This window comes from Xenopus laevis, chromosome 5S (assembly GCF_017654675.1).
Source record: "Xenopus laevis strain J_2021 chromosome 5S, Xenopus_laevis_v10.1, whole genome shotgun sequence".
In the NCBI taxonomy this organism is placed as follows: domain Eukaryota; kingdom Metazoa; phylum Chordata; class Amphibia; order Anura; family Pipidae; genus Xenopus; species Xenopus laevis.
The window spans coordinates 53,560,834-53,632,922 of NC_054380.1; the positions used below are offsets into that span (position 1 = coordinate 53,560,834).

Here is a 72,089-nt window from a genome sequence, read left to right on the forward strand (position 1 = left end):
AAATTTCCAGGTTTGAAACCGGAAATTCGGCTTTACTAGTGCGGGATAGCGTAGTTGCACTCTCCGCACTAGTGTTCCTGCCTTGGATGCCTCCCCTGCAGATGGGTAAGCAGGCAAGGGGGGGGCGGCATTTTGAGGAGCCGCCTCAGGCTCACCAGAATTGCCGCTGACTGCCAGGTGATGTTGTGATGGCTGATTCTGTTAATGCCTTTATCGCTTGAGAGGTACCGCGGGATGAGCTGGTTATGTTGAGTCCCCCGGTTGTAGACAAGACCTGTCTACTTTCACTGTTTCTTCCACCTTCTTTTCTTCTTACCCTACCCCTTCCCCACTTATCCAAAAAAAAAATTCTTTCAGTTCCAAGTGGATTCAATGCTTCTTTCTTGTATTGTAACATACCATGACATAGATGCCAAGCAATCATTGGGCAAAATGATAAGATGCTTTCTGAAGTGGAGTATCAGATAAAGTCATGTATACACGTAGATATTCTAATGCATCTCTGTTATTCGTATTATTCTTCTTTGGAATTGAAATTCAATAAAAAACTTAAATTATATATATAAAAAAAAGAATGGCTTGGATGATTTTTTGGACATACATAATATCAAAGGCTATTGTGATACTAAATTCTATAGTTAGTATAGATATGGGTATATATATTATTTATGTGAAAGTAGGGAGGGGTGTGTGTATGGATGCTGGGTTTTCATTTGGAGGGGTTTTTTTTCAACCCAATTTAACTGTAACTATGTAACTAAGTAACTATGTCTAGTTTAAAAATCCAAAATGCCTCTCTTCTCAGGAGGGACAACTCTTCCGAATATTGGACACAATTTTGTCTATTTTATTTGAAATGATATACACAATTCACCCATGTGGTGTTCAATCAAATGTTTAGCTACAGCCGAACTAGTGTCCCGTTTGGAGACACATCTCAAATGTTCCGATATACGTTTCCCGACTGGTCTGATAGTCTTGTTTATATACTGGAGTTCACAAGTGCAAGTTACCAAATAAATGACATATCTTGTACCACAAATTGATTTTGTAATGTCTGGAGCTATTTCTGCCTACAAATTCCTTCGATAGTTTGATAAAATTACATGCTCGGAAACAGGATACTCCACACCTATAACAACCCTTGGTATCCAACCAATGTGTAGGTCTCATGGGTTTGAATCTGTGAAGAGACTGGGGACAGCATAGTACCGAAACGTTGTTCCTTCTAATCAGTACAATTCGGTTGCAGGGTTAAAATATTAGGAGGGGTCGCAGAAAAGCCGGCTCCAACTTGGAGGGGTCGCAGACGCCCACACCATCAGCGGAGGTAAATATGGTGTATAATCTTTCTTCTCACAAACTGACTCTGCTGGAACTTAAGACTTTAAACAAGGGGTTAAATTTTATTCCGTTCATACTGTACCCCCATTTGCTTTAACTATTGATGTTTTCAGGTTTGTTCGATCGCTTAAATTGAAAGCATTTTTTTCAGATAAACCGCTCTCCGCACAGAAGGATAAAATGTTGCTAAATTTAAGATCTAAATTATCAGCTAAAAGTAACTTTACACCGCCTGGGGGATTTCCTGCAATAGATACATTTGAATCTGTATTGTTACAAGAATTTGGCAAATTGCCTCAGAGTAAAAGCAACAAAGTTCATAATAATCTCAATAAGGCGGAAAGGGATGCGTTAAAAGCACTACAGGCAAATAAGTCGTTAACTATCACTAAGGCAGACAAGGGTGGTGGAATTGTATTGCTAAACACCACTGACTATGTACGCGAGGCCCAGCGTCAACTGAGTAATCCACTACACTACACAAAACTTAATGCTGATCCGACATTGCGATTTAAGGAGACAGTAAATATTCTGTTAAATGAGGCTACGCTTGATGGGATTATTTCTGATGAAATTGCTAAATTGTTGTTGACCCAGAATCCCCAAACCCCGTATATTTACTTTCTGCCGAAAATACATAAGGATCTGGTTAATCCCCCATGGCGGCCTATTGTGTCTAACGTAGGTTCTATTTGGCAGCCCCTGGCTATTTTCGTTGATTCTTACCTACAGGAGGTTTTACCTACATTGAAGCCCTGTTTAATTGATACTGGTGATTTTTTATGTAGGTTAGAGAACATTTAGTTGCCAGATGAACCGTTTTTTCTCTGTTCATTAGATGTTAAGGATTTATATACTTCAATTCCTAATGAGGAAGGCATTGAATGTACTCGGACCTACTTATCAAAGGGATCAACACCTACTTACATGATTAATTTTGTGTGCACACTGCTTGAAAGTGTTTTATTGAATAATTATTTTGAATTTAAAAATGATTATTATTTACAGATACAAGGCTGCGCAATGGGGGCCAACATGGCTCCTGTGTACGCTAACATTTTTATGGATCATTTCAAGCAAACACATATTTTTTCACAGACAGATTATGCTCGCCACATACACTCCTTCATGAGGTATGTGGACGATACGTTCTTTCTTTGGACAAGTAGTCTAAATTTGTTGACTATTTGAACAGTGTGCACAACTCTATTAAATTTACATATGAATCACATGACAGTGAATTGCATTTTCTGGATGTGAACATCCAACTACAAAGCAATGGGTTTGTTACATCAGTGTATACCAAACCAACGGATAAGAATAATTTGGTGCGTCCTACTAGCTATCATCCGCCCGGGGTGTTTAAAGGTCTCCCCAAAAGTCAATTATTAAGAGTAAGACGTATCACTTCTAATGATGCATTGTTTGATCTGGAAGCCACCAAGGTAGTGGATAAATTCGTGGACAAGGGTTACAACAAAAGTAATTTATTGCAGGTAAAAGAAGAAGTGGCAGGGATACCTAGGAGAGACACCCTTGAGAAGTGCAAAAAAACAGGGGTTAACAGCACCCGAGTCCGTTTTATTTCTACCTTTAATACTAATTCTGCTGAGTGTAAGAGACTTATCTTAAAATATTGGGGCTTGTTACAAGCTGATCTGAAAATAGGACACTTATTTCATCTTCCCCCTGTATTTTCGTATCGAAGAGGCAGAAACATCGGGGACCTCATTAAACCTAGACCCATTCAAAATTTAGATCTCCATTTAACCACTAATAGCAAGGGTACTTTCCCCTGTAGACAATGCGGACATTGTAATGGCATCATTGCTGGTGATGTAGTGGTGCATCCGTCACAAGGGACTAAACACCCTGTTAACTGCTTCTCCACCTGTGACAGCCATAATGTTATATATTGCATTAAATGCCCGTGTGGTAAAGCCTACGTGGGCCAAACCACAAGACCGATTAAAGTTCGTTTAAATGAACATAAATCGGTAATAAGAAATTTTAAACCAGAGAATGCTGTTGTGGTTAAGGAAAAGGGCAAAATAAGAAAAGAGACATTATTGGCGAAACACTTTTTTATTCAAGGGCATCAGGTGTCACAAGTCAGATGGCAGATATTAGAGAAAGTAACTGCTAGGCAAGGACAGGACATTAAAAGGCTTCTACTCCAAAGAGAGTGTTTTTGGATTTGTCTTCTGCAGGCTCGTGATCCGAAAGGTCTCAATGAAGATTTCAACATGTCTTGCTTTTTGTAAAATATTTTTATAGCTATTAATGTCTTATCAAAAATATTTTTTATTTTTTGTCTTTCACAGATGATAAACACATACCCACTCGGTCGGGTTTATTTATGTATTAGGGTCAGCTTCTCTTTGTTCCAGTACTCCCTCTATAGGGTAAGAGTAAATTCCTATGTACCCTTCTATCTTTGTATAATTAATATACTTAATTTTTTCTAAACTATAATGATTTTTAGGAGGTAGTAGTTCTGAATACACACCTGTTTTTTGTATTTGCAGATATCGTGCCTTTTATGTAATTTATGGTATCACTTCACATAGTAGTTATATTGGATTCAGTAATATTGCAAATTTATTTTAAAAAAAGTTTTTTTAAACTATGCATTTACCATTTTAATTGAATTGTATAATTCTTTTAAAAAAAGTGGGTGTATTGTGCTGCAGTTTCACTCTTTTCGATTGGACAATTAATTATTTCACACTATTGGCTAATTTTGTATGACACACTAATTGAATAATTTATGTGGTTATATGTATGCACTTTTTTTCTGAATTCGTATGCTTGACAAAGGGGATTTTTGTTCCCCGAAACGTTGCATTTGCAATCCATAAATAAAGAATTTTTGGAAGAATTCCTGTAGACCTGTGTGCCATTGGATGTCGCTGACTTGTATCCTATTGTGAGGTTGCCGAGCCTCTACCATTGTGCACCAGGCGTCTCTTAATTTCCAAAGGGTGTGCGTGGTCCTACACTACTTCTAACCCTAGGATTAGCATACACTCACTACAGAGGGACATTACTACTGGAGGATTGGCTCTGCCAGACTCTCAAATGTATTATTTGGCATCTGTTTTGGTGACAGTGAGATGGTGGTTTGAATCGCAGTACTCAAATCCAGCTACAGTGTTGGAAGCCACGGTAATGTGTTCAATGGAGACTTTACGAGTCTTGCCATACGGGGGGGGGGGGAGGCACACCATAATCTTACAATGTCCATGAAGACCACGTTAAAAGCTTGGACAACAGCCCAAAAAATGCTTTGGACAAAAGGTGTACAGTCTTATTCTCCACACGCTCCCCTGTGGCAAAAGCTAGGATTACAACATTTGCTGAGTGTGCCAGACAGTCATTGGTCGGCACGCTGGGAATTAAATATATAAGATACTTATACCCTGAAGGACAATTGATACAATTTAAACAGTTGAATCTTATAGAGCCGCTAACCCAAAATGTACGTTTCAGATACCGCCAGCTCCATCATGTGGCATTAAGCCAATTCACTGCAAGGGGTCCTAAAGTGGAGGTGACTGTGCTTGAAACTAAGCTTCAGATAGAGACCATGGCTAAACCTCTCTCAACTATATATCAGGTCCTTATGCTCCAGAACAACCAAAGGCTTCTACCCTGTCAAGCCAAATGGAGCTTGGATATACCTACACTAACAGATAACGATTGGGCGCCTCCTACCGCCTTTGGTGTCAGCTAAGGACAAATTGATACAGGTTAAATTTCTTCATCACATCTACTGTATATGACACCAGAGAGACTTAACCTGATAAACCCGGATAGGTCAAAAATCTGTCCTAGATGTAGACTGGAAACCGGAAACTGGTGCCACATGGTCCTGTGTTGAGATCCAAGGCTATTGGATACAGGTCTTCACTTTTATTTCAAAGGTAATGGTGCTTCCAATTGAACCTACCCCATCTGCTGCACTTCTTGGATTAACAATGGGTCACGACTTTTCCAAGGAAGGCAGAGTGTTCCTCCAAACTCTTTTGTACTATGCAAAAAAAAAATGATAATCCTCAAATGGAACAGACCACTAGCTCCTACTACTAGCGCCTGGAAAGTGCTGGTTAACGCTGCTTTGCCGTTTTATAAGGAAGCATACATAGCTCGGGGATGTCAAGACAAATTTATTGACATTTGGTTACTCTGGATTCTAAATCCGGACACAAATAGCCCTGCAGTTTTGTAGGAGATTATTTGCTAACTACTACCTTGGTGACTTTGTGATGACTTTCCCTACCTTTCTAATAGTATACCCTGTAGATTGTATAATCAGGATAATATGGAGTATTGTGCATACATACAAATGTTTTTTTTTGTTTTATGTGTGGAAAATTTGAAAAGAAAAACTTAAAAAAAAAATAAGAAAGGAAATTTAAAAAAACACTCAGAAAGAAAGAAGAAGCAATTTAGTAAAGAGAGAAATAAAAAAAAAGAAAAGGAGAGAATGGAAGCCCCACTCATCATGTTATATATTTATCATACATTTTTGTTTAGTGCCCAAGTTTTCTATCAATATCACTGCAGGTTAAGTTGTCTCTCGACTACATAGTTCTGCCATGGAGTCTAAAGTTCAACAAACTTATCCATATTATCTTGTACATGTGCTGATAATTGTTTCTTTATATATATGGCATTAATTATGTTTAAAGTCTGTTGCCAGTGTATGTCTGGGGACAACCAGTTTATTGCCAAGCTCTATTTAGCTGCTGAAATGGATGTTTGGCTTGCCTTTTTAGCTGTGTTATCGGAAGATTATGCAATAATTTCCATGGATTTAGCAGAAATGTTATTTAGCAGATCTCCTGAATCAAAGTATGCACTCCAGTTCCAGTGATGCTGTGCTGTTGGACAATCCCACCATATATGGACAAGAGTTCCTATAGCATTGCAGCCTTGAAAAAATAATGGTGGATGTAGTTGCAAAATCCAGTGTTTCCTTTGGGGTGTCATGTACCATCTAGTCAATAGCTTATATGAAAGCTCTTTTGTTGCTATATTCTCAGACACTTTCTTAGTTGCTGACCAAATTTTATTCCATCCATCTCCAGGAAGTATCATTGATCAATCTTGTTCCCATGCCGTACAATATGTTGGAGTAGTTTGCAAAGTGTTCGAAAGAAATTTGGGTATAGAGTGTTGATATCATACCTTTAGTAAGTGGGAAGTAAATAGTTTCAAATAACGTGTACTCTTTAGATATTGGATACAATATTTTGGATTAAACCTTGTATAAAATGTCGTACTTGAGCGTAGGAATACATTTCAGAGTCAGCAAAGCCATATGTGAATTGTAATAGTTGAAAAGACTTCATATTATATGGACCCAAAAGAGATCTGGTTGTCAGGCCATTTTGTGTCCGTTTTTCAAAATGGTGTGCTTGTAATCCAGGTAAAAATGAAGGGTTACCAACAATTGCATTAAAGAATTAGGTTTGCATAATGAGTAGTGGTATTTCCATGAGTCCCAAATCCATAAAGAGTGCTATATTACAAGATTATGAATTGTAAATTTGTTTCTTGTTTTGTGAGTTGTTAAGGGATAACAGTCTCTTGTTTCCATCTCCACCCACACCGTAGCAGACGGTGGAAGTTGCCATTTAACCAATTGTCCAATCTGTGCTGCCTTATAATACAGCATTTAATTTGGGGTTCCCAAATTTTCGATATAATAGCTGGCTAGATACTCTAGGTTTATTATAATGCCAAATATATGCAAATCCTTGTTTCTGTAAATATGTAATATCTTTTAATGGAACAGCAAATGAAAATGTACTTGTATTAGCTTAAGCATAGACTCAGATATATTTATCCCTATCATTTCTGATTTATGTGGGTTTACTTTCAGTCCTGAATAGCTATAATATTGTGACAAGAGCATAAAGAGAGTAGGGAGGACTGTTAATGGTCTGGACAAAGTCAACAATAAATCGTCAGCATAAAGACTGATCTTATACTCCTTTCCACCCTTCCATGAATAAGCAGAAATGTTTGCATGCATACGAATCATTTGTGCTAACGGTTCCACCGCCAACACAAACTATAGCGGCGACAATGGACACCCTTATCGAGTGCCATTGCTTATAGGGAACCTATCTGTCACGATCGCCGCCCGGAGCAGGTCCAGGAGCTCCGGGCGGCGCGTCCTTCCCTGCCGGCGTCGCTCCCAAAATGGCGGCGCCCATGGCCGCCACGTGGGTAGCGGCGCCGGCGCAATGACGTCAGCGCGTCGACGTCGGCGCAAGGACGCCGATGACGTCAGAATGGCGCCAAATTCAAATATAAAAGCCTTACCAAGACGCCAGAATGGCGCCCAAGTATAGGATTCATTCCTGTGAAGTTTCCTGGGTTTCCTGTCTGCTTTGCTGAAGACTTATCTTGTTCCTGTTTGTTGCTGACCTCTTGCCTGGACTTTTGGACTTTGCTGATATTCTGCCTGCCTTTGAACCCTTGCCTGGACTTTGGTTATTCTCCTGATTTACCCCTTGTTGGACACGCGACCTTGACTCCCTTGTGGGCTTCCTCCTTGATCCTGACAACCTCCCTGGTGGGAGCATCCCGGCTCCTTGACATTATACTTGGGCCATGGATCCCACTGAGGAAGCTCAGCCAGATTTCGGCAGGGCCTTTCGAGGTCTGCATACCCGCATGGAGGCGTACGAAGCTCGGCAAAATTACGTTGGACGCACGCTGGAGGCGATCTTGGAAAAGCTATCCATACTTACGCCGATTACTCCAACGCCGACAACGCCCACGCTGGCTGCTGCTGATATGGCTACACAATCCTCCACTTCTGGTCCGCGAATTCCTGCACTGCCTCTCTACAGTGGCGACCCCCAAGCCTGTCGTGGTTTTGTGAACCAGTGCCAGATTCGGTTCGCCCTGCAACCGGCGGAATTTAACTCTGATAGAGCAAAGGTTGGTTTCGTGATCACTCGTCTGGCGGGGAAAGCGCTCGAATGGGCATCTCCGCACTGGGAGAAGGAGTCTCCCTTAATTGACGATTCCAAAGCCTTCCTTCATGAATTCCGGACGGTGTTCGATGCTCCCGGTTGGGTGGCGACCGCTGCTTCTCGTCTGTTCCAGATCCGCCAAAGAAATCGCAGTGTAGCGGAATATGCCATTGAATTCCGTACCCTCGCTGCAGAGACTTGCTGGAACAATGATGCCTATCATGCTGCCTTCTACAATGGTCTCTCTATCCGCCTCAAGGATGACCTGGTCTCCCGTGAATTACCCACGCAGGTTGAAGACCTCATTGCTTTGTCTGTCAAGGTGGACACTCGTCAGAGAGAACATCAAGCTGATAGGGACAGAGTCAAGAAATTTCAACCCATGTTGGCTCCTCGCTTTCAAAGACCTCTATTACCTCATACCTCCCAGCAGCCTTCTGTTATTCCTCCGGAGGAACCTATGCAAGTCGGAAGAGTTCGTCTCTCTAAACAGGAGAAACTCCGGAGACGTACGGCTGGACTTTGTCTCTACTGTGGGGGTCAATCTCACTTTGCCAACTCCTGTTCTGTGGAGCCTCTGAGTTCCCCTCTTCAAGGTAACCTTGCAAAGACTCATGTAGGGGGTGTTACTCCCAAGTCACAAGAGAACTCTCATAGGTTTCTTCTACTTTTACAGATCCGTCTGTCCTCTAAGACCATTGTTGGCTCTGCTTTTATTGACTCTGGAGCTGCCGGCAATTTCATGGACGCTCTCTTTGCCAAGCATATGAATGTTCCCCTGTTTCCATTGACTCCTCCACTTCGTGTAACCGCCATTGATGATCGACCCCCTTGAATCTGAGTTCATCTCTATGACGACTGGGGAATTGCCTGTACAGGTTGGGACTTTACACAAAGAAAAGTTATCGTTCCTGATTATTTCCTGTCCTTCTGTTCCAGTCGTCTTGGGGCTTCCTTGGTTACGCCTGCACAACCCTATTATTGATTGGTCCTCGGGGCAGGTTTCCCGTTGGAGTCCTTACTGTCAACAGCACTGCCTTCCTGCTGAACCCATCCAGAGGGTGAATATTTCTTCGTCAGATTTGAAGACGCTTCCCTCCTTCTACAAAGAGTTCGCTGATGTCTTCTGTAAAAAGTCTGCAGAATTTCTCCCTCCTCATCGTCTCTATGATTGTCCAGTTGATCTCCTGCCTGGAACCATGCCTCCTAGAGGTCACACTTATCCTCTCTCCCCAGCAGAGACCTCTGCCATGAAAGAATATATTCAAGAAAATCTACAGCGGGGGTTTATTCGCCCTTCCACTTCTCCTGCAGGGGCTGGATTCTTCTTCGTGGAGAAGAAGGATGGAGGCCTACGTCCTTGTATTGACTACCGGGGTCTAAACAAAATCACCGTCAAGAACCGGTATCCCTTGCCTCTGATCGCAGAACTTTTCGACCAACTGAAGGGGGCTAAAATCTTCTCTAAGTTGGATCTCCGTGGGGCGTACAACCTTATCCGCATCCGGGAAGGTGACGAATGGAAGACAGCATTCAACACTCGTGATGGGCACTATGAGTACCTCGTAATGCCCTTTGGTCTCTGCAATGCCCCCGCTGTCTTTCAGGAATTCGTGAACGACATTTTCCGGGATCTCTTGGGAAAGTTTGTGGTCGTATACCTTGACGACATCCTGATTTTCTCCAAGGACCTTGCAAGCCATCGCTCCCAGGTGAAGGAAGTACTCTCTCGTTTGAGGAAGAACTCTCTCTTTGCCAAGCTGGAGAAATGTGTCTTTGAAGTGTCCAAGATTCCTTTTCTGGGCTATATCATCTCCCCAGAGGGTTTCGAGATGGATCCTGTTAAAGTGTCCGCAATCCAAGAGTGGCCCCTTCCGCTGAGCACCAAGGCGATCCAGAGATTCATTGGTTTTGCCAATTACTACCGGCAATTCATTAAGGGATTCTCTTCTTGTATAGCTCCTATCCTGGCTCTCATCCGAAAAGGGGGTAAACCCAGCTCTTGGCCCCCATCTGCTATTGAAGCCTTTCAATCCCTGAAGGATGCCTTCACTTCCGCTTCGGTTCTCCGCCATCCTGATCCGGGGTTACCTTTCTTCATTGAGGTGGATGCTTCTGAAGTTGGAGCTGGAGCTATCTTGTCCCAAAGACATCCCTCTGATGGAAAGCTGCACCCATGTGCATATTTCTCTAAGAAGTTCTCGCCTGCTGAACATAACTATGATGTAGGAAATCGAGAACTTCTGGCTGTCAAGCTTGCCTTAGAAGAGTGGCGTCACCTCCTTGAAGGTTCTTTGATTCCAGTCACGATTTACACCGATCATAAGAATCTCGAATTCATTCAGTCTCTCAAGAGGCTGAATCCCAGACAGGCAAGGTGGTCTCTCTTCTTTTCTCGATTCAACTTTATCTTGACTTATCGCCCTGGCTCCAAGAATCGGAAGGCCGATGCTTTGTCGCGAAGTTTCTCTCCGGTGGATCATTCTCCGGAAAGACAAGAGCCAATTATTCCTCCTGTCAAGATCGTCGCTTCATTGTACCCTCAGTTTGCTGATCAAATCCTGGCAGGTCAATCTCCTGCCCCTCCTGATACCCCCATCGGAATGGCTTTTGTACCTCCTGAGCTTCGTCTGCCTATCCTGCAACAGACTCATAGTTCCAAACAAGCGGGACATCCTGGTCCTGTTAAAACTCTTGAACTTTTACGGCGTCTAGTCTGGTGGCCGACAATCCGTAAAGATGTCAAAGACTTTGTTTCTGCCTGTACTGTTTGTGCCACTTCCAAGTCCAGCCATTCTCGCCCCAGTGGGTTACTACAGCCGTTGCCTGTCCCCTCTCATCCTTGGACGCATTTGGCAATGGACTTCATTGTTGAACTTCCTCCCTCCAGTGGGAACACCGTGATTTGGGTTGTCATTGACCGCTTCAGCAAGATGGCCCACTTCATCCCTCTACGGAAGCTTCCATCTGCAGTGGAGTTGTCACAGTTGTTCATCCAGTTCATTTTCCGCCTGCATGGCTTCCCGGTCGAGATCGTTTCTGACAGAGGGTCCCAATTCACGGCAAAGTTCTGGCGTTCCCTGTGCAAAGATCTGGGTATTAATCTTCAATTCTCCTCAGCTTATCATTCCCAGACAAATGGAGCGGCTGAGCGAGTGAACCAAGCCTTGGAACAGTTCTTGAGGAACCACGTTTCCCTTTGTCAAGATGATTGGTCTGATCTCCTCCCGTGGGTGGAATTTGCTCATAACAATGCCTGCCACACTTCCACTGGAAGGTCCCCATTTATGTCGGTGTATGGTCAACATCCTCAAGCCTTCCCACAAGACTTTGTGTTGTCTGATGTTCCGGCCACTGATGACCATGCAGCCCACATGTCTGCTATTTGGGCTGCAACCAAGTCAAACCTGGAGAAGAGTGCTCTGGTTCATAAGACGTTTGCAGATCGTAGACGTAGACCCTCTCCTCCCTACAAGGTCGGTGATAAAGTCTGGTTGTCTTCCAGGAACATTCGGTTGAAGGTACCATCTCCTAAGTTGGGTCCGAGGTTCGTAGGTCCATTCTCCATCTTGGAGGTGATCAATCCTGTGGCTGTCAGACTTCAGCTTCCCCCTGAGATGCGAATTCCCAACGTGTTTCATGTCTCCTTGGTGAAACCTGCTACCTCCAACCGCTTTTCCGTTGTCCAGCCTCCCCCTCCTACTATCTCTGTGGATGGTCAACAAGAATATGAGGTGGAGAAGATCCTTGACTCCAGAATCTCCAGGGGCTCTCTTCAGTACCTCATCAAGTGGAAAGGCTTTGGCCCTGAAGAATGCTCCTGGGAAGGACGCTTTGATGTCCATGCTCCTCGTCTGGTGAGGGAGTTCCTTCCCTGCCAGCGTCGCTCCCAAAATGGCCTGGACTTTGGTTATTCTCCTGATTTACCCCTTGTTGGACCTTGACTCCCTTGTGGGCTTCCTCCTTGATCCTGACAACCTCCCTGGTGGGAGCATCCCGGCTCCTTGACATTATCAGACAAATGGCCCTGTACTTTTGTGCGAGCTGTATGATTAGAATACAATCTTTGTATTACCGTTAGAAATTCCCCAGTAATACCAAATTTTTTTAATACTTCATACATATATGTCCATTGCGGTGAGTCAAAAGCTTTTTGTAAATCAAGGCTAACTATCAATAATTGTTCTTTAGTTCTGTTAACTTGTTGGATAATATTTGTAATCCTACAGATCTATCAGCTACATTATGGGGCACATTTACTAAGCTCGAGTGAAGGATTCGAAGTAAAAAAACGTAGAATTTCGAAGTTTTTTTTGGGTACCTCGACCATCGAATAGGCTACTCCGACCTTCGACTACAACTGCGACTTCGATTCGAACAATTCAAACTAAAAATCGTTCGACTATTCGACCATTCGATAGTCGAAGTACTGTCGCTTTAAAAAAAACTTACCTACTTCAGCACTTCAAACCTACCGAGCTACAATGTTAGCCTATGGGGACCTTCCCCATAAGCTTTCGATGGATTAAAATCCTTCGAATCGAACGATTTTTCCTTTGATCGTTCTGTCAAAGTATTTGCGGTAAATCCTTCGACTTCGATATTCGAAGGATTTTACTTAGAGGGTTAATTAACCCTCGATATTTGACCCTTAGTAAATGTGCCCCTATGTGTAGTGATAAACCCTGTTTGCTCAGGAAGTATCAATTGTGGTAAGATCAGTGCTAAGCTGGTTGCTAATATAGAGGTAAACAGTTTCAAATCTATATTTATGATAGAAATAGGTCTATAATTCGTGTATTGATGTCTATCAGTATGGGGTATTGGGGAAACAATTGCTTCCATCAATTCTTTTCGAAGGGTGTGCCTTGAAGTATGTTGTAAATGCCACCACTAGATGAGGGATCAGTAACTTTGAGAAATGTTTATAAAATTTTGAATAGTGCCCATCAGGGCCTGGGGCTTTATTATTTTTAAGCCTACTAATGGCCGATTCAACTTCTTCCTCTGTGATTGGTGTTTTTAGCGTTACTTACTGTCAAGTTGTGGTAACCTCAATTGTGCTACATCTGCTTGACATTTCTCTATATTGGGGGTAAATGTTTGATTACATAAGGTAGTATAATATGTTTGAAAGACATGTGAAATACCTGTGGGGTCTGTGACTGGTTGGCCTGTCTTATTGAAAATAGTGGAGATTGGGGGCCCTTGTTCATCTATTTTGAGACGTTTGGCAAATTGTGTTGAGGCCATATTTGAAAAAGCATAACATTTTTGTTTTGTCCATCTGATACTTTTCTCTGCTTCAGTGAGTTCTGCTAATTCACGTTTCAGTTTCTGTATCTCTTCATTATTTTGGCCCGGGGTTCTAAAGCATTGGGTTAATTGCCTTGTTAGTGTCTTTATTTTTTGTAATCTAGTTTTTTTTGTAGCACCCCTATTTTAATCAAATGGCCTCGTATGTAAGTTTTAAAGGCTGCCCAGATCATTATTGGTGTGGAATCTGCAGTACAATTATGTAATTATTCCTCAATATAATGGCTTAAATTCAAGGAATTTTGAGAATTTAATAACAATGACACAGGGGACATCTAGATTGTTAAAGTGCATATATTATGGTTGGACCAACCCACTGACATAATATCTTCCTCCTCAATATTTGGAATAAAATCTGAATGTGCAAAAATTTAATCAATGCGAGATAAAGAGTCATGTGGGGTCAAGTAATGTGTGTATTTAGGTATAGTGGAATTTACATATCTCCATGTATCTACCAACATTATTGTTTCTAAGAGATGTTTAACTGTTTTAGATGCCTCTCAAGAATGTATTGTTAAACTAGAATGATCTAATGTGTTTTGCATTACTATATTAAAGTCTCCTGCTAATACAGTTTGCCCTTCATTATGACATTCTAGTATGCTTAAAAATTCTGTCAAAAATGTATTTGGAGAATCATTAGGGGCATATATGTTGGCAAAAGTAACTTTTTTTCCCATTATCCTCAGTGACTACAATGACATATCTACTCTCGCAATCCTTTACAATATGTTCAATAGTTAGTAGCAACCCCTCTGGTATTAGACTCATAAGTAGTATGTATGTATGACCTGTGAATCATTTTTATCAAAAAACCTATGTACATGACCGGTGGAAAAATGAGTCTCTTGTAACATGGCTACATCATGTATGTTTTCTTATAATGCAAGTTCTTTAACTATTAAACCCTTTTACGTTATGTGAAATAACTGTTAATTTTGCTCACTTTTCCATTCGGTTCCTTGTCAAATAGTATAGCGCAGGGTCCAAAGAAAAGATAGAGAAAGTGTATTAACCAGAAAAGAAGATAGTAATTATAAAAATACATTTAACTGAAACTGTAATTCCCACATCTTTCCATTTACAGCCACATCTGTTAATAACCATTCAACTAGACGCTGTTGAGATTTTACCAGCTTGTTATTACATATCACCTGATCTGCGGTTTGTGCTATCGGGAAGTGGGTAGAAGTATTGATTAGTTCAACCCAGAACCAGTCTGGGTGCTGAAAAACATTGGTCGGGGGGGTTTTCATGAGCACCATCGACCATTGTGCTCCACGGAGGGTAACCCCCTATCCTTCAAAGAGGCCCAATCCTTGCTCTAGACATTGGGGGGATTATTTATCAAAGTCTGAATTTATCTCAATATTTTCTGCTACAAACTCTGGTCAAATCTGCTCGGGTTTTTACGCTTATTTATTATTATATTTGCTGGAAAAAAATCAGATTTTTACAGATTTTTCATCCGATTTTCACGTTTTTTTCTGCAAAAGCTCAGATTTTTGCCTGGAACCTCCAAAAACTTCAGGGTATTACACAAAACCCAGAGCACATCAAAAAATCATTGAGACAGGTCTAAGATGCCGGATTTTCTGATTCAGACTTTTCCATCCTCAGGGTTTAATAAATTCTGAAAGATTCGTGATTCTGATTTTATAAAAAAAATCACAAAATTTTCGTGATTTTTGCATTCAGAGTAAATAACCCCCTAGTTGTCCTGAGTCGATGTTATGATGTATCCCCATATTTAAGCTTCCATGGATTTACTGGTCTTGGTTGGAGTGTGCCAATCTTCTTCCATTTTCTGTGAAGCCGTAATTGTGGTTACCTGAACCGTTGCTGCACTTTGATCTATATTGCCAGCTAGGCCCAATTTTTTTGCAAAAGGCGCCAATCATGTAATATAAAAGTCTTTGTGAGTGACCATCAACTTAAACGGAAAGCCCCATTTGTAGCAAATCCCTCTTTCTCTTATCTGTGTTGTTAGGCCTTTCAACGCGTATCTCTTGGCTAAGGTCGAGGGTGTTAGATCTGAATAAATCTGTAGTTCTCCGGTCTTGAAAAATAATTTTAGATTTGTTACGGGTTTCTTCAATTATTGCCTCCTTGCTAGAATAATAATGGAGACGGAGTACCACATCCTTTGGGCGATCGAGAGAGTCATTATTACGACCTAAGACCCTATGGGCCCTGTCCAGCCGTCCAGTCCCCAATTGGACTTGCAGGAGCTATAGTTTGAAACAGTTCCTGTAAATATGCAGGTAGTTCAGTTGCTGAATACCTCTGATCCGTAAATTTTGTCTCGGATCTCTATTTGTGATGTCCTTCAGGTGAAGCTGTGTTGAATAAAAGTTATTTGACAAGCGTTCACATTCATCCACCAAGACATTATGTTGTCATACTGCCTTCCTACAACACTTTGTATAAGGCGCATTACCCCAAACTGATAGACAAACTTAAGAAAGACCTCTCTATCTGGCATATCTATAACCTTTCTTGGTTTGGCAAAATAGCGTCTGTAAAGATGACACTCTTACCCCGACTCCTATAACTTTTCCAGACTTTACCGATAGCTTTCCCAGAAAAAGTTGCTCTCTCTCTACAAAAAAATATTTCAGATTTTATTTGGGGAGGGAAAAGACCCAGAATTAAAGAGACAATTATGACCAAGCCGAAAACACTAGGGTGTTTAGGAGTACCACACATATACAGATATTTTCTGGCAAGCAGATTAGAGGTAATGATTCACATGCATGCTCCTACAAAGGAATCTTGGAAAATAACTGAGAGTCATTTCTCAGTCCCCATGCAACTGGCATGCCACAGAGACACCCCCAGAAACCTTTTACCTTCCTCACAACAAGCGCTGGATTTATGGGACTCCATAGCAGTTAGGATGAAATTGAGCACACGTAACACTAGACACAGAACTATTTTCTGTAATAAAAGTTTCCTTCCAGGATGTCACCCACTAGACTTTCAACCATGGATAGCCACAAACTTGCTCACACTTGCAGCTTTTCACCCAGATCAAATTACTTTATCATTCCAAGAACATAAGGAGCAACATAACATCCCTCACTCTCAATTTTTCCGTTACCTACAAATCAGACATTATGTAGACACCAAAATCAAAACCCAGAACACCCAGACCATGACCTACTTTGAATCGATTTGTTTCAAACGCTCTGATCCAGCACATTTGATATCAGTATTATATAGCCAACTGTCATCAGATACCACTGACATACGTCAACCCTACATGACGAAATGGGAAACAGACTTAGACCTCACAATCCCAAATAAGACATGATCATATATGTGGGACAATTGCCAAAAAAACATGTATATGCAGAATATAGAGTGAAAAAGCATATAAAATTGTTTTTCGATGGTACTATACCCCAACACACATAAGTAAATTGAGTAACGATCCGGAACATGCCTTCTGCTTTAGAGGCTGTGGCAAACAAGGGTCTTTTATACATACATGGTGGTCCTGCACAGAAGCCAAGAATTCTGGTAGATGGTAGCCACTCTGCTCTCTGAGGTCCTACACAGCACTATTACAGCAACTCCACAAACATTTCTCTTAGGCATGAAAATTGATGCTATAAACTCTAAACAATCCCATAAATTAGCTACACATATCCTGACAGCAGCGAGATCTCTCCTAGCAGCAAACTGGAAAAGGCCACAATTACCTGATCGGCAATTGCTGATAACCAAAGTAAATTGGACCCGAACAATGGAATCAATCAGAGATAGAATTCTGGATAGGAGCTATGAGGGTGAGCGGGAGTGGTATCCGTGGGCACAGTTCCTGGAAAGCGTCCAACCCGGATCTCAACCCGGCGATTCTGGAGCTACTTGAACAGCGTCACCCATCAGATGTCGTCTGGTAATATTATACTGATTTCAAAATATCTATCTCTTACTTTAAATCATCCTTCCCTTCCTTCTCTCTCTGTTTTTCTCACCAACTGCCTCTCGTTCATTTTTCTAAACAATGCCAGCTGTAAGATAAATACTGAAACAGTCTGTCTTGAGAGTTCATGGTAATTAACCATACATGGGATTGTTTCACTAACGACGAAAAATAATCAGACATGGACAAACTTACAGCTGAATACATGTTGTACTTTATTGCATTTTTTCATTTTTTATACTGAAAACCAATAAAAAATATTAAATATAAAAAAAAAAGAAATAGGGATGCACCTAATCCAGGATTCAGACAGGATTCTGCCTTTTTCAGCAGGATTCGGATTCGGCTGAATACTTCTGCCAGGCCAAACCGAATCGAAATCCTAATTTTCATATGCGGGAGGGAAATCGAGTGACTTCTTGTCACAAAACAGGGAAGTAAAAAATGTTTTCCCCTTCCCACCCCTAATTTGCATATGTAAATTAGGATTTGGATTCAGTTCGGTATTTGGCCGAATCCAAAATAGTGGATTCTGTGCATCCCTAATTAGAAACTGGTCATTTTTCAGTACTGGGCTGGTTTGCACATGGGGGGTGATCCATGGCAGCCAATTAGACTTTGTCTACCATTGTTCTACCTGCAGCTAGCTAACTAAAGCTAATCACTGATGGGTTTCTGTGGGTTGCTGCCCAGGTGTGGGCCTGCCCAGTGATGATAAATGAGCCCCAGTGTATTTCCCCCTGAACATTATGGAAACAGTGACTGGGATGCTTTAACCACCACTGTTTCGGGACTGATTACAATGGCATTCAGAACACCCCATGTGCCGTGAGCCTTACTTTAAAAACGTATAAACTGCTTTATAAGAACAATATTAAAAATAAGTTTTGGCTTTAGAGCATGAAAAAAAAAAAAAAAGAAATTGCAAAGCTCAAGGCTCGTGTGTCTGGAAGGGATGAGATGCCAACTATGTCTAGACCGGCTCCCTCTCCTAAAGTAAGTGGTACTTCCAGAGAACCACCCAAGTGTTTCCTTTGTGGACAGTTGGGCCATATATCTACAAACTGCAATAAGCAACATGAAGAGGTTGGGGCTGCAGAGGTGACCTCATCTGGATGTGATGTGAAGAAGCTACCCCAAAAGAGATATCAGAAGAGACGTAGCCAGGTGAAGTGTTACACCTGTGGTTGGTATGACCATACTTACCGCTCCTGTGATTGGGGATTGAATGAAGAATCTTATGATGGATATGTGACATCCTTTCCATGTGAAGTGGATATTCCTAAAGAGAAGTCCTGTGGCATGAGGATGGTCTCTGAGCATTCTGGCTTCCCCGATAAACATGAGAGACTGGGCCTGGGAAAGAGCAAGCTTTCAGGCAGGGGACATGTCAGGGTAGTTAGTAAGAAAGTTTTCCCCTGTGATTCTCCCCCACAGGTTAGGGAGAATAAGAAGGGCAAGCGCATTGCCCATTCAAGCACATTCCCGGATCCCACTAGGTGGAGGCACTGCGCTAGTAAGTACCAGGTACCCAGTCTCTCCCAATACCACTGCGGAGTGGCTCAGGTTTGTCCCGTGTCATCAGGAAAGTACCACACGTGGAGTGTAACACTGACAAAGGGGTGTCGAAAGAGTTACAGAGGTTTTATTAATCCTTCCATTCCCCTGCTATAGCTTTTTTCTTTTCTTTAAGAAGCATGGGGGTCTTCGCTCATGCATTGATTATCATGGCCTTAATAAAATGACGGTATTCCCTTCCACTTATTTCTGAGCTGTTTGCTCAAGCCAAGACAGCTATCATCTACACTAAACTAGATCTTAGGGGTGCAAATAACCTCATTCTTATTAGGGAGGGGGATGAGTGGAAAACGGCCTTTAACACCAGAGATGGCCACTAAGAGTATTTGGTAATGCCCTTTGGTCTATGCAATGCCCCCTCAGTGTTTCAGGAATATGTCAATTACATTTTCCGGGATTTACTTGGGCTGTTTGTAGTAGTGTAACTTGATGATATTTTTTCTTCTAACTTGGGTGACCACTGACAGCATGAGTGTGAGGTTTTACTCAGGTTAAGGAAGAATAATCTGTTCGCTAAATTAGAGAAATGTTGAGGTTTCTTCGGTACAGTTTTTGGGGTTCAACATATCTGGGAAGGGGTTGGAGATGGATCCCAGGAAAGTTAAGGCTGTATTGGACTAGGCTCATCCCCTCTCATTATGTGCAAACCAAAGGTTTCTAGGTTTTGCAAACTACTACAGGCAATTCATAAAAAAATTAGTATCTCTAATTATGGATCTGACCAAGAAGGGTGCAGATCCCAGTATGTGGCCTCCTGAGGCTATCCAAGCCTTCGAGTTCTTAAAAAAGGAATTTGTGTCTGCCCCTATTCTGCATCATCCTGACACAACACAAACTATTTACATAGTTTTGGAAATGTCACCAAAATTGACAAATTTAGGAAAGGTTTGCCACTTGGTGCTTTGAGTAGAAAGACATGCATACCCAATTTGGATTCGGGGGAATGTATACTTTTCGGGGGAAAATATATAGTTTTCTGGGGTGAGCATACTTTTTTCTACCTTTGCCCCCTCAAAACTGTGTAAATGTGTTGATTTTGCAGTACCTGAAATGACAGACCATAGTAACATAGTAAGTTAGGTTGAAAAAGAAACGTGTCCATCAAGTTCAACCTTTTGACTTTTTTTTTTAACCTGCCTAACTGCCAGTTGATCCAGAGGAAGGCAAAAAAAAAACATCTGAAGCCTCTCCAATTTGCCTCAGAGGGGGAAAAAATCCCTTCCTGACTAGTCCCTGGATCAACTTGTACTATCAGCTATCTTCCATAACCCTGTTTTACCTCACTTGCTAAAAGCCATCCGACCCCTTCTTAAAGCTATTTAATGTATCAGCCTGTACCACTAATTCAGGGAGAGAATTCCACATCTACACAGCTCTCACTGTAAAAAACCCCTTCTGAATATTTAGGCGGAAACTCTTTTCTTCTAATCGGAATGAGTGACCTTGTGTCAGCTGGAAAGACCTACTGGTAAATAAAGCATTAGAGAGATTATTATATGATTCCCTTATATATTTATACATAGTTATCATATCACCCCTTAAGCGCCTCTTCTCCAGCATGAACATCCCCAATTTGGCCAGTCTTTCCTCATAGCTAAGATTTTCAATACTTTTTTTACCAGCTTAGTTGCCCTTCTCTGGACCTTCTCTAATACAATAATGTCCTGTTTGAGAGATGGAGACCAAAACTGTACAGCACATTCTAGATGGGGCCTTACCGGTGCTCTATAAAGTGGAAGAATGACCTCTTCCTGCCGTGAATCAATGCCCCTTTTAATACAGCTCAATACCTTATTTGCCCTTGATGCTGCTGACTGGCATTGCTTGCTACAGCCAAGTTTATCATCTACAAGGACTCCAATGTCCTTTTCCATAATGGATTTGCCTAGTGCAGTCCCATTAAGGGTAGAAGTGGCTTGGATATTTTTACATCCCAGGTGCATGACTTTACATTTATCAACATTCAATCTCATTTGCCACTTAGCTGCCCTGATTGCCAGTTTGTCAAGATCCTGTTGTAATGATGCCACATCCTGGATGGAATTTATTGGGCTGGATAGTTTTGTGTCATCTGCAAACACTGATACATTACTTACAACACCCTCCTCTAAGTCATTAATAAATAAGTTAAATAATAGTGGACCCAATACCGAGCCCTGAGGGACCCCAGTAAGAACCGTACTCCAAATAGAGAATGAACCATTAACAACCACCCTTTGCACATGGATAGGAAACTGGCTACAGAATAGGGTATAAATGACTTAATTAAGCCCAACAGACCTTAGTTTAGAAAGCAGTCATTTGTGGGGCATGGTATCAAACGCTTTGGCATAATCCAAATAGATCACATATACTGCCCCCCCACTGTCCAGCATCTTACTTACCTCATCATAAAAATCAATCAGATTAGTCTGACATGACCTATCCTTCATAAAGCCATGCTGATTGCTGCTCATAATGTCATTCGCTAGGACAACATTTTGAATGTGATCCCTTAACAAGCCTTCAAATAATTTGCCCACCACAGATGTCAAATTTACAGGCCTATAATTGCCAGTCTGAGATCGTAATCCCCATATGGGGGTTTTTCATTTTTGGGCCCCTATATGCCACATCCTTAGGTAAACCTATACATATTAGACATAAAACTGTTTAGAGGACCCCAGGCTTTCATATTTGGGGTGATTTGTCTTTATACCTAAGTATGTGGGAAATACAATGCTGCAGGTTAGAAATTTTGAGGTAATTTTTGGAAGTGTCACCAAAATTGCCAAATTTAGGAAAGGTTTGTGGCTTGGTGCTTTGGAGTAGAAAGACATGCATACCCAATTTGGATTGGGGAAAATGTGTACTTTTCTGAAAATATATGATTTTCTGGGGGAAAAGTACTTTTTTCTACCTTTGCCCCCCCCCCCCAATTATGTAAATGTGTCGATTTTGGAATAACAGAACTGATAGCTCAAATGGGGTGTCTACATTTTGGGGCCCCTATATGCCACATGCTTAGGTAAACCTATACATATTGGGCATCAAATTATTCAGTGGACTTCTAGCAATCATATTTAGGGTGTTTTACATTGGTACCTATTGATGTGTGGGAGATATGATGCTGTAGATTGGAAGCTTTGAGGTAATTTTTCAAAAAAAATCACACATTTCTATAAAACATTATAACTTTAGGAAACAATTGCAACTTGGTAGTTTGGAGTACATAGATATATTTACCCATTTTTGATTCTCCAGAATCTATTTTTTCTAATAATGGGTAGTTTTCTAGGGTAAACCTACTGTTAGTAGAATGTTTGGCCTTGAAAAGTATGCCGTTTTGTGGAGCGGTGCTTTGGAAATTTGGTAGTGTACTGCTTGTAGATTTTGATCTATACAAGTGAGAAATCTCCATAAAACGATATATATTTGGTATTGCCGTGTTTGGGAGACATAGACCTTTCAAAATCAGCTGTGTTCTTGCAAATAAAATAAATGATGTTTCTGATATATGTGATATTTGTGAAACATGATTTTTTTCATTTTATTAGAAATTTAGAAGCCTATTTTCTTAGTAGAATGACACCAAAATTCTTGCATATTTTGAAAGCACAGGTTGTCCTGAAAAAAAACAATATATTGTTTTCCTGGTTAAACTAAAATACCCCCCCAGGAAAGGCCCTTAAAGTGAAAGAGTACAAAATGCTTGGCAGTAGATGTTCACATATAGGACAAAATGTCTGGCAGGGAAAGGGTTAAATATTAGGAAAATCATAGACAACCTCCATCAATACACACAACAGTGAAAGCATTTTTGTATAAGAAACACAGATCTTAAAAGATTAAATCATCAAAGATCAAATTGTAATTTTTGAACATTTACTTTGCAAAACAAAAGGCAGAAAATAGCATGCTTCAGACTACAACAGCCTAAAACACTTAGGGGAGTGAATCTTCTGAATATGCAAGAAAATAATGAAGAGGCACCAGAAACCTATATACCACAAAAAGTCTAGATCAACAATTGACAAATGACCTTACACTCAATTACCTGCTCCATGCACCTATGGCAAATAAAATCCCCCATCTCATAATCAAACCAGTTATTTATAAATACTTAAACAAAGATCTAATTTATCCCCATATGTCTCTCCATATTTAATGTGTAATGGAAACATCAACTTTCTTGTTGGGATCCATAACTCCACACCACAACAATGGCAAGCACAAGGTCTTTATAGAATACAGGATGTTCTTATCAATATACTGCTATATACACCACCCTATTGCAACTGCTATATACTGCTAATTCTGGTAATTCTGCTTATCAATATATTGCTATATACACCACCCTACCACAACTGCTATATACTGCTTATTCTGGTAAATCTGCATATCAATATAAAGCTATATGCACCACTCTATTGTAACTGCTATATACTGCTTATTCAGGTAATTCTGCTTGTGAATATACTGCTACATATACCACTCTATTGCAACTGGTATATACTGCTTATTTTGGTAATTCTGCTTATCAGTATACTGCTATATACACCACCCTATCGCAACCAGAATACTGCTTATTCTGTAGAAATATGTGGAGGTGTGGGACAAATCCAAGGCAGCAACTGGACTGCAAAAATTATTTATTGGGGATAGAGGTACACAACATGTTTCGGGCAGCGCCCTTTGTCAAGTGTGGCGCTGCCCGAAACATGTTGTGTACCTCTATCTCCAATAAAGAAATTTTGCAGTCCAGTTGCTGCCTTGGATTTGTCCCACACCTCCACATATTTCTACAGATTGACCAAATTGGGATATCACGCACAGTATACCCTGTGGGAAAATCCGACTAAGAGATTTGGTGAGCTTCAATTGTACTCTTAACTGCTTATTCTGGTAATTCTGTTTATCCATATACTGCTAAATACACCACCCTATCACAACTGCTATATACACCACCCTATTGCAATGGCTATATACTGCATATTATGGTAATTCTGCATATATCACTACTTGTATCTGTTAACCCCAATAACCTTTGTCTGTTAGGCCTACTCTGCTTTAGAGCTTTTGATAAATATCTCAAACACACATCGGTGTCCACTCCTAAGTGAACAAGATATATTTTTATAGCCCCAAATTTGGTTCTGGTTTCTGTAAAACTCTGTCCTTTGATAGCTGGTTGATTGATTAATTAGTCAATTAGGCTCTGGTTTTCCCCATCAGCTGCATAAAAATTCAGGCCCAGCATAGGGGAGGGCACTAGTGTCAGGGGCATGGGACTAGTGGTAACATTTCCTAAGTGCTAATATTTTACAAGTGATGGCATTTATACAAGGCAGTTGGACAAGGCATTTATAAGGCAAAAGGAATTGGATACCCCTGTAATCAACAGTGAACCATCTGGGATAAGAAGAAAACAGATTTGTTTGTACCTGCTAGTTTGTTACTTTTTTCTCCAAAAATACTTTATCCTATATTTCTCTTCCTTTCACTTTCATGCTTCCTAAAACATTTTTCACCACCTCCCCCAAGTCACAAATCTATACAAATCTCAGCCTCTCTACTTTCCTCTTCTTCCCTCTCCACACATGAAGTATATAAAGTACTCTGTTTAGCTATTCCAGGTAACGCCTCTTCTTCATACAAACTAAGAACTTACAAATCCCTTTCTCACTTAGTCTATCTTACCTTTCTATTGCTGGCAGCTGGTGACATTTCCCCAAACCCTGGTCCTCACCCCATCCCAGTTATATCATGGCCCTTTTCTTCGATGCAAACAGTACAGAACTCTTATCCCTATACCGAATAACCCAGTTAATCTTTCCTGTGCTCTCTAGAATGCCTGATCCATTTGCAACAAACTCACCACTATACACGACCATTTCATTGCCAGTTCCTTCAACCTACTTGCACTTACTGAAACCTGGTTTTTAGTGATGGGCGAATTTATTCGCCAGACGCAAATTTGTGGCGAATTTGGCGTTTCACAAATTTTTCGCCGTTTCACGAATTTTGCGAATTTTTCTGCGAAGCAAAACGGCGCAAATTCACCCATCACTACTGGTTTTCTCCTACTGACACTGCTTCACTGCCCTGTCCTATGGGGGCCTACACCTTACTCATACTCCCAGGCCTGGAAACATACCTGGGGGTTGGGTAGGTTTGCTTCTCTCTCCCCGCAGTACTTTTAAAGTTCTTTCACCTGTTCCTTCTAGGAACTTTAAAAGTACAGCGGCGAGAGAGAAACGAACCTACCCAACACCCAGGTCTGTTTCCAGGCCTGGGAGAATGAGTAAGGTATAGGCCCCCATAGGACAGGCAAGAAAAGAACCTAATGCAGTAAGCCTCAAATGAAGAGAATTATAGGTCATTCTCCTCATTTGAGGCTGTTGATAATTTTATTGCTATGACCTCGTTATATGGAAGGCAAAACATCGAGATAAGGCTATTTCAAATGGAATGAGGTTTATTGCGTTTAACAAAGAATTTTTAATGGTTTTGCCTTGGGAAAATGATCATTTTCCCAAAGAATTGTCCCACGAGCATTTTGCCAAAGACACTTCCCTTTTCACAAGCTTTTATAGATTAAAATGGGAGTACACATACATACGTTATATAATTTGAACCCTCCCAAAATGGAAGAGAACTGAATGTTCTTAGCTACAGATATTGCACTGAAAATAGTTTCCCGCTTACAACTGTCCCTCAGCCTTGCAGTTCTTTATCTGTTAAAAGCAGACACAGGGAGGAACTCAGCAAATGAAGAAAGCACTTCTGTAGAAGGGGCCTCATCTAGTATCTGCTGACACTCTGAATTCTGTCAGTAACTTACAAAGTGACCTCTCATCACTGGCTGTCATTAATAAGAGAAATAATAAATGGGGGAACATCACCCATCCCTTCACCTTTCCTGCCTTGGGCATTTGGTTTTTGCTGAGTCAGAATGATATGGGCATTTGTTATTAGACCTTATTATTCTTACACTCTGACACATAACCATTGTTCGTCCCTAATAAAAGGATCTAGGGGTCTTTGTAGATAACACGTTGTCTAATTCTGGGCAGTGTCATTCTGTGACTACTAAAGCAAATAAAGTTCTGTCTTGCATAAAAAAGGGTATTAACTCAAGGCATGAAAACATAATTATGCCTCTTTATAGGTCCCTGGTAAGGCCTCATCTGGAGTATGCAGTTCAGTTTTGGACTCCAGTCCTTAAGAGGGATATAAATGAGCTGGAGGGAGTGCAGAGACGTGCAACTAAATTGGTTAGAGGGACGGAAGACTTAAATTATGAGGGTAGACTGTCAAGGTTGGGGTTGTTTTCTCTGGAAAAAAGGCGCTTGCGAGGGGACATGATTACACTTTACAACAGGCCCGGACTGGCAATCTGTGTGGTCGGGCATTTGCCCTAAGGGCCGCTCTATATTTTGCTTAACTGGGCCGCTACCGAGAAATAATACTTATTAGAATTTACTGTACCTTTCAATGCATCTGGAGGGCTCTAGGACCGCTCCTCCGTCCTAGCTCCCACTGTGGCTCCGCCCCTCCCACGTCTCTCCGTTCTCTACTGCTGCTGTTGCTGCGTTCACAGTGGAAGCCGGAGGAAGAGGGCCTTCAGCATGGCCTGTCAGTCCCCTGTCTCTGTGAGCCCGCATCAGCACAGACAGCTGCAGCACACTACTGTATAGGTGTGGAGAAGTGCGGATCATATTTATGCTGATTGCTGGCCTGCCTGTGCTGCGCGTGAACGCAATGCTCCCTGCCACAGTAAGAGGCAATTAACCATTTTTTTTTGCACTGTGCAGTCAAAACAATTGAAAAAAAAGGAGAGGCTGATCTAATAAAAAATAAAGGGGCAAAATAAATAGGAGTGAAGATGGGGAAGCAGAATAAGGAATGAAAGGAGAGAAATCTGGAAAAAAAGTAAAGCTAAATGGTGAAGGGTGTAAAAATGAAGGGTTATGAGTGAGAATTTGAAAAAAGTAGAAAGTATCTCTCCTCTTTTCTTTCTGTAATTCTTTGGCAGTGGGCTGTGATAGTATGAAATAGTTGTGGGCCACTATGTTCTATTAAGAGAATTTCTCGATCCGCAAACTGACCCTATCCCTCCTGCCCCCGCACCCGACCCTAACCCGCCCGCTCCCTACCCGCACCCAACCCGGGCCCGCTGCTCCCTTTTATTTATAGACCCGCAGTAACGTCACAGGTGGGGCAGGGCAGGTGGAAGTCTATATATTCCGGAAAGCCAGAAGCCGGCAGTACTTGGTCGGCTGGGAGAGCAGCAGAAGAGCTCAACCCACCCGCGACCCGTGCATTTTGTCCAGGGGTCGGCCTGAACCCGCCCGACCCGCGGGTTCCGCGGGCCTCGGGTCGGCCCGCAACATCACTAAAAGGCAGGGTTACAGCAACAGTTTGCAGGAGAGAAGCAGAGACAGGCACTGGAGTCCCTGTGGTATGCCAGCTGGCAACTCAGTCTAAGGGTCCCCACCAAAATAGCCCCACACTTGATAAGACCGGCCCTGCGGTGCTGCACTTAACTTGCGTACCTCTAGAACTGCTGATGGCTGAGTTATACAGGGAACTCTGAGTATCACTCATGTATTATAAGGGATAATGTACCCCCTACTATAAATTATAAGGATATTAGAAGTCACTGAGGGGTTGTTCTGTGACCATATAAAGGCACAAGGCTGCAGGCTGAGTTATACAGGGAACTCTGAGTATCACTCATGTATTATAAGGGATAATGTACCCCCTACTGTAAATGATAAGGATATTAGAAGTCACTGAGGGGTTGTTCTGTGACCATATAAAGGCACAAGGCTGCAGGCTGAGTTATAAAGGGAACTCTGAGTATCACTCATGTATTATAAGGGATAATGTACCCCCTACTGTAAATGATAAGCAAACATAAATTTAAATGTCTATTGGTATGTATCTTATAGGATGCATTATTAGAAACTAAAATGTACTCCTTTTGTATTTGTTTATGACTATATATATATATATATATATATATATATAGATATATATATAGATATATAGATATATATATATATATATATAGATATAGAGATATATATATATATATATATATATATAAAATATGCTCGTGTTTAAATAAAAGACCAGCATGCATTTCTGTGTGGGCTGCTTTGATTTTTTTTGCCAGGGCTGCTTTTTACTCCCAGTCCGGGCCTGCTTTACAAGTACATTAGAGGACATTATAGACAAATGGCAGGGGACCTTTTTACCCATAAAGTGGATCACAGTACCAGAGGCCACCCCTTTAGACTAGAAGAAAAGAACTTTCATTTGAAGCAACGTAGAGGGTTCTTCACAGTCAGGACAGTGAGGTTGTGGAATGCACTGCCGGGTGATGTTGTGATGGCTGATTCAGTTAATGCCTTTAAGAATGGCTTGGATGATTTTTTGGACAGACATAATATTAAAGGCTATTGTGATACTAAACTCTATAGTTAATATAGGTAGGGGTATATAGAATTTTAATTAAAAGTAGGGAGGGGTGTGTGTATGGATGCTGGGTTTTCATTTGGAGGGGTTGAACTTGATGGACTTTGTCTTTTTTCAACCCAATTTAACTATGTAACTATATAAAAATATATTATCATATCCTCTCTTGAAACGCAGAAATGCGTTTCATATTACCCTGTCGTTAGCATTTTAAGGGTACTGAGAGGAACCCTGAGAACAAGGAAGGGTTTGTCATAATGAAAACAGTGGTCTTGTGAGTAACAGTTAAACATCATGACAGCACCAGTCACAGAAGTGAAAACTTCAAACTGAGATCAGATAAGAAAAACAGGAGGCTAAAGGGTCTAAAAGTTAATCCTGTTTTGAGGAAGTAACTTGGCTGAGATATAGTTGGCAACACGAAACCTCACAAAAATATTTAAATGTGGCTATCTATATGCTATCATGTTATATTAGGCTTAAAGAAAATATATATATGCAAAAACATATACGTTTGAAAGAAAACATTGCATAAGCATAAAAACACAACTAAGCAAAAATGAATTGAATAATACTGAACATATTGCATCTTTAAAGTAAAAATTATTCTTTTAAGATAAAATTATTATTTTTTTTTCTTTCTTCAAACCTCCCCATAATTATAACACAAAGCAGAATTCTAACAGAGAAATATAGACCAAGTATTAATGCTAAGATGACATGGATAGACTTAACGAAACTTGAAATGGAGTTGTTTAACCCGCAATAAACTTTACCTAATCATTGGTAATAACTGAACTCTACTATAAAAAAATTACACTAATTGTTGTAGCTCTAAAACTTTTGCTATATGACATTCAACAAACATTTTATAAACAATATGAGTACAACCTTCTTTCTCCTATCAAAACACATACTAAACCAAAGTCACACTATGTTGGTCAGTTACTCTATTTATTTGGACAACCTCTATGTTTATGACTGTGATAGATTTATAGATTTTAATATTATGGGCGGGGCTAGTCTTGAATCCAGACTCTATTCAATACTAATATTAGCACATGACAAAGTTCTATTATTATGGATTCTATCATTTTGTTTATGTCAGTGCCATTTACACACAACCAGCTATATATAGAGCTGAGGACCTGGGGCAATAATACAATTGACTAATTACAGGAAACTTTCCTTCTAAAACCTTTTTTTAAACAAATACAATTGTACCCTTGTTGTTTTCATAACTAATCTACAACTAAACATACAGAGAAAATGTTACATTATAAATTCCCATTTTTTTGTCTATTTCACACAATTTAACTATATCACATTCAATACTGTATGAATTTAAAACTTAAAATTAACCCATTTCAATATCAGTCCATTAGTTCATTATAGAGGAAAGTCCAATCAGAGAGACATCATGGCTTTGGATAGGCATATGAAGTAATATTCAACAGTCACTTGTATTCAGTTAATGCAGCAGTCTCTGTACAGTTCTTAAGAGTTCATAATCAGTCCATGGATCCGATATTAGGATAGGCAAAAGATGTAAAGGCATCACAGATATGAATGGCAAACTTTTGAAATGGCTCTTTGTATGTAGAGTTTCCTTAAATGAGTGGTGTGATCAATGATAGCTGTTCTATTTGGAATGGAATGGAATATAGTGAATAATCTCTACAGCTACTGATGGAGTTTTGCTCAGATCACCAACCTGGAAACAAAGAGACGATGTGACAATATCTGGTGTTCTGGTAATACTGACTTGAGTAATCTAGTGTACTAGCTAAATAACTCTAATGAAACCACTGTGTCAATAATGAGAAGTGTTTTTTTTTTTATGATATGAGTGAAGGACGTTTGTTTTCTTGTGGTTAATTCAAATTTAGAAAGTCCACAAAACCTGATAGGATTGTTGCAGAGAATTGACAGGACAGCTGGGAGTAAATCCAACCAAATGCTGACAGTAATTGTGTTGTTGGAAGTGGGATGGTACAAAGACACAACTCCACTTAGTATCAGTGTAATTTGCAAAATTCTAACAGAATTGAAAATTTAATTGTGTAAACTGTCAAATACAACCTGTACTGTTCCTTCTTATAACAAAACAATTTTTTAATTAATCATAAGTAGGAAAAAACATTTAATAACATTTTTATATATTTAGCCCAAATGAGAATGACATAGACCCATTTTAGTAGCATCATTTATTTCTACAAATTTAGTAGTGAAATTACTAGTTATCTAGAAATTAACTATAAATTAACTATAAATTCATTAAGTCACTTCTGCATTTTCTTACACTTGCAGACTTGTGATACAAGATACACAAGTGCAATGATACTGGAGACTTTTTTCTATAGCAGCGGCACAAGCACATAAGCTGCATTTTTATGAACTGAATCTTATTTACTCCCCTCTTGTACTGCAAATGCAGTACAATAATAATATATGAAATATTACCTTCATGTTGGTGAAAAGATCCAGATTGAGGAGATACAGAAACAATACAGATGAATATGAAACAGCAAAGTTAAAAAAATATACTAGCTGTAGGTAAAAGATACTGAGTCAATGAAAAAAGTTAAGCATTTGAAGTAATTAAGCATTGAACTGGTATTTACGCTTACAGCATAAAGACAGTACCATGTCGGATTTTCAAATAAGATGAATATTAACTATAAGAATATTCAGGTTTATTAATGATAACGTATGATTATTTTACTCAATAGAATACATATTCATGATTGATATTATGCATATTTGATTAATCATATAGTGTTGAGAAATGAATGTTATATTTTGTTTTATATAAATTAATGTTTAGTTGGTAAGAAACTTCTGTTCTGAAAAGGATGTTTTATCAGACTCCTAACACAGGTGTATAACCTTTGTGCTTAAAGCAAATCTCAAAGGTTGTATAATCCTTGGTGTCTGTGTGAATAAGATGAGAACACCTTGAAGGATTTTACGAACTATCCACAGTATAGAGCACACCTGTTTGAAAGGGTAATAATTAATCAAAGACCAAACCAACTTTGAATGGCTAGTGTGTTCACAAGTATATTGTATGTGTACTGAAGGTATTAAGGAGTTACACAGCATTGTTCTAGTCTGAAGCAATGTCAACAATAATGTGTAACATCAAATTAAGAAAGGTCAAAGGCTATTATGTATTTTTTAGATATTTTCAGGTCACGATGTTTGAGGAAATAGTGCCATCTACAGGTAGTGTAGGACATCACGCCCAGGGGTAAATAATTGACATTTTACAAAATATTTAGATTATTAGATGGTGATAGTTTAACTTTTGGAGACTACCCTTCAATTCCAATTGGTTAGTTAATTAATCCCAGGGGTTGAGTTTTAGACAGAAAGGAGGGATAAATTAGGAGACACTGGGATACTGGGGAATTAAAAAAAGAAACTATAAAGGGGGCTGACTGGAGGAAAAGAACTACATCTGAAAGAAAGAGAAGGAAAGAAATCTAAAACTACTTGGAGACTCTCAACTATAAGAAGACTCATTCTTCAACTAAAAAGAAAAGAACCAGTGGGTTTTAAAGATCCAGAAAGTGAGATCAGGGTGACATCACAGGCCAGTGAAAACTCTACATCTGGTAAATATAAATTTTTGTTATACTTTTTCTCGATTAAGTTGTATGCTTGGATATTTATTATTCCTATGTGTATTATAGTCATACCCTAAACACTGACTTTCCCAGAATTGCAAACTGGGAATAATCTGTTTAATTTGGGTCCATTTTATTTTTCATTAATATATATATATATATATATGATATCCAAGTTAACGATTTAATGGGGAAATAGGAAAATTTAAGGACAGAATTCCTTAGCAAATCAGAATCAGTCACATATTCCTCCTTTGATTCCAATACCTTATTATTAATAAGAGTGTATATTGTCTTGTGGATGCTCGCCATATTAATGATTTTGGTCTTATCAATTAAAGGGGACCCGTCACCCAAAGAAATTATTCAAAATCACATTTTATCAGATTAGTCAAGCAAAATGAACTTTAATTACACTATATAAATTATTTGAATCTTGCTTCCTTCAGTCTGGGATTTCAAAATTATAACAAGCAGGCAGCAGCCATTTTGTGCACACTGTTATTAAGGCAAGCCTTGTATCATCTCAGAATCTTGTTTGTGCACCAGAATGGGGGACCCAATGTCCATTTCAATGCCCTGGATACACAATAAAATGGTTAAGAGAACGGGGGGATGTGTGGAGAGCAGTGACATGTAGGAAGTGCTGAATAGAAAGTGAAAGTAATTGTCTGCCCCGCCTCTATGCCAGTGGCATAGAGGAGGGGCAGACAATATTTGATTGACAGCGGGGATTTTTAAATGAGCTTACAGCAGCTATGAATGGTTTAATAAAAAATAGAAATTGGATTTCATGTTTAATTTGAAAAGGACTTTTATTATACAGATTTTTGTGTCTGGGTGACAGGTCCACTTTAATATCTGTTGATAAATTTTATCTTGTGTTTATATCAAGAAGTATTTGGTGGATTTTAAAAGCAGTGATAATTTGATTTGTTATTATTATATATAAATAAATTAATTATTTTGTTAAATAGTTGTCCTGATTTTTCACCCTTTGTACCAATTGATTGGGAAAGCTCGATATCGAATTCAGAGTTGGGCATATATTATTTAAGACTCCTCCTGTTTATTACTTATAAGGAGCCTTAAATTCTTTTAAATAATTTTATATAATTTCATTAAATATTCGCACAAATAGCCCGACATAATTTGGAGGCACTGCTGAGATAGAGATTATTTTCTCATATTGGTACAAACAGTGAAAACCATTCCAATACTTCTGTCAAGCTAGTTTGTTTTTTTTTATTAATTGATTGAGACCATGAGTGCTGCAAGCAGTGAGAGTGGGAACACCCCAGAGCAAATGATCCACAATGTTGTTCAATTCATATATACACGGTTAAAATTTGATCAAGGGATGGATGTTTGGATTAATGATTTGAAGAAAAATGCTAGGGCAGACCTTAATGATATCTGGGCAACAGACGGCCTGGTTGAATGATATTTAACATGTATGAACTTAGCCTCTAACAGTTCAGACAAAGAGAAAAAATTAATGTGTGCCCTACCGCCTGTTTTATATGCATTAATGGAAGTAGATACTCTATCAAAGGCTAGAAAAGAAGATATAGAAAAATTGAGGTCTCAATTACATGAGATAGAATCAAATATCCAACATATGAAATCTGAGAGAAACCAATTAGAGATAGATATCTCTAACAAGGAAGCCTTTATTAGGGACTTAGAAACTGATGCTGAACATAGTCGCATAGCATACCGTAAGCTCAGAGAGGATTTTGAAGAATTAAGGCCACAGTTGTTTAAAAATCAACAGTCAGGTGTATATGGTGTGGAGAGATCTCCTGATCCTCCAGTAATCACTCCCCAATATAAAAATTGGGCACCATATGTTCCTAGAGCCAAACCAATTGATAATGTTGATTCAGAGGCACAAGGTGTTTTGGGCCAGTTGGCTGAAGCTTGCCAAGCTGTGACCACCTTATTGGGCAATCACAGAACCAGGACCCCTATAGACTCCTGTCAAGACTCATCCCCAGAGAGGAATGAGCGCCGTAAGTCCCTTGTGTCCAATGTATCCTATAAAAGTTATGCTTCCAATCTTAATACAAGTGGGTCTGAGAGTGATGAGAGGAAGCGGGATTCCAGTCCTGTCCCAAGAAGTGGGAAAAACACCCATAAAAGGGGTTCAAAAGGTAAAAATCCCCAATATCCAGGTTGAAAAACAAAATTCTGCCAACATAATTAAATTCCTGAATACTGCTGTGCCAAAATTCTCTAAGAAAGGTTCTGCCCAAATAGCGACCCATTTTGAAATGTATGAGTCTACTATGGACTCTTTGGACTTGTCTGAAGCAGACAGAATAAAATTTCTTCCATGGGCCTTTGATGACAGATACCGTCATTACTTTTCCTCCTTTAGAGAGAGAGGAATCACTAAATGGCAGTCAGTCCTACATGAAGTTAAATTAGAATTTGGGCCATACCGAACTACCACTGCCGCAAAGAGAGAAATTTATAAACTGTCATGTAGCTCTAATCAAAGCCCTCGAGAATTTCTCTCTGTACTTAAAAATGCATATGGTTTGGCCTACAGAAATCCCGATTGGGAATCTGTGGAATTTAAACAAGTATTCTATGAGGCCTTACCAACCCAGATCAGATTAAGTCTTGCTCATGATCTGGATTTTGAAAACCCTCTAGAAAGATTGGTAACATCGGCAACTTTACTGTTTAACATCAGTGAGGGCCAAAACTTAAATGAAAGGAAGTTTAAAAAATTCCCAGAGCACAATATCGATGAGTCCACGGTAAAACCTCATTTAAATTTTGAGTCCCAGCCAAAGAAAGTACCTTCAGCCAATGGGTCTACTCAGCAGAACCGAATACAGCCAAATCCCATACAAAACAAACCTCAAAATCCTAAGGGATCAGACGGGAACAGCTCAGGTTCTGGAAGCCAGGACTATCGTCCTCATTTCAACCGGGATTACCGAGGGTACCAGGGTAGACAGAATTATAGGGGTTACCAAGAGTATAGGCGTCCCCAGGGGTATAGACATTGGGACAATAGGCCCAGGCAGCAATGGGGAAAAGGGCAGGAATCACCAAATTCACCCAGGGGTAAATCACCCACAGGGAACCAAAATGGTCCCCAGAATCAAAACCCACGTAAACCTAGCAGATTTGATCAACTTGCAGATCAGGTTTCCAAGTTAACTGACATTGTAAGTAAATTGTCTCAGGTTTCTGCACCAAAACAGTCTGAGGATTTTTTAGATGTGAAGGCGGGACCCAGTTCCGCCAATTAAAAGAAACAGGGTCAGGTCCCTGTACGGAAATAGATACGGCAATACCAAATATGGACAACAATCATATTTTGCATTGCACCGACCCAATCGGGGTCAAAGGGAAGTCTAATATTTCATTTATCTTGCAGCCAAATAAGGTAAATTCTCGTGATCCAATGTCACTACAGCCCGTGTGTGAAATACCCTCTGTTCAGTTAGTCCCAGTGGTGGAATCCATGGGAACCCAGATGACCTGCAGGCGGAACCAGGAGGAGATAAATCCAAATATCCTGACGTTGCAGAAGGATCATTCTTTAAAACAACAGATGGCAAATCACTCCAATTTTCTCTGTAATCTCTTACAGTTAGACGGCCGATACTTTATAGATACCTGTCTCCAAGATGGATGTGTCAGACCAATCCAAGGTTTATCGGATACCGGGTCTCAGGTCACTACCTATCTTTTAGCCACTTCCAACAGATCTTGGGGTCATCAAAAAAGAAACCGAGATTAATGCCATTTGATGGCTCTTTGATAAGTGTGGGCGGTGACAGTTTACAGGTGAAAGGCACATCCTGGCTGACATGCAAGATTGGCAAAAAGATCCTTAGACATCCAACATTGATTGTAGACCTCCCATATGATCGTTTGATCATTGGGATCGATTTGCTCAAGCGATTAAATTCCATAATTTACTTCATAAATGAGGCAATTTGGACCCAAGTGAAAATTCCAATTGCTTTTGAGCGCTCCCGTAATGCACAATCGCAACATAGTTGCCACATGATTGAAGAAAGGCCTAATTCTGTTGAAATCCATTTCCGGAACAGTCAAATACCAAATATATCAATTCTGAAAAACGGTAAACCTGAAGAAAGTGTTAATACTTCCTTCCACATCATTAATATCCAAAAGGACAAAATCGAAAAGATAATTTTGGAAGATGATGTACTAACCATTTCTCTTAAAGGGGGAAATCAGGAAGTTGCAGGCATAACCAGACATGCACAATCATTGGTTAAAATCGAAAAGACCAATGATACTATGCTGGTTCCCATACAGGTAAATAATATTGCCCAGGTGAAATATGCCAAATTGGATCTCAAATCTGAGGCCAGCTACATAAGTCTAGGACTTCTGAAGCAGATTACAGATCCTCAGATGATTAAATTTTCCTCCTCACAGGAATGGGTTTATGACCTGGATAAAGATGACCAGAGTCAAAATGTAATTGCAAGATGCATTTTATCTAACTTCCTCAAAAGGAAACCGATACATGCTGACTGTAACTTGTTTGTTTACAAAATGGATAGAATGTCTGCCATGTATTGAATCCAGCGTATTGAATCCGACCGCGTATTGAATCCGACCGTGGAAGTCACTTCACCAGTGAAGTGATGACCAAGATGTGGGAAATTCTAGGAGTCAAAAGGAAGCTACACACAAGAACAATCACATTTTCTGTGATTTCTTTTTCAGTGACTTCTTTTTGCACATAAACTGCTCTCAAGTTCCAAAGTTGCACCTCAAACTGAAAACCAATTCATGCACAAAGAAAAGTTTTGTGTACAGGACCGGATCAGTTAATGTCAATACTTACAAAAACAAAGCTATTTGCTCCATTTTGTAGCAGAAGAACCTGTGCCTTTGATTGCTCACCATGACATAGCATCCAACGTGAGAAAAACATAATGCTTTTACAACCTTGGCTGGTAAAATGAGCCATTATATTGTAAAGAACAAAGTTGCCTGCATTCAAGGCATTTGATGGCAGGGAAACACTTGCGTTTATTATTTCTGCAGAAGTGCAACATTTCGGGCCACGTCCCTTTGTCAAACCTACGGAACCCATGGTACAAAAAATATATATAGGGTAATCAATTAAGAAAATTTACATACACAATTATGTAAAGGCAAAAACTCAATGTGCAGTGATATAGGCAATATGGTCAACCCACCCGACAAAGGAATAATCCAGAAAAATACTTTGTGCATGTATGGCAGGGAACCTGAGGTATACTCCTATATGGCAGAACCGAGTCACGGTGAAGTAAATGCAGGATTTAATGAGACAAAGTAACTAAACAGGTCCATGATGAAAATATAAAAAATATACAAGCCAGTGAAAAAAGAATTCAGCATAAAATGAGTCCGCTAAACAGGCCAAAAGGTTGGGCCAGGCAGCAAGCATACGGAGTCCGTTAATAATCCAAAAGGATGGGTCAGGCAACAGGCAACAATGTCCAAGAACAGGCGAATAGGTTGCATCTGGGAAATCCAATAGGACAGGCAGGCCAGAGCACAGGAACAAGGCTGGGAATCACAGAACGAGGGAGGGTCTCCAAAACAGGAAACTCAGGAACAGGAATCTCAGGAACAGGAATCATAACAGCAAGATCTGGGCTATGAAGCACAATGACCAAGCAACTAGCAATGGTCAGGGACAGGCTTATAAAAGGTCTTGATTACTGGATGACGAACACATGGAATTAATGAGGTGGGCAGAGACTAGGGAGCCATAAAGAACACAATTAATACACGAGTAGGAGGACTGGCCAGGAGCAGCCATGAGAGCCATAAGTGGCTCAACCAGCAAGTGCACAGTTCCAGGATTACACATCTCGTCCTGATAATTGTTTTGGGGGGATTAATTCCACAGCATTTAAATTGCTGAAGCTTAAAAGATTATGTAGTTCTATATAAAATAATAGTTTTGAAAAAATGCTAGCCTTGTCTATCTATTCAAGAAGAGTAGATTTTAGACAGTTTGAAGTAACAAAAATCTGTGGGTTTGTAAATAATTCAAGAGACAGAGGACATTTTCCCTCCTTAGGTAAACTTATCATTGGTGTTCCTGGAGACTGTGTATCTTGTTAAACTGCTTGGTTATTCAGGGTGTGTAGGCTTAAGTTTTCCAATCAGGGTTGGACTGAGGGCCCGGGGCCCACCGGGACTGCTGTCCAGGGCCCCCACCCGCGTGTGTGCCCAGACTGCGCCATGCGCATGCGCAAACACAATTGCTCGGCACAAATGCACAGACGCCACTGCTCTGCGCCAGAAAAAAAATTATATGTCGGGTGAGGGGGTCTGGTCCAGTCCAACACTGTTTCCAAGTTTGGCTGTTAAACTGTAAGGCCCTGATAAGTTACATCAATTTTTATAGTAAACCTTACTAGCAGATATGGTATAGCTTGTTAAGAGACAAGGGGACAAATGCACTAAAGCGCAAAGCACCTAACGCTAGCGCAAATTCGCCAGCGTGACGTAATTTCGTTACTTTGCCGATTTACTGGCGTAAATTCGCTAGCGAAGTGGACCTACTCTAGCGCTACTTCGCACCCTTACACCAGGCGAAGTTGCGCTATGGGAAAGGGACGTAACTACGCTAATTCACTAATGTGTGCATTTTACTGAACGTTACCTCTTGCGCCAGACTTTCCTTTGCCACCTCAGACCAGGCGAAGTGCAATAGAGTAGATAGGGATTGCTTCAAAAAAAGTTGACATTTTTTTCTAAGTCCCAAAACATGCCTTTTTTAAGGGTGATAAGCTGAAAAAGATAGTACTTTTTTTGGGGGGCACCCTCCTTCCCCCCTACATTTCCTAACATATGGCACCTAAACTATACAGTCGACTGCGGCAAAGTCGCCTGCGGCATGGCACACGTGTTGCTTCATATTCCAAAGTCGCCCGAAGTTTCCTCGCGAGGGAACTTCGGGCGACATCGGAATACGAAGCGACACGTGTGCCATGCCGCAGGCGACTTTTAATTTTACCCGGCGCAAGACAGAGGTAAGGCATTTGGGGAGATTGGTCACTGCAAAGACGAGGCGATTAGTCGCCAGGCGACTAAATCTCCCCAAATCGCCCAGTGTGACCTTACCCTTAGACACAAGGGGTTGAGATAGGTGAAACAGCATGAAATGAAGTGATACCTAGCTAAACAACCACATGCCATAGAACTATTTTTATCCAGTAGGGGAGAACTAATAATAAAAATGTTTGCATTCCTCTAGCATCTTTTACACTTGGAAAAAAGTAACGTAGCAGTCAAATATTTATTTTAGGAGGTGACTCAGGATTTTGAGAATCTGGCCAGTACTCTGAATTTGTAGTAAAAACTGTATGTCAGGAGTGAAATCTAACAAGTTCTGTCTATTTATAACTTTCTAAGCTCCAATTCCTGTAAAATGCAGTAAATGATTATTTTGTGTAACTGACAAAAATATGACAAAATCTGTTTAGCAAACAGTATTTGTAGATGATTAACTATGTTCTCTTGAGAATATCCTCTATGAAGTAAATTATTAAAGAAGTAAGAAATAATGAAAGACCAGAGTATATTTAACATAGCCTTGCTTTGTGTAATTAAGGGATGAGAAAATGCTTTTCAAGTTGAACTTGCGAAATGTAGTTATGTTGTATTATCCCAGTATAATATCTTTAGGAGCACCAGAATATAAAAGCAGATATAGACACAGAGCCTGATGCACAGCAAAAACCATGAATTTCAGAAAAGCTAATTTTAGTGCCTTGAGGGCTGCCCTTCAGAGCATTGTCATTTAAAATTATATTAAATCGTTACTGTTCTCAATTTATTCCCATAAGGAGTAAATGTAGAAGCACTAAAAATCCCCGTATATGGCTTACTATAGAGGTAAAGAAGTTAATAGGAAAGAAGAGAAAGGCTATAAGTCTGTTGAGACAGAAGCTGCATTTAATGAATATAAACACTATAATTAACATTGTAAAACAGCAATCTGGAAGGCAAAGAAAGGAAATGAAGAGTGCATTGCAGCTGAGGCTAAGCCTAACCCCAAAAAGTTTTTTAAGTATATTAGTAGTAAAAAGATGTGGGTTGAGAGTGTTGCTCCTCCTAGCTGCACTGCTCAATCTAGTCAGTGGCTGACTTAGGATATGATTCATAAAGCTTTAATAAAAATGTATGTAAACAAGGTGCCAGGGCCAGATGGCATTCACCCCCTGGTTCTAAGAGAGCTTAGTTCAGTTTTAGACTGGCCCCTATTTCTGATTTTCTCAGATTCACTTTTATCTGGTATGGTAGCTATGGACTGGAGAAAAGCTGATGTGTTTCCAATATTTAAAAAGGGATTACGATTTCAGCCTGGCAATTATAGGCCAGCTCTGGTGGGCAAATTATTTAAAGGTTTGTCCTAGTGAATGGCATTATGAGCAGCAATCAGCATGGCTGATCCGTTTTATCTTTATTACAGACACATGGTTCTTTTTAGCACTTTTAAGGGATTGAATGCCCTGGCACAATTGGACTTTTTCACAGAATTTTTGGTGTTTTAAACAACATGGTTTTTATGTAATATTTTGTAATGCTTTTTAAAGTTTTTTTTAAAGTTTTTTAAAAAAAAACTTTTCTCCACATGTTATAAGGTCATTGGTTGAGAACTTTGAGAACTTTGTCTTTCAAACTGAATGTTGGCAATTATGTATGCTAATTATTTTAATTGGTCACTCTTTATATGGTTTGCACTTTGGTCAGTTTGTATGCTTGATAAAGGGGGTCACCCCGAAACGTTGCACGTCTGCACAAGAAATAAAAGCAAGGGGGAACCCTGCATTTCACTTGCCTCGAGTGCCAGAGTTTTTCTCGTTTTATGAAGGATAGGTCATGTCAGACAAATTTGATTGCTTTTTATAATGAGGTAAGTTAGATGCTGGACAGTGGGGGGGGCAGTAGATGTGATCTATTTGGATTTTGCCAAAGTGTTTGATACCATGCCCCACAAATGATTGCTTTCTAAACTAAGGTCTGTTTGGCTTAATAAAGTCATTTGCACATGGATAGGAAACTGGTTACAGGATCGGTTACAGAGGGTGGTTGTTAATGGTACATTCTATACTTGGAGTAAGGTTCTTAGTGGGGTCCCTCAGGGCTTGGTATTGGGTCCACTTTTATTTAACTTGTTCATTAATGACTTAGGGGAGGGTATTGTAAGTAATGTATCAGTGTTTGCAGATGACACAAACAAGGGAAAGTTGTGCAACGAGGCTGTGACCACAAAATACATATAGACAAATACAAGAGGTCGTCTGCACTCAACCCATTATCAATATAATTAAGACATTGAGACATTTTGTGCATACAACTACTAAAAAATGCCTTACCCATTAAACAAAACAGGAATTGTTTGTTCAATATATTTAAGCTGGCTAACTACGTCAAAGTCATCCCATATCTGGCCAGTCCTACTCTCAAATTGCATCTGATTCATTAAGAATTCTATTGCCTGGTGCTAGGGTTTGGCATGTGGTGGAACGAGTGGACAGATTATTGGGAGGGGCTGGGGAAGACCCAGAAGTACACATAGGTGGGGTGGAGACCACAGGCAGATTTATTAAGGGTCGAATTTTGAAGTTAAGAAAATTCGAAATTCGACCATCGAATTTAAGTACTTCGATAGTTGAAGTATTTTTTCCAGTGAAAACGGCGTTTCTGATCGAATTAAAAATGTGTGATCGAACGATTTAAATCATTCAATCGTAGGAATAGCACCTTTGATTCAAAGGTTTTGGCTGTAGCGTATAGTCGAAGAGGATCAAAGGTTGCCTTTGCCCCCACTTCCATTCGAATCGTTCGATTCAAACGTTTAATGCCCCACTTGCTTTATGCCATTTTTTTTAAACAGGAAGCCCTTCAGAGGCCATTTTAAGCTCATTTTCGGCCTTAATGCACACTTGCTATTTGGATGAGCCAGGAGAGAGGGGGACAGGGACTGGTGTGTCACAGGGAGGGGTTCCTGGATGGACGGAGATGAGAGTAGGGCAGGTGGGGGTCACATAGAGAGGGGGGTGAGAGTAGGGCAGGTGGGGGTCCCATAGAGAGGGGGGTGAGAGTAGGGCAAGTGAGGGGTCCCATAGAGAGGGGGGTGAGAGTAGGGCAGGTGGGTAGTCCCATAGAGAGGGGGGTGAGAGTAGGGCAGGTGGGAGGTCCCATATAGAGGGGGGTGAGAGTAGGGCAGGTGGGGAGTCCCATATAGAGGGGGGTGAGAGTAGGGCAGGTGGGGGTTCCATAGAGAGTGCGGTGAGAGTAGGGCAGGTGGGTGGTCCCATAAAGAGGGGGTGAGAGTAGGGCAGGTGGGGGTCCCATAGAGAGGGGGGTGAGAGTAGGGCAAGTGAGGGGTCCCATAGAGAGGGGGGTGAGAGTAGGGCAGGTGGGTGGTCCCATAGAGAGGGGGGTGAGAGTAGGGCAGGTGGGAGGTCCCATATAGAGGGGGGGTGAGAGTAGGGCAGGTGGGGGGTCCCATATAGACGGGGATGAGAGTAGGGCAGGTGGGGGTTCCATAGAGAGGGCGGTGAGAGTAGGGCAGGTGGGGGGTCCCATAGAGAGGGGAGTGAGAGTAGGGCAGGTAGGGTGTCCCAAAGAGTGGGGGGGTGAGAGTAGGACGGGGGGGAAGAGTAGGTTAGTGAGGGTGTCCCCAACCCACATAGAGTGTCCCCAAGGGCAAGCCGCATGTCCCCCTCAACATCGGGGACACGCGGCAGGTCTCGTACCCCAGCCAGGGTACGGAGGAGCTCCCCCAGGGAACGCTGCATGTCCCCCTCAACATCTGGGACACGTGGCAGGTCTCGTACCCCAGCTAGGGTACGGAGGAGCTCCCCCAGGGCACACCGCATGTCCCCCTCACCATCAGGGACACGCGGCGGGTCTAGCACCTCAACCAGGGCTGGGACTAGCACCCCCAGGGGGAGGCATGCCAGCATGGAGGAGGAGGCTAGACCAGCACAGCACAGAGGAGGCAGGAGGAGGAGGATGATGATGATGGCGGCGATGAGGGCCACAGTGGGCGAATGGGTCGCCTCCTTTCCATTGACGAGAATGCAGCACTGGTCGAAGAAGTCATCAAGCAATGGGATGTGTTGTTTGGGAGCCAGTCCAATTGCATCAATGCTGCCAGATGTCAAAAAATCTGGCAGCATTTAACTGACAGAGTCAATGCTTGTGGCGCTGTACACAGAGATCGCAACACGGTATACAAGTGCTTCAGCGACCTGAAGCATTGGATACGGGCAAAGTTATCTGCCAGGAGAGTGAAGGCCCAGAAGAGGGGGGTAGGAAATGTTAAAAAAGTGGATTAAAGAGGTGGTTGACCTTTAAGTTAACATTGAAGTATGTTATGTTATTATTCAGACTATCACATAATTATATTCCAGTCTCTTATTTAGATGAATGCATGGTTGCTATGGTAATTTTTATCCTAGCAACCACATTGTTGAAATTGGCAACTGTAGAGCTGATTACATTTTTTTTAATCATAATACTGTGCACCATTGTAAAACATAACTTAAAGGTGAACAACCCCTTAGTGTGTAAAAGTGAAGTGTGAAGCAACACATGCAGAGCCTACAGCAGCTGTATTGTCATCTATTACATTCTTTGCTGCTCGCATCATTGCAAACAGTGCCTTTGTGTCATTTATTTAACTTTGACTGAAGCATGTCGGAGGTCTGTCCAGCAGGCTAATAAACAAGTTCACTTGCACTAGCATATGATTGTGTATTTAAAGACCTTTTTTCTTTATTTCTTCACAATTGCAGCACCACCGCATACATCACGCCATGGCTCGGACAGAGACCAGGACCGGGATGCAGATGCTCAGCAACCCCAGGAAGAGGGTGTGGCCGGAGATAGCCCCAGAGCCCCTGGAGCTCAAGGTACAGACATGTTCCATGTTTGTGGCCAATGTAGTTGCTTCCTCAAATTGTTTGGAACATTACTAATGTCCTACTTCACATTACAGAACACCAAGCTCCCTGCCGTGCCCAGTCACCAGCCGTGATTCCTGTGGTGCCCCCCAGATGTAAGAGCAATGCGTTTAGCTAATAACCCTTCCTTTATTTGTCTGTGTGTGTCACCAAACAAAAAAAAAACAAACACATACATACTTATGCAGCCTTCTTTTTTTGGGGAGACTAGTGCCTTTTCAGTGTTTGTTGATTAGAAGCAGTAGGTTGTTCAACCAAAATTTTTATATAATCTACATTTTTTTGATTTTCCTATGGGACCAAAGTATAAATTATATCCTTATAAACGGTGAACTATTGCATCACTATGCTCCCTTTATAAGCTACACACATTTGCTTCTGCTGCTCTGGCTCTGCAGCTCTCCCTGCCACTTCCTGTGCCACTACCGTTCTGACTGGCAGCCTCAAATCACCATACAGCACTCCTGCTATTTCACTCTCTCTCAGCCCCGCTTTAAAATCCTGCTGATGTCCCAAAAAAAAACCCACACATATTTGGTCAACATACAGATTAATGTTCCATTTTAACTCCAGTATTGGAATATTTTTGGCACCCCCCACCCAAACATGGAAACACCCACCACCAATGGAACTTGGAATATTAGCTTTGGCAACTTCCTTTCCCACCTTAGTTTGGTTATGGGTTATGCACATGTCCAATAAATGTATCTATATTTATATTAGATTTTTCTTGTAGGTGATGCTGCTGCTCCTGCTCCAGCTGCAGCAATTGGGGGACCACCACAGGAGGAAGGAAGGTGACTGGGTGAGAGACTTGCAGAACAACGTGGGCTTCTGGAGAGGCTTTGTCGCCAGCACCGCTGCCAGGATCTCTGGATGCGAAGATGGATGTCACTCATACATGGCACCATGCGTAACATTCATTCAAGCATCCACCTGGTGGCAGCTGTTTGAGCCGTGCCTCACCGATCAGAGGGCGCTGCTGCAGGTCCAGTCCCTGGTCCTGCTGCTGCTCCCCCTCCACCCCCACCCCCTGTATCTCCTCAACAGCACAGAGGGAGGGGGCGTGGAAGGGTACAAGGTCCTGTCCGAGAGGACAAGCGTAAATGTCCCCAGCTCCAGTCTGTGTCACTTTCCAACTGACACTGGCCTCTTTGCCCATTTTATACTGGCAGATAACTTCGCCCAATTCACGCTTCAGGTATGACTCTGTCCATTACCCAGCAATGGGACTGACTCCCAAACAACACCTCCCATTGTTTAGACCATGCTGCAATTTCGTCACTGAGGGGTGCCATATCTATCTTTTAAAGTAAAGCAATAAATCCAGCAGCACTCTGATATGTGATTCAATTGTTTATTCGTGCCACTAGCAAAGCAACGTTTCCAGCCCTTGATCAAGCCCCGACGCTTCAAAAGGTGACTCAGTGTAAGTGTGGCACCATTACTGATTTGACTATATCTACCATCTTTTGGCACCCTTTCCAATAAGATCTTGAAAAGTGCTTACTAACATCAAAGTGCATTTGCTCTAACATATTTGTCTATTTATGGTGTCATCAGCACCAAGGTGTGCCATATCTGCCATCCATTGGCGCACTTTCCAAAAAGATCTGGAAAAGCACTTACTAACATCAAAGTGCATTTGCTCTAACATATTTCTATGGTAATGCTGCAGTGTTTCACAACACATTCACTTGGCCCAAAAATTTTGCATGTAAGGGTCCATAAATTCCAATCATTGCAAGCATATGACTACACTTTTTATTGTGTATTTATCACTAGTGCAGGTAACTTATGAATGTGTATGTATGTGTTTTACATGTTATGTGCATTCATGTAACAATGGACTATGTTCATGAAAAAAATTGTACCTTGTGCTTTGCACTATGAAGTATTGTTGGCTACCTATTGGCTACTTTGGCTACCCAGCACTCAGCATAATATGTGCTAATGCCTACTACTACCTCCTCCTCCTCCACCTGTGCTGCTTAAATAGCAAGTCAGAGGTATCTGGTATGCCTTAAAGGCACAAAGCTTGGTTGTTACTTTGCACTATGAAGTATTGTTGGCTACCTATGGGCTACTTTGGCTACCCAGCACTCATAATATGTGCTAATGCCTACTACTACTACCTCCTCCTCCTCTATTAAATAGCAAGTCAGAGGTATCTGGTATGCCTTAAAGGCACAAAGCATTGGTTGTTACTTTGCACTTGCAACTATTCCTAGCCAGCACTAACCTCATATGTGTTGATACTTTCCAACAGCCCATATTGTCATATATAGACAAGTGTCATTTGTATATGTAACACCTTTTTGGGCCATATGGGGTTAATTCACCGGCTAGTGCACTAGAGCATGGGTTACATGTGACTCTAACACTTCAGGTTCGGGCCTTCGCTATATAGAAGATTAAAGGTGTGGTGTCATGGAACAACAACTCCCACAGGCTACTGTGCAATAACAAATACTTGGGCGCCAGGAGGTTCTTAATATCAATATCAACCTCAGGGCAATCACTCTCTCATGATTCCCTCTCCACTGGGATTCCTATACTACAGGCAATATGGCCTGGGAGAGATACCTCCAATCTATCACCGCTGCGTTGGAGCTCAGAACTGCTCTTTCTCTCTAACCTCTCTGTCTTTCTCTCCTAGAGAGACTATGACAAGTCTGCCCTAGTATATCTATTCCTCATTCACTTGTACACATGCCTTCTTCTGGGTCTGGTGTACTCAGCCCCTCTGAGCACACCCAGCTGGATCAGCATCCAGAGGCGAAAGAGGAAGAGGCCACTCCTTACACACACTATAGTGCAGTGTAGCAGGAAGCTGTCACACCTCTCCTGACAGATCACTCTAAGAAAAAGGTGGGGTCCTTAAAGCTGCAGGGCAGATTAACCCATAGGGGCCCCTACATATATCATATTGATTGTTATATTCTTAGTTTGTACACAGGCCTGATCAATGCCAAACTTTTTTGTCTTATTTAATTTCTGTGAACTTGCCCAGCATGGACACAGGGGTGCATTATAAATCACATGCAAGAAATGCTTGCCCGTAACCCACTAAACCCTTTGTAAAGCTCTGCCCTTTAGTGCTCAATGGGGGCTGCTATATATTGAAATGCATGTTGAGACCGCATTCCTCCTGTGTTACAGCTAGGGTACATGTTTAATTGGTTTTAAAAAATTGTATGTGGTGTTCTCACGCACTCTTCTCTATGGTTGGTTAGCCCTCCATCTGCCAATATACCCCCTATATAATATATCTGGAGTTGAAGATCATCATTAATATCCGGTGCGAGGCCAGGCTGCACTGCAACATGGCAAACACAATGCTGAGGTACAAAACCTTCCAGGGCCAATAAAGCACAGCACCCCCAGTGAGTGAGAGGCATCGTAAGTGCAATTTCATCAACAACTTGGTAGGAGACATGCCTTCTCTTCCTTATTAGTTAATTGATTAACACACATCCAACCTCAAAGTCAATCAGGTGCCATTAATTACAATCCCTGCCAAAATCACTTAATTGAAGTAAAGTGCATGTCCCAAGAAGCATAATGCATGTATTGTTACAAGATTGTAGCTAGTCTATGCCAAATACATGCACATTCCTTTAAAGGAATCTTTCAAATGGCTTTCTAGAAAATATAACATATAACACAAGCCAGCCCTTAGGCATTTGTTGTTGGGTGAAGAGGTGATTGGGAGCTGAGTGAGGGAGGATAGAAGCATCCTGGACAGTTCCAGGAAACACAGATTGTTGTAATGGGAGCGCTTACAATGACGTTAGTGCTCCTGTTGATGGGGAGGTGGTGTGTAGTAATTAGGGAATTGACCAATTTAGAAAAAGTCCTGCTTCAATGTTATCCACTCTGCCTGGGTTGAGGGTAACAAAATGAGCCTAGGCGATGGCTTCTTTTAAAGTAAAATAGCATCAGGTGTAGTTTTTAATTGGTAATCCAATGTTTTCCCAGCATTCCATGGACCCATTAACCATTTACTGAAGTCTAAGGATAGATAGGACCAATTGAATATTCGAATTAAAAAAACTTTGAATATTTGTTTTTTACTTCGAACCTTCACTTCGACCTTTGATAAATCTGCCCCCACATGTAATTTATTCAATAAGGTACCAGTATTATATGTATGTTTGCAAATGCAGTCTGACTGGTAAAATAGGAGGGACAGAGGCAATAGAAAATGAGGAGGGGTATGTCTGTTTGTTAGGCAGAATTTAAAAGCTTATATAAAGGAGGAGGTTATGCTAGAAAATGAGGGGGCAGAAGTCTTATGGGTAGAGTTCTTCATGAATTGTAAAGAGTCCAGCAAATTAATTGTAGGAGTATGCTATAGACCCCCTAATGTTAGTGAGGAGGAAGAGGCTAAGCTCCTGCTGCAAATAAAAAAGGCTGCTAGTTTGGGTAAAGTAATGATAATGGGGGATTTTAATCACCCAGATATTGATTGGAGCAACAGTACTGCCAGATCAGTTAATGGGAACAAGCTTATAAACTTGTTGCATGAACATTTTATGGCACAGGTTGTTGAGGAGCCAACCAGAAAAAATGCTATTCTGGATCTAGTGATCTCAAATGACCCAGAACTTATAGCAAATGTGCAAGTCATTGAACATCTGGGTAATAGTGACCATAATGTTATATCATTTAATATCTGGTGCAAAAAACAAAAATACACTGGGGCAACAAACGTGAATTTCAGAAAAGCTATTTTTAGTGCCTTGAGGGCTGCTTTTAAGAGCATTGATTGAGGTATTACGTTTTCAGCTAAAGACACAGAACAGAAATGGTTGTCATTTAAAATTATATTAAATCATTACTGTTCTCAATTTATTCCCTTAAGGAGTAATTGTAGAAGCCCTAAGAATAACCCTATGTGGCTTAATATAGAACTAAAGAAGTTAATATGCATTTAAAAACTTCAAGTCTGTTGGGACAGAAGCTGCATTTAATGAATATAAACACTATAATAAATGTTGTAAATCAGCAATCCGGAAGGCAAAGAAAGGAAATGAAGAGTGCATTGTGGCATAGGCTAAGACTAACCCCAAAAAGTTTTTTAAATATATTGATAGTAAAAGATGCAGGTTGAGAGTGTTGCTCCATTAAATAATTGTACCAATATGGTTGTAACAGATACAGAAAAGGCAAATGTGCTAAATCAGTTATTTTCTTCAATGTATACAATAGAGCAGTATGAGTTCCCAGGCTCAATTCATTGCTGCACTGATGGCTCAGCTCAGTTTAGTCAGTGGCTGACTCAGGATATGATCCATAAAGCTTTAATAAAAAATAATGTAGACAAGGCTCCAGTGCCTGATGGCATACATCACGGGGTTCTAAGAGAGCTTGGTTTAGTTTTATACCAGCCCCTATTTCTGATTTTCTCAGATTTGCTTTCATCTGGTATGGTAACTATGCATTGGAGAAAAGCTGATGTCATTCCAATATTTAAAAAGGGATTACGATCTCAGCCTGGCAATTATAGGCCAGTAAGTTTGACATCTGTGGTGGGCAAATTATTTGAAGGCTTGTTAAGGGATCACATTCAAAATGTTGTCCTAGTGAATGGCATTATGAGCAGCAATCAGCATGGTTTTATGAAGGATAGGTCATGTCAGACAAATTTGGTTGCTTTTTATGATGAGGTAAGTAGGATGCTGGACAGTGGAGGAGCAATAGATGTGATCTATTTGGATTTTGGAAAAGAGGTAGCAGCACTCCCATCGTAGAATAAAACCGCCTTTATTTCAGAATTACATCTGGCACAGCAACGTTTCGGACCTCTTGGTCCTTTTTCAAGCTGACAAAGTATAAAACTGCAGAATGTAACTTCCTTAAATACCCACATTAGCAATGCCCTCTAGTGGTTGTACTTATCCACCGAGTATATTTTAAGCTTAGCAGTAACCATCTGTAACCAATTACAATTACACTTTTTAAATACAATGTTAAAGTTCACTTATTTGTTACATAAAGGCCAACTTAGCTTCTTGTTGCTTCAATAGTATCTAGTAGTCACTAAAAGAGAAGCAAAGCAATGTGTCATATTAAAATCAGTTTAAAAATCAGAATGCCATATTTATAACAGAGAATACAATTCATATTCCTTATTCAAACCACCAGGCATTAGGGTACCAAGCTTCCTGATCCAATTTGCCTCACATTTTAATAGTTGTTTAACCCTATCACCTCCTCTCCTGGGTCTGGGAATCTGTTGCAAAATTTGAAAACGCAATTGGGAAACAGAATGTCCTGCTTCTATAAAGTGACCAGCTACAGGATTTTGTAATATCTTTCTCTTAATATCACATTTATGTTCGCCTATTCTTTCTTTAGCCTGTCTGGTGGTTTGTCCGATATACATTAGGCCACATGGACACTTTATTGCATAGACTACAAAAGTCGACAAGCATGTATAATATCCTTTGATTTTAAATATAGTACCCTTATGTGGGTGGTATATGCTATCCCCTTTAATACAACTGTTACAATGTTTACATGAGAGGCATGTACCACAGAATGTACCCTGTCTCAACATCTTTCCTGCTCCAACATCTGCTCGCACTAGTTTGTCCCTAAGGGATTGTGCCCTCTTAAATGACAATATTGGTGGATTTTGGAAAACAGGGATCCCTTGGCAGGCTACTTTCAAGATATCCCAATGTCTATTGATTATTTTTCCCACTTCCTTAGACAGAACATTATAGCAACTTACAAAAGCCAATCTATCTCTTTGTTTTGGTATTGTCTTTCCAGTCTGAGACATTATTTCACCTTTATATCTCTCTAAAGCCTTCTTAGGGTAACCCCTAGCAGTTAGTTTATCCTTCATTTCATCCAGCCTATTTTCCAAAATATTATCTTCGGATACTATCCTTTTGACACGTGCAAACTGAGATTTTGGTACCCGCCTTTTTACATTGGCTGGATGAAATGAAGAATACAGTAATAAGGTGTTTTTATCCGTGGGCTTCACATACAAATCTGTTGATAATTTGCCATCATTTTTATAGACCCACACATCCAAAAAATTAATCCTTTTTAAATCAACATGTGACGTAAATTTAATTTGCTTCTCTTTTAGTGACTACTAGATACTATTGAAGCAACAAGAAGCTAAGTTAGCCTTTATGTAACAAATAAGTGAACTTTAACATTGTATTTAAAAAGTGTAATTGTAATTGGTTACAGATGGTTACTGCTAAGCTTAAAATATACCCGGTGGATAAGTACAACCACTAGAGGGCATTGCTAATGTGGGTATTTAAGGAAGTTACATTCTGCAGTTTTATACTTTGTCAGCTTGAAAAAGGACCAAGAGGTCCGAAACGTTGCTGTGCCAGATGTAATTCTGAAATAAAGGTGGTTTTATTCTATGATGGGAGTGCTGCTACAGTACCTCTTTTCCATGTCGTTTGAAAGAATGTGAAGGTGAACACATTAATTGGCGTGCACCCCTTGAAGTAAGCCTGTTTAAATCTAATGCTGGATGTCTATCTACATGATCTATTTGGATTTTGCCAAAGCATTTAATACTGTCCCCCATAAACGACTGCTTTCTAAACTTAGGTCTGTTGGGCTTAACAAAGTAATTTGCACATGGATAGGAAACTGGACAGCTAAGTGGCAAATGAGATTCAATGTTACATAGTTACATAGTTAAATTGGGTTGAAAAAAGACCAAGTCCATCAAGTTCAACCCCTCCAAATGAAAACCCAGCATCCATACACATACACCCCTCCCTACTTTTAATTAAATTCTATATACCCATACCTATACTAACTATAGAGCTTAGTATCACAATAGCCTTTGATATTATGTCTGTCCAAAAAATCATCCAAGCCATTCTTAAAGGCATTAACTGAATCAGCCATCACAACATCACCCGGCAGTGCATTCCACAACCTCACTGTCCTGACTGTGAAGAACCCCGTACGTTGCTTCAAATGAAAGTTCTTTTCTTCTAGTCTAAAGGGGTGGCCTCTGGTACGGTGATCCACTTTATGGGTAAAAAGGTCCCCTGCTATTTGTCTATAATGTCCTCTAATGTACTTGTAAAGTGTAATCATGTCCCCTCGCAAGCGCCTTTTTTCCAGAGAAAACAACCCCAACCTTGACAGTCTACCCTCATAATTTAAGTCTTCCATCCCTCTAACCAATTTAGTTGCACGTCTCTGCACTCTCTCCAGCTCATTTATATCCCTCTTAAGGACTGGAGTCCAAAACTGCACTGCACACTCCAGATGAGGCCTTACCAGGAACCTAGAAAGAGGTCTTAAATATATTAATTGTCTTAAATATATTGATAATGGGTTGAGTGCAGAGGACCTCTTATATTTGCAGATGACACAAACCATCCAACCCAATTAATTCCATTCAGAATGTAGCATCCTTGCGACAGGATCTTGACAAACTCGCAATCTGGGCAGCTAAGTGGCAAATGAGATTCAATGTTGATAAATATAAAGTCATGCACCTGGGATGCAAAAATATCAAAGCCACTTATACCCTTAATGGGACTGCACTAGGTAAATCCATTATGGAAAAGGACCTTGGAGTCCTTTTCCATAAAAAAAGTCCTTGGAGGATAAACTTGGCTGTAGCAAGCAATGCCAGTCAGCAGCATCAAGGTCAAATAAGGACTTGAGCTGTAGTAAAAGGGGCATTGATTCACAGCATGAAGGGCTCATTCTTCCACTGTACTGGCCAAGTTGGGGTTGTCCACACTGGAGAAGAGGTGCTTAAGGGGTGATATGATAACTATGGATAAATATAGGGATCATATGATAATCTCTTCTAACCCATTCCGATTAGAAGGGGTTTTTCACAGTGAGAGCTGCAAAGATGTGGAATTCTCTCCCTGAATCAGTCTTACAGGCTGATACATTAGATAGCATTAGATACATTAGATAGCTTTAAAAAGGGGTTAGATGGCTTTTTTAGCAAGTGAGGGAATACAGGGTTATGGAAGATAGCTCATAGTACAAGTTGATCTAGGAATTAGTCCGATGGAGTCAGGAAGGAATTTTTTCCCCCTCTGAGGCAAATTGGAGAGGCGTCGTCAGAAGGGGTTTTTTTTTTGCTCTCCCCTGGATCAACTAGCAGTTAGGCAGGTTACAAAAAAAAAGAGGTTGAACTTGATGGACGTGTGTCTTTTTTCAACCTAACTTAATATGTTACTATGTTACAGCACCCTGGTAAGGAACAACATCACAGCTCCATTCTTCTTGAAAGTGAAAGCAGCAATGGCTGTGAGCACATGGCAACAAAGCTATAGCAAAACAGTTTCACAGCAGTGACACCATCTGGCAACCTCCAGTATTTGCCAGAACATACTGCATAGGGACAAGGGCTCCTTCCCCCTCCCTTCACTCTAGGTCCAACTCGTAGCTGGATAAGAAGGGGATTTTCCACCATGTGGTAATTTATTTAGGACCAGAGTGGAATTAACCCTCTGGATCCCTACATTAATTTTAAAAAAATATAGATATCCCATATCTATGTACCCCCTGCCCAAACACTTATTAAATCATAAGGCATTACAACAACAGTAGTAATTTTACATTCTAATACCAAGCAAAAAAACAGAAAAAAGAAGTGGTTCATGTAGCTGTGCAACATGTTTGCACTATTTTTGTAACTATACTTGACAGTGGCTTATTTATACATCACAGCCAGGATAACATTTACTATGGAATTGTCATGATCGGCTCCCTAAATCCAGAACAGGTGCTAGGCTCCCTGGTCACGGCTCTGCTTCCGCCTGTATCAGCAACCTTTGGCCTCGGGAGGAGCCCTCAGCTACTCAGATGCTGCCAGGTCTTAATTTTGATGAATAAATTCATAAATCCATATTGTATCAAGATCGAAAACTATCTTTAATCAGATGTCCTAGAAACTAATGGTAGGTCCAAGATTTTTCAGGTCGTTTCTAGTGATGACTTTAATGTTTTAGTAGTTTTCAGAAAAATTCTTTTATGACATAAAACTGACATACAGGGGTCATACAGGGGTACTGGAAATAATGAATCCATTATCTAAGCAAAGTTATTAACTAGGACCTGAAACCAGACACTAAACTATGCTCATTGCATATTTGACTTGGCTACAACATAGATACCTCCACAAACTAAACTATGTTCATTGCACATTTTAACCCTTTAAGTGCCACAGATCGTAGAATCTACATTCTGGGGATCAAAGGACCAAAGTGCCACAGATCGTAGATTCTACGTTCTGCAGCACTTCCGGGTTTGAGAGTGGAGGAGCGGCTGTTAGAGCCGCTCGCTCCATTCCTACACGATCCCCTGCCCCTAGGCAACGAGCAGAGCAGGGGGATCGAGTGGCCCCTGGGGCGCGATCGCCCAGGGGCCCCAAAGCAGTAACAGGCATGTGTTACTTACGTGTCCTGCTACTGCAGCCTGCACTGCGCCGTCCAGCTCCGCCCCCACAGCACAGGAACAGGCAGATCGTCGCAGAGCTCTTCCTGGGGCTCCTCCACATCGTGTGCAACACTCTTCAGCGACTTTTTCAGGTTAGTGCAACAATTACACACACAAACACACCAACACACACTTATTACAGTTATACACACTTAGATTCACACTTACACATACATTTTTGGGGATCAGTGGGGTCACTCACACTCACTGCACTCACACACAAGTGCACACGCACACATGCGCACATAACATGTAATTTACCAATTGTACACACGCACACGCACATACATGGCTTTGTGGCTTTTTTTTTTTTCTTATCGCATCGTCTCTTTTTTGTCTGAAAAAAATGTTTTATTGCCATTACGAATAGCTTATTCGCTAACCGTACTGTGCAATACCTTTTGTATGTTATTTCGGTGATTATACTGCAATTTTGGGAATTTTGGTACATTTTTAGCCATTTTATTGAATTTTTAGCCATTTCATTGCATTTTCAGCTCTGCATATGTTGTGTTCACTTGTTTCTGTTCGTATAACCTATTTGGCCCAGCTAAAATATTCAAACTGTGCTTCTGACGGGCGATTACATGATTTTTGTGGTTTTATTGGATTTATTTGCGTTTCACTCTTTTCTGTCTTAATTTGTTTTGCCTTGTAAATTTTATCTACTATTTATCCATTTGGGAGTCTCCGTGCGCCACATAGTTTGGTATATCTATGCATATTGGGCATCAAAGTGTTCAGTAGACCCCTGGCGTTCATATTTAGGATGTTTTATGCTGATACGTTACGAAATGTGGGGCATATAATTGGGTAAAATTCAAGCTTTGTGACGATTTTCAGAAATTTTATAAAAACCGTTATGTTCAGCATTGCTTTGCAGTTTGGCAGTTTGCAGTAGAAACACATATTTACCCATATTGGATTCGTCAGAATGTGTACTTTCTGGAAATATATGGTTTTCTGGGGTCTCTGTACTGTTAGGGGGGTCTTATGTAGCATAATACACATACCAGGTGCATATATTGCAGCAGCCAGCGTGTCAGACGTGAAAATGTATATACACTATTGTCATTTGAGCGTCTCCGTGCGCCACATAGTTTGGTATATCTATGCATATTGGGCATCAAAGTGTTCAGTAGACCCCTGTCGTTCATATTTAGAATGTTTTATGCTGATACTTTACGAAATGTGGGGCATATAATTGGGTAAAATCCAAGCTTTGTGACAATTTTCAGAAATTTGATAAAAACTGTAAAGCAATGCTGAATGTAAATTCAGCATTGCTTTACAGTTTGCAGTAGAAACACATATTTACCCATATTGGATTCGTCAGAATGTGTACTTTCTGAAAATATAAGGTTTTCTAGGGTCTCTGTACTGTTAGGGGGTCTTATGTCTCATAATACACATACCGGGGTGCATATATTGCAGAAGCCAGCGCATCAGCCTTGAAAATGTATATACACTATTGTCATTTGGGCGTCTCCGTGCGCCACATAGTTTGGTATATCTATGCATATTGGGCATCAAAGTGTTCAGTAGACCCCTGGCACTCATATTTAGGATGTTTCATGCTGATACTCACGAAATGTGGGGCATATAATGGAGTAAAATTCAAGCTTTGTGACAATTTTCAGAAATCTGATAAAAACCGCTACGTTCAGCATTGCTTTACAGTTTGGCAGTTTGCAGTAGAAACACATATTTACCCATATTGTATTTGTCAGAATGTGTACTTTCTGAAAATATATGGTTTTCTAGGGTCTCTGTACTGTTAGGGGGTCTTATATCACATAATACACATACCTGGGTGCTTATATTGCAGCAGCCAGTGCGTTAGTCGTGAAAATTTATATATACTATTGTCATTTGGGCGTCTCCGTGCGCCACATAGTTTGGTATATCTATGCATATTGGGCATCAAAGTGTTCAGTATACCCCTGGCGCTCATATTTAGGATTTTTCATGCTGATACTCACAAAATGTGGGGCATATAATGGGGTAAAATTCAAGCTTTGTGACAATTTTCAGAAATTTGATAAAAACCGCTACGTTCAGCATTGCTTCACAGTTTGGCGGTTTGCAGTAGAAACACATATTTACCCATATTGGATTTGTCAGAATGTGTACTTTCTGAAAATATATGGTTTTCTAGGGTCACTGTACTGTTAGGGGGTCTTATATCACATAATACACATAACAGGGTGCATATATTGCAGCAGCCCACGTGTCAGACGTGAAAATGTATATACACTATTGTCATTTGGGCGTCTCCTTGCGCCACATAGTTTGCTATATCTATGCATATTGGGCATCAAAGTGTTCAGTAGACCGCCGGCGCTCATATTTAGGATGTTTCATGCTGATACTTTACGAAATGTGGGGCATATAATTGGGTAAAATTCAAGCTTTGTGACAATTTTCAGAAATTTGATAAAAACTGTAAAGCAATGCTGAATGTAAATTCAGCATTGCTTTACAGTTTGCAGTAGAAACACATATTTACCCATATTGGATTCGTCAGAATGTGTACTTTCTGAAAATATAAGGTTTTCTAGGGTCTCTGTACTGTTAGGGGGTCTTATGTCTCATAATACACATACCGGGGTGCATATATTGCAGAAGCCAGCGCATCAGCCTTGAAAATGTATATACACTATTGTCATTTGGGCGTCTCCGTGCGCCACATAGTTTGGTATATCTATGCATATTGGGCATCAAAGTGTTCAGTAGACCCCTGGCGCTCATATTTAGGATGTTTCATGCTGATACTCACGAAATGTGGGGCATATAATGGGGTAAAATTCAAGCTTTGTGACAATTTTCAGAAATCTGATAAAAACCGCTACGTTCAGCATTGCTTTACAGTTTGGCAGTTTGCAGTAGAAACACATATTTACCCATATTGTATTTGTCAGAATGTGTACTTTCTGAAAATATATGGTTTTCTAAGGTCTCTGTACTGTTAGGGGGTCTTATATCACATAATACACATACCTGGGTGCTTATATTGCAGCAGCCAGTGCGTCAGTCGTGAAAATTTATATATGCTATTGTCATTTGGGCGTCTCCATGCGCCACATAGTTTGGTATATCTATGCATATTGGGCATCAAAGTGTTCAGTAGACCCCTGGCACTCATATTTAGGATGTTTTATACTGATACATTACAAAATGTGGGGCATATAATGGGGTGAAATTCAAGCTTTGTGACGATTTTCAGAAATTTTATAAAAACCATTAAGTTCAGCATTGCTTTACAGTTTGGCAGTTTGCAGTAAAAACACATATTTACCCATAGTGGATTCGTCAGAATGTGTACTTTCTGAAAATATAAGGTTTTCTAGGTTCACTGTACTGTTAGGGGGTCTTATGTCACATAATACACATAACGGGGTGCATATATTGCAGCAGCCAGCGTGTCAGACGTGAAAATGTATATAAACTATTGTCATTTGGGCGTCTCCGTGCGCCACATAGTTTGCTATATCTATGCATATTGGGCATCAAAGTGTTCAGTAGACCCCCGGCGCTCATATTTAGGATGTTTCATGCTGATACTTTACGAAATGTGGGGCATATAATTGGGTAAAATTCAAGCTTTGTGACAATTTTCAGAAATTTGATAAAAACCGCTACGTTCAGCATTGCTTTACAGTTTGGCAGTTTGCAGTAGAAACACATATTTACCCATCGTGGATTCATCAGAATATGTACTTTCTGAAAATATATGGTTTTCTAGGGTCACTGTACTGTTAGGGGGTCTTATGTCTCATAATACACATACCGGGGTGCATATATTGCAGAAGCCAGCGCATCAGCCGTGAAAATGTATATATACTATTGTCATTTGGGCGTCTCCGTGCGCCACATAGTTTGGTATATCTATGCATATTGGGCATCAAAGTGTTCAGTAGACCTCTGGTGCTCATATTTAGGATGTTTCATGCTGATACTTTACGAAATGTGGGGATATAATGGGGTAAAATTCAAGCTTTGTGACAATTTTCAGAAATTTGATAAAAACCATTACATTCATCATTGCTTTACAGTTTGCAGTAGAAACACATATTTACCCATATTGGATTCGTCAGAATGTGTACTTTCTGAAAATATATGGTTTTCTAGGGTCTCTGTACTGTTAGGGGGACTTATGTCTCATAATACACATACCGGGGTGCATATATTGCAGAAGCCAGCGCATCAGCCTTGAAAATGTATATATTGTACACTATTGTCATTTGGGCGTCTCCGTGTGCCACATAGTTTGGTATATCTATGCATATTGGGCATCAAAGTGTTCAGTATACCCCTGGCACTCATATTTAGGATTTTTCATGCTGATACTCACAAAATGTGGGGCATATAATGGGGTAAAATTCAAGCTTTGTGACAATTTTCAGAAATTTGATACAAACCGCTACGTTCAGCATTGCTTCACAGTTTGGCGGTTTGCAGTAGAAACACATATTTACCCATATTGGATTTGTCAGAATGTGTACTTTCTGAAAATATATGGTTTTCTAGGGTCTCTGTACTGTTAGGGGGTCTTATGTCACATAATACACATACCTGGGTGCTTATATTGCAGCAGCCATTTTGTCAGTCGTGAAAATTTATATACACTATTGTCATTTGGGCGTCTCCATGCGCCACATAGTTTGGTATATCTATGCATATTGGGCATCAAAGTGTTCAGTAGACCCCTGGCACTCATATTTAGGATGTTTTATACTGATACATTACAAAATGTGGGGCATATAATGGGGTAAAATTCAAGCTTTGTGACGATTTTCAGAAATTTTATAAAAACCGTTATGTTCAGCATTGCTTTGCAGTTTGGCAGTTTGCAGTACAAACACATATTTACCCATATTGGATTCGTCAGAATGTGTACTTTCTGAAAATATATGGTTTTCTAGGGTCTCTGTACTGTTAGGGGGTCTTATGTCACATAATACACATAACGGGGTGCATATACAGTATTGCAGCAGCCAGCGTGTCAGACGTGAAAATGTATATACACTATTGTCATTTGGGCGTCTCCGTGCGCCACATAGTTTGCTATATCTATGCATATTGGGCATCAAAGTGTTCAGTAGATCCCTGGCGTTCATATTTAGGATGTTTCATGCTGATACTTTACGAAATGTGGGGCATATAATTGGGTAAAATTCAAGCTTTGTGACAATTTTCAGAAATTTGATAAAAACCATTACGTTCAGCATTGCTTTACAGTTTGCAGTAGAAACACATATTTACCCATATTGGATTCATCAGAATGTGTACTTTCTGAAAATATATGGTTTTCTAGGGTCTCTGTACTGTTAGGGGGTCTTATGTCTCATAATACTCATACCGGGGTGCATATATTGCAGAAGCCAGCGCATCAGCCTTGAAAATGTATATACACTATTATCATTTGGGCGTCTCCGTGCGCCACATAGTTTGGTATATCTATGCATATTGGGCATCAAAGTGTTCAGTAGACCCCTGGCGCTCATATTTAGGATGTTTCATGCGAATACTTTACGAAATGTGGGGCATATAATGGGGTAAAATTCAAGCTTTGTGACAATTTTCAGAAATTTGATACAAACCGATATGTTCAGCATTGCTTTACAGTTTGGCAGTTTGCAGTAGAAACACATATTTACCCATAGTGGATTCGTCAGAATGTGTACTTTCTGAAAATATATGGTTTTCTAGGGTCACTGTACTGTTAGGGGGTCTTATGTCTCATAATACACATACCGGGGTGCATATATTGCAGAAGCCAGCGCATCAGCCGTGAAAATGTATATACACTATTGTCATTTGGGTGTCTCCGTGCGCCACATAGTTTGGTATATCTATGCATATTGGGCATCAAAGTGTTCAGTACACCCCTGGCGCTCATATTTAGGATGTTTCATGCTGATACTTTATGAAATGTGGGGCATATAATGGGGTAAAATTCAAGCTTTGTGACGATTTTCAGAAATTTGATAAAAACCGTTCAGCATTGCTTTACAGTTTGGCAGTTTGCAGTTCAAACACATATTTACCCATATTGGATTCGTCAGAATGTGTACTTTCTGAAAAGATATGGTTTTCTAGGGTCTCTGTACTGTTAGGGGGGTCTTATGTCACATAATACACATACCAGGTGCTTAAATTGAGGTAGCCAGAGTGACATACATGAAAATTCATATGCACTATTTGTACTTGGGGGTCTCTGTATGCCACCTAGTTTGGTAAATCTATGCATTTTGCACATCAAACTGTTTAGTAGACCCCCATGCTCCTATTTAGGATGCTTTATGCTCGTAATGATACATGGACATTACAATGCTTGAAAGTTGAAGCTTTGAGGCAATTTTCAAAGATTTCACCAAAACTGACAATTTTGAGAAAGCCTTGCGACTCAGTAGTTTGGAGCAGAAAGGCATGGGTACCCATTTTAGATTTGGTAGAATGTGTACTTTCCAAAAATATATGGTTTTGAGGGGTAAACATGAATTTCTGTGTTTTTACCCCACAAAAAAAGCAGTCAATGTGTTGATTTTTCATTAGCGGAAGTGACCCACAGGACTATTTGTATGCGCTAACTTCATTTTGGGGCCTCTAAATGCCAGATACTATTGTAAACCTATGCACAATGGGCACCGAACTGTTTGGAGGACCCCATGCAACCATATTTAGGGTGCCTTTTCTTGGTATGTAGTGATACACATGCAATATAATGCTGGAAAGTTGAAGCTTTGAGGCAATTTTCAGATATTTCACCAAAACCGCCAATTTTGAGAAAGCCTTGCGACTCAGTAGTTTGGAGCAGAAAGGCATGGGTACCCATTTTAGATTCGGTAGAATGTGTACTTTCTAAAAATATATGATTTTGGGGGGTAAACCTATATTTCTGTGTTTTTACCCCAAAAAAATGCAGTCAATGTGTTGATTTTTCATTAGCTGGTTACCCACAGGACTATTTGTATGCGCTAACTTAATTATGGGGCCTGTAAATGCCAGATACTTTGGTAAACCTATGCACAATGGGCACTGAACTGTTTAGAGGACCCCTGGCAACCATATTTAGGGTACTTTTTATTGGTATGTAGTGATACACGGGCAATATAATGCTGGAAAGTTGAAGCTTTGAGGCAATTTTCAGATATTTCACCAAAACCGCCAATTTTGAGAAAGCCTTGCGACTCAGTAGTTTGGAGCAGAAAGGCATGGGTAACCATTTTAGATTCGGTAGAATGTGTACTTTCTGAAAATATATGGTTTTGGGGGGTAAACCTATATTTCTGTGTTTTTACCCCACAAAAAATGCCGTCAATGTGTTGATTTTTCATTAGCTGGTTACCCACAGGACTATTTGTATGCGCTAACTTCATTTTGGGGCCGCTAAATGCCAGATATTTTGGTAAACCCATGCACAGTGGGCATCAAACTCTTCAGTGGACTCCTGGCAATCATATTCAGGGTGCTTTTTCTTGGTACCTCATACAGTGTGGAATATGCAGAGCAGCAAAATAAATCCTTTGAAGTGATTTTTCAAAATTTTGATACATTTTTATAAAAACCGCTACATTCAGACAAGCTTTGCTTTTTGATAGTTAGGAGTAGAGAGACATAGTTACCCAGTAGAATATGTACTTTTCAAAAATATATGGTTTTCTGGGGTAAACCTAATGTTTCAGGATTTTTTGGTCTTGGAATCTAAAGTATGCCGTTTTCTGCCTTGTTGCTTTCAAAATTCGGTAATATACTGCCGGGAGTTTTTGCTGTACAGAAGTTCTAAATCTCCCTAAAACTTTACATATCTGGTATTGGCATGTTCGAGAGACATGAGGCTTTCCAAATCAGTTGGATTTTCATGTGTAAAATGAAACATTTTTCTGGTATAAATACATATATTGTGAAAAATAGAAATTTTTCATTTATTTTTGTATTTAGAGCTATAAATCTTTTTGCAGAGGGAGAAATACATGAAAACTCAGGCAGATTTAGAAAGCTCAGTTTCTCCCGAAAAAAACAATGTATAGTTTTCCTAGGTAAACTATAGGTTTCCCCTCAGAAAATGCCCCTAAAGTGAGAGCACAAATATTTCAAAAACGGCTGGCATTTCGCGTAACCAAAATGTGAAATTCTGCTGGCACTTAAAGGGTTAATTGACTTCAACATAAATTATTTCATAAGCTATTACTGGCCAAGGAGCACAGACAATTAACTATAAACTTAAGCTTCGGCAACTCAAAGCTACTTTGGGGCATCTTCTAAAGCACAGATCTCCACTGTGGTTGCCTAGTAAAGAAGCCCAAACAAACGTATACTGACCACACACTGTATTTTGATAAACAAAAAGTATGTTGATGACATGTTTGTAAAACAGGAAAGGTACAGAGGGGGAGTTATAAGAATTCTTTTAGTAATTAAACAAAATACTTAAGACAAAAAATGCATTATTTAGACGTGAAAGTTATTCTGTAGGTAGATAGCAGTTTCTTTTTTTTTTTTTTTCAAATTCTTTTTATTGAGTTTGCAATAAAATATGAATAATTTACATATCTTTTTGATAATCACAAGCGTATGGCTATGCAGAAACATGTATATGTAATTCAAAAGAATTTGTACAATACTAACCATACAGATTGGAACAAAACAAAAAAAAAAGTTAAAACAAATACAAATATAAATATATAAATATAAATAGACCTGTACTTTCCATATAGCTCAAGCTTTACAAAATAAAATTATAGACTCAATCAAGAAGATTTAGATAAGATAAACAATGCATTTTTGTGAAAGGGCTTAGTCTTTAAATAAAATAACAAGTTTTCATCATCTTTCCCCATAAGTTTGTGAATGAATTTTCTTTTAGCATCATCAAGAGTTGCAATATAAAAGGACTATCTACGTTCAATCCTATTCCTCTGAGATAATTCATCAACTCTGTATCTAATAACCTCTTGGATACATAAATTGTATAAATATGAGAATACATCTTTCAACTGTGGGGAATCATCTCTAATCCAACATAAGAAAATAGATTTCCGGGATGCTGCCAGGACTAACAAGCAATAGTCAAATATTTTGGTTGAAAAATTTGTTAATGAAATTTTATTTGCCTCCAAAAAGGAGTCCTTCAGACCCAATAAAGCAAAATGTGGATTTAATACAATATCTGACTTAATAGACTTTTTAATAAAGCAGGTAACATACTCCAAAAACTGTTTAATACATGGGCACGACCATATATAATGAAAAAAATCAACATTTTGTTCTCTACACTTAGGACAATAGGAAACCTTCTGAGAATCCATAGAGTTCTGGAATAGTATTCCATATCCAAGATGAGTAAATTGATAATGTTGATCTCTCCAACCTTCAGAATTTACATATTTCCTGAAATTTTGGAAGGACCTCAAAAGGTCTTTAGATGTTACACTAGTTTCCAAAAAGGAAGTCCATTTAGCTGATGAATTGACAAATGGATCTTTAACCCTGGAAAGTTTACTAAGTAAATGCGATGATATCAAAGGAATACTATTAAGACTAGGGTCATCCGATAATTGCAATATTGAATCATAGAACTGATTATTTCTCAATTGCGACCTAGTTCTGCTTCCAATTAATGAAAACCCTTATCTAATTTGTGAATAGATTAGTCTGTCTCTTTCTGAAAGGTTATGTAACCTTTTAACTATTTCCCAAGAAAAAGGATTACCTGTATCTGGATCTACAATATGTCTAATGTGGGATATACCAAATTTTCTCCATTTATAAGAAAACTGATTACTTTGTTTTTTAGGTAATAACCGTATCTCTATAGATAGGATTTTTTTTAATATCAATATGTTGGTCAGACCAGATTTTATGAAGAGAGGATGTAATATGTTCTTTGGAATCTAGGAATAATTCAAGATCAAGATTAGTGAATTTCTCCTTACCAGATAACCATTCCAAAATGTATCTAGTATTTGATGCTAAATTAAATTTCCTAAAATTAGGAACATTAAGTCCTCCTGAAAATTTAGAATTTCTCAACCTCATTAAAGAAATTTTTGGTTTTTTATTCTGCCAAAGAAATTTGCTCAAAATACGGTCTAACTTTTGAATATCAGAATGTTTTAACAATAATGGTAAGTTAAGGATGGGATATATAATCTTTGGAAAAATTAGCATTTTAAATAATGCCACTCTTCCCATTAAATTTAGTGGACTATCAATCCATTTTTTGCAAAGGACATTCATATTCTGAATTAAAGGAGTGTAATTTAAAGAATATAATTTACAAAGATCCGTAGAGATAAAAATTCCAAGGTATTTTATTTTACTAGAAGGTGATGTAAGATGAAGCTCTATAAGTAATTGTCGTGGAATCACACTACAAATGTTCAAAATCTCAGTTTTACTTGAGTTAATAATATATCCTGAAAATTTTTTGTAATTATCAAAAAACGTGAAGATATTTTCAAGTGATAAAATAGGATTACTAACAATCAAAAGAAGATCATCAGCATATGCTAAAGATTTAATATGTTTACCATCAATGTTTAATCCCTTAAAAATATCGGAAGAATCTAAAAATCTGATCAGAGGCTCCATAGAGATATTAAATAAAAGAGGGGATAGAGGGCAACCTTGACGAGTACCTCTGAAGAGACCAAAAGTTTCAGAGAGTTCTCCAGCTACAGCAATTCTTGCTTTAGGATTAGAATAAATGGAGTTGAGTAAATCAATAAATTTTCCTTCAAAACCAAATTGATCACAACATTCTGAAAGATATTTCCATGAAACATTATCAAAAGCTTTTTCAGCATCTAAGCTTAATAAAGAACACGGGGTTGTAGATTTCTTAGCTTTATAGATAACATTCAATAGAGTACGTATGTTTTTAACACCTGTTCTGTTCTTTACAAAACCATTTTGTTGAGGGGAAATAATGCTGGGTAATATCTGGGATAACCTATCGGCTATTATCTTTGTTAGTATCTTAAAATCGAGATTAATTAAATAAATTGGCCTAAAAGAAGCTGGTAGAGAAAGATCCTTTCCCTCTTTTGGAATTAGTTTAATATGAGAAGTAGAGCTAGAATTTAAAAACTTCCCCTTACAATAAATTTAGTTATATAAGTTGGTTAGAAAAGGGGTTATTTCCATTTTTAATGACTTATAAAATGGAGATGTTTATCCATCCGGACCTCCTGCTTTAAAGTCCTTAAGTGAAGTGATGATGGAAAGCACTTCTTGCGTGTTAATTGGTTGGTTTAGTAAGTCTAATTGTACCTTAGATAATTTTGGAAAGTTAATCTTTAAAAGAAAATCCGAACAATCTTTAGTATTAGTGTGTGAAGGAGAATAAACAGATTCAAAATAATTTTTGAAAATATTCACTATCTCCTTTGGAGAATTAGTTAATTGATTTAAACTATTTTTAAGAAGAATTGGCTTATGTGGTCTATTACCATTTTTGAATAAGTTAGCTAGAAATCGATTAGATTTATTATGCAAATTATTCCATTTAGCTTTATAATATATCATAGAAGTTTGATCTCTCAAATTAGTCCAATGTTTCAGATTTTCTAAAGATTCTTTACATCTTTCACTATTTTGTTTTGAGGGATGTATAATGAAATTCAAGTATGCTTTTTTTTGTATTTCAGTATGAAGGAGAAATTCTTTATCTATTTTCCTTCTAAAATGAATTTTATAAGAAGTTATTTCTCCTCGAATAACCGCTTTCCACGAATCCCATGACAATGGAAGATTGTCTTGATGTTCAGCATTATCTTTTAGAAAAAGATTCCATCTTTCTTTTAACATGTTATTAAATTCTGGTTTATCTTTGAAAAAAGTGGGATAAGACCATGGTACATACGATTTTGGGACAGGGCACAACTCTATTTAAATCAGGACTGGGGCATGGTCCAACAAGTTAATATTACCAATACTTGCAGATCTTGTTTTATTTAAGATATCAATTGACGAGAATAAATAATCAATTCGAGTTCCTATCCCATGAGGATGAGAAAAAAAAGTAAAATCCCTCTCTGTCGGATGTAGCATCCTCCAAAGATCTATTAATTTAGTTTGGTTTTCAAAATTTGACAGTAATTTAGATTTCCTTCGGACTAAACCACTTTTGTCTAAAGGCCATAAATAAGATTCATTAAAGTCACCTCCAATGATAAACCTATGTTGTGGATAAGATAAGATATCTCCTTTGGAGAATTAGTTAATTGATTTAAACTATTTTTAAGAAGAATTGGCTTATGTGGTCTATTACCATTTTTGAATAAGTTAGCTAGAAATCGATTAGATTTATTATGCAAATTATTCCATTTAGCTTTATAATATATCATAGAAGTTTGATCTCTCAAATTAGTCCAATGTTTCAGATTTTCTAAAGATTCTTTATATCTTTTACTATTTTGTTTTGAGGGATGTATAATGAAATTCAAGTATGCTTTTTTTGTATTTCAGTATGAAGGAGAAATTCTTTATCTATTTTCCTTCTAAAATGAATTTTATAAGAAGTTATTTCTCCTCGAATAACCGCTTTCCACGAATCCCATAACAATGGAAGATTGTCTTGATGTTCAGCATTATCTTTTAGAAAAAGATTCCATCTTTCTTTTAACATGTTATTAAATTCTGGTTTATCTTTGAAAAAAGTGGGATAAGACCATGGTACATACGATTTTGGGACAGGGCACAACTCTATTTCAATCAGGACTGGGGCATGGTCCAACAAGTTAATATTACCAATACTTGCAGATCTTGTTTTATTTAAGATATCAATTGACGAGAATAAATAATCAATTCGAGTTCCTATCCCATGAGGATGAGAAAAAAAAGTAAAACCCCTCTCTGTCGGATGTAGCATCCTCCAAAGATCTATTAATTTAGTTTGGTTTTCAAAATTTGACAGTAATTTAGATTTCCTTCGGACTAAACCACTTTTGTCTAAAGGCCATAAATAAGATTCATTAAAGTCACCTCCAATGATAAACCTATGTTGTGGATAAGATACAATTTTCTGAGTTATCTGAGCATAAAATTCCTCTTTACCAGAATTGGGGGCATATAAAGAACCCATGTGCCATATTTTGTTTTGTAAAAGAACCTCAGCAATTACATATCTACCATCCGTATCAATTTCTGAATTAAGTATCTGAATATTCAAGGACTGACAGCAGTTTCTGATTAGCCTACAAAACAAGAAAACTTACAAAAACAATATTCTTGTAAAATACCGGTTTCTATCCACCTGGTGCTACAAAGGCCCTTCTAAAGGCCATTTAATCAGGAGAAAAGCATTGCATCTAATAGTGATTTCTTTGTAAAGAGAATAGACAGAGAATATAAATAAATTCATTATAAATACATTTGTTGTAAGAGTATTTGGGATATAGCATTTACTTAAAGAGTTTTGCTACTCCACTGACAATTGCCAATTAGTCATTTGCCAATGACAAAGTTAGACGAGGTGGTTGTCAGGGAGCCTATCTGCTCCCAGTGGGAGTAATGTGGACCAAGGAGGAAGCTTCAGGCAAAGGTCGCAGTACAATTAGGGATCAGGAGTAGTCGTAGTTGATATTCAGGCAATAGTTCAATAAGCAGGCATGATAAGTAGCAAAGTCAAAGTTCAGGCAAGGTCTAAGTCCAGGAATCAATACAAGATGAATTATAAAACATCCAGGAATGCGGCAAACAAATCCTATAATCGGGTATTGAACACGTGACCTCGGCCTCCTTTTATTTTGTCGCCGCCAACTTGGACGTCCTGGTTTCTGTGGAAATTTACTGTGGAATTCCCTTACCAAGCGAGGGGCATTTACATCGGAGTGTTTCTCCCAAGAGCATTCTTCAGGACCAAAACCCTTCCACTTTATGAGGAACTGTAGAGACCCCCTGGAGATTCTGGAATCCAAGATCTTTTCCACCTCATACTCCTGTTAACCAGCCACGGAGAAAGATGAAGGAGGAGATTGGTCTGAAGAGAAACAATTGGAAACTGCTGGTTTAACCAGGGAGACATGAAACACATTGAGAATTCGCATCTCAGGTGGAAGTAGTAGTCGGTCAGCTACAGGATTGACTAACTCAGAAATGGAGAAAGGACAGACAAATCTTGGGCCCAATTTGGGAGAAGGAATTTTTAAGTGAATATTCTTAGTGGATAACTACACCTTGTCACCGTACAAAAAAAAGCGTTCTTTTCCAAATTTGCTTTGGTCGCAGCCCAGATAGCAGACATATGGGCTGCATGATTATCTGCGGCAAGGACATCCAAAAAGAAGAAGTCTGGCAGAAAGGCTTGAGGATGTTGTCCGTACACTGTAAGAAAAGGAGACCTCCCAGTGGAAGTGTGGCAAGCATTGTTATGAGCAAATTCTGCCCACGGGAGGAGATCAGATCAATCGTCCTGACAGAGGGAGATGTGATTCCTCAGGAATTTTTCTAATGCTTGATTCACCTGCTCCGCTGCCCCATTAGTTTGGGGATGGTAAGCAGAAGAGAAATGAAGAACAATACCCAGATCTTTACATAAGAAGAGCCAGAACCTAGATATGAACTGCAATCCTCTGTCAGAGACTATTTCTGCTGGGAAGCCATATAGCCGAAAAATTAATTGAATGAACAGCTGTGACAGTTCTACCGCAGAGGGAAGTTTCCATAGAGGAATAAAGTGTGCCATCTTACTGAAGCGATCAATTACAACACAAATGACAATGTACCCTCCAGAGGGTGGTAACGCCACAATAAAGTCCATTGCAAGGTTAGTCCATGGATGAGAGTGAATTGGAAGAGGTTGTAATAGACCACTCGGATGAGTATGGCTAGCGATTGAGGAAGCACAAACAGTACAAGCAGCAGTAAAGTCTCTAACATCTTTACGGATAGTTGGCCACCAGACTAAACGTCGTAGAAGTTCAAGAGTCTTTTCAGGACCGGGATGTCCAGCCTGCTTAGAACAATGGGTCTGTGCAAAATGGGCAGGCGAAGCTCAGGGGGTACAAACACCATCTCAAAAGGTGTATCAGAAGGAGCGGAAGACTGACCAGACAAGATTTGTTCAGCAAATTGGGGAAAAAGGGAAGCAATAATTCTGGCAGGTTGAATAACTGGATCTTGCATATCTGGATGATGGTCCACCGGAGTGAAGCTTCATCATCTTTCCGATTTTTGGAGCCTGAATGGTAGGTCAAACCAAAGTTGAACCTGCCGGGGATTTAGTCTTTTAAGAGTTTGTATAAATTCTAGGTTCTTATGGTCAGTAAAGATGGTGACCGGGTTAGAAGCCCCTTCTAACAGATGGTGCCACTACTCGAGAGCAAGCTTCACTGCCAGAAATTCATGGTTCCCAATGTCATAGTTCTGCCCTGCAGGGGAGAATTTCCTGGAGAAAAATGCACATGGGTGTAATTTCCCATCAGCAGAGTGTCTGAGAAATAATAGCTCCCACTCCGACATCGGACGCATCAACTTCAATGAAGAAGGGCAATTGAGGGTTAAGGTGATGGAGAACCAAGGTTGAAGTAAAAGCATCTTTCAGGGATTGGAAGGCTCCCAGGGCAGGAGGAGGCCATGAATTCGGTTTACCCCCATAGGCGGATGAGAGCCAGGATGGGGGCAATATGGGAGGAAAACCCTTTGATGAATTGCCGGTAGTAGTTCTCAAACCCAATAAATCTCTGTAAGGCCTTGGTACTTAACGGGAGAGGCCACTTCTGTATTGCTGAAATCTTGGCAGGGTCCATCTCGAATCCCTCGCTGGAAATGACATACCCAAGGAAAGGGATCTTGGTGCTTCTGAGCTTTGCCTGCGCTTATTCTCTGACTGCCTCAACCCAGCCTGACCTGACTACTCTTTTGCCTAATGCCTATTACCACGACCTTCTGCCCAAAGACTCTCGCTAACAGTCGTGCGCCTCTGCCTATCCAGAACCTCTAGCCTTGCACCTCTCGTTTAAGTCCTGGTGGCATCCAAGTAGCTGAGGGGTAGCTGAGGGCTCCTCCCGAGGCCAAAGGCGGTCACACTACAGGTGAAGCACGAGCCAAGACCAGGTTGCTTGGCATTTGTTCTGGTGTTGAGTGCCGACCGTGACAGTCGGTCTCTGAAAATGTCATTCACAAACTTCTGAAAGATGGCGGGGTCATTGCAGAGGCCGAAGGGCATCGCAAGATATTTGTAGTGCCCATCCTGGGTGTTGAATGCTGTCTTCCATTTGTCTCCTTCATGAATGCGGATGAGGTTATACACCCTACGTAGATCCAGCTTGGTGAAAATCTTAGCCCCATTCAGTTGGTCAAAACGTTCAGAGATTAGAGGCAAGGGGTATCGGTTTTTAACAGTGATTTTATTAAGTCCTCAGTAATCAATGCAGGGACACAGACCACCATCCTTCTTTTCCATAAAGAAGAAGCCAGCCCCAGCTGGGGGGGTAGAGGGACAAATAAATCCTCGGTGGAGGTACTCCTTGATATAGTCCTTCATAGCTGAAGTTTCTAAAGGAGACAGGGGAGAAGTATGATCTCTAGGATGGCATGGTTCCGGGAAGGAGATTGATGGGGCAATCGTATTGCCGATGAGGAGGGAGGAATTCCGCAGACTTTTTACAAAAGACATTGGAGAACTCCCTGTAGACTGTCGGCAAGGACTGAAGTTCCGTCAACGAGATGGTCACACGGTGGAGAGGAGTAGCAGGTAAAAAATTTTTTGGCAAAATGGACTCCAACGAGAGATCCAGTTGGAGGCACAATCAACGGAGGGATTGTGCAGATGAAGCCAGGATAACCCCAACACCACAGGAATGGAGGGGCAGGTAATAATCATGAATAATAATTTCTCTTTATGTAAAGTCCCATCCTGCACAGGTAATTCCCCGGTTGTCATGGAGATTATCTCAGACGTTAATGGTCTATTTGGCAAAGGTAGCGTCTATGAAATTCTCTGCAGCCCCGGAATCTAGGAAGGCAGAACTGATGATCGTCTTAGCGGCCAGGCGAATCTGTAAAGGCAGAAGAAACCTGTGAGAGTTCTCTTGAGGTTTTGGAGTAACGCCACCAACATGTGTCACCCCAGGTTTACCTTGAAGAAGAGAACCCTTTGGCTTCACAGGGCAGGAATTGGCAAAATGAGTTTGGCCGCCACAGTACAGACACAGACCTGGCAAGCGCCTCCGAAGTTTCTCCTGCTCTGAGAGACGTGTCCTTCCGACCTGCATAGGTTCCTGATAGAAGGCTGCTGGGATGGAGGAGGCAACAGGGGTCTTTGGAAGCGTGGAGTCAAAGTTAGTTGAAGTCTCTTCCGCGCTCCCTGTCGGATTGATGTTCCATGAGCCATGTATCCACCTTGATGACGAGGGCA

General features: G+C 40.0%; 1 long non-coding RNA gene and 1 pseudogene across 1 annotated transcript; both read left to right on the forward strand.

Annotated features, from left to right (window-relative positions):
* Nucleotides 1-26,642: 26,642 nt before the first annotated feature.
* Nucleotides 26,643-45,595, forward strand: LOC108704895. The gene is made up of 4 exons (XR_005961565.1): nucleotides 26,643-26,925; nucleotides 44,087-44,203; nucleotides 44,290-44,349; nucleotides 44,991-45,595. It is a non-coding gene; the product is annotated as an uncharacterized LOC108704895 (long non-coding RNA).
* LOC108716329 lies at nucleotides 33,330-35,947 on the forward strand (annotated as a pseudogene).
* Nucleotides 45,596-72,089: the final 26,494 nt, after the last annotated feature.